Source organism: Indicator indicator, chromosome 7, assembly GCF_027791375.1.
Source record: "Indicator indicator isolate 239-I01 chromosome 7, UM_Iind_1.1, whole genome shotgun sequence".
NCBI lineage: Eukaryota > Metazoa > Chordata > Aves > Piciformes > Indicatoridae > Indicator > Indicator indicator.
The window spans coordinates 12027921-12096943 of record NC_072016.1 but is presented as its reverse complement, the minus strand read 5'-3'; the positions used below and the strand labels follow the sequence as shown (position 1 = coordinate 12096943).

General features: G+C 50.4%; 3 protein-coding genes across 6 annotated transcripts in view; all 3 read left to right on the top strand.

The window, feature by feature from the left end:
* The window catches only part of KCNIP2 (potassium voltage-gated channel interacting protein 2), a 42126-nt gene extending 14386 nt beyond the window's left edge, over positions 1-27740 (top strand). The window contains exons 2-9 of one of the 4 annotated variants that reach the window (XM_054382091.1): positions 24195-24290; positions 25385-25509; positions 25912-25981; positions 26065-26135; positions 26501-26608; positions 26996-27100; positions 27409-27471; positions 27693-27740. In XM_054382091.1, the coding sequence (XP_054238066.1) occupies positions 24195-24290; positions 25385-25509; positions 25912-25981; positions 26065-26135; positions 26501-26608; positions 26996-27100; positions 27409-27471; positions 27693-27740 (686 nt within the window). Of the gene's footprint in view, positions 1-14529; positions 14633-24194; positions 24291-25384; positions 25517-25897; positions 25982-26064; positions 26136-26500; positions 26609-26995; positions 27101-27408; positions 27472-27692 lie in introns of those variants that run through there. The other 3 variants (XM_054382092.1, XM_054382094.1, XM_054382093.1) reach the window with 3 other exon arrangements.
* Positions 27741-33063: 5323 nt separating this feature from the next.
* On the top strand, positions 33064-57753 carry OGA (O-GlcNAcase). Its single transcript, XM_054382046.1, has 16 exons — positions 33064-33250; positions 36894-36945; positions 37283-37380; positions 38602-38732; positions 39389-39560; positions 40572-40670; positions 40941-41225; positions 41776-41934; positions 42541-43151; positions 43528-43702; positions 47313-47398; positions 48280-48384; positions 50272-50357; positions 51377-51569; positions 54555-54714; positions 55477-57753. The coding sequence occupies exons 1-16, from the start codon at positions 33064-33066 to the stop codon at positions 55611-55613; spliced, it is 2736 nt and encodes a 911-aa protein (XP_054238021.1). The 3' UTR covers positions 55614-57753.
* Positions 57754-59870: 2117 nt separating this feature from the next.
* On the top strand, positions 59871-66554 carry NPM3 (nucleophosmin/nucleoplasmin 3). The gene is made up of 5 exons (XM_054382047.1): positions 59871-59913; positions 61620-61705; positions 62403-62522; positions 62777-62870; positions 66444-66554. The coding sequence occupies exons 1-5, from the start codon at positions 59871-59873 to the stop codon at positions 66533-66535; spliced, it is 435 nt and encodes a 144-aa protein (XP_054238022.1). The 3' UTR covers positions 66536-66554.
* Positions 66555-69023: the final 2469 nt, after the last annotated feature.

The following is a 69023-nucleotide window of genomic DNA, read 5'->3' as shown; positions in this document are numbered from 1 at the left end:
GGAGCAGATGTGGCAGCAGGGCTGGCATTGCTTGTGGCCAGGCTGAGATTTTTCCCTAGTCTTGCATTTCAGGAGACCCAGGCGAGGCTTGGAGTGGGAGCAGGGACAGGCCTGGGGCTGCCAGGTGATGTGCTGGGAGTGGAAACCCCTGCTGATTCCTGTGGAGTGGCAAGAAGCAAAAATGTGCCAGTTCAGGATCAGGAGATGCTGTGGCTGTATTGTGCCCCAGCATGAGTGATGTCACCACTTGCAAAGGACCTCTTTGGAGGTCCTGGGGCCATGCTGCCCCACTGCCCAGTATATCTCAGGTGTTCTCAGTGCTGCTGTGCTGTGGAGACCCAACAAGCTCAGAAGTGGCCCTGGATGCTCCAGGGAGGCTGTGGTGTCCTTGCTTACTGCTGCCAACTTGATGTGCCAGTCGTAATAACCAGGGCTGGGCACAGCTCCTTGCTCATTTCCCTTCGCTGTGCCTTGGTTTCCCTGCAAATGTACTTTAAAGGGCATGGAGCATCTCAGGATGCACCCCAGGAGCCTGGGTGGAGCCTACCTTGTCCCCTCCTCCCTACCTGTGTGTGGGGATGATGAATTATTCATGCCCTGGCTGGCGGGGTGTCTGTAGCTGCCTGCATGATGCCAGTGGGGCTGACGTGCTGCCGAGCACAGAGAGCTTTTCTGTGTAAATCCCTGAAATATTTAGCAGAACTGACTCAAAAAATATAGCTTGAGAGGAGTTAGTGCCTTGGGGTAACCTGGAGTGCTGGGAACCAGCATGGCAGGGGGAGTGATGGATGCACTAGAGTATTCCCTGGGGGTCTCTCACCCCAGACCTTACCTGACACCTGTCACCCAAGTTGTGGGTGGAGCCTGTGACTGTCTGTCCGTCCATCTGACCACCCATCTGCTGGGTCTTTCTGCTTGTCTATACCATCAGATGGTGGGGGTGACCCAATCCTTTCCCTGCTCTGCAGGGGTGTTTTGGAGCCCAGTGCTAGGCTCAGTCTGCTGTCTGGGGTACGTCCCAGACTCCTGCCTAGTGCCACCAGAGCCAGGCTCCTGCCCAGTCACCTGCTGCTTGCCGTCTGCTGGCAGGTTGGTGCTGCAGGACCTGTGCACAGCACTGGGCCAGGCTCCTTCCCTGGCAGCACCTTCCCGAGCAGATGGATCACGCCACATGCTTTTTTTAACAAGATCCATCAGCTGAGAACAAGCTGAGCTGTCGTTGCAGGTTGGTGATCAAAGCCAGACGTGCCCTGGCAGCCCACGGGAGGGTGACCCTGCATGCTGCCCCTCTCCATCACAGGGCCAATTCACAGAGCATTTATCCCAGCAGAGCAGGTTGGGGATCTGGCAGCATCACAGGCAACAAATATGTTTCCCCTGCATCCCTGAGGTACTGGGATGGTCGGTGCCCTCTTGCCTGGTGTAGCACAGTGATCCCTAAACTGAGCATCTAAGGCAGAGAGCAGCCATGGTGCAGAGGTGGTGCTGCCCCTTGGGATTCGTGCACAGCCCTATGCTCCAAAATTTCACATTCTGCTGCAAGTCAGAGCAACCTGGATTTGCTGGCAGACAAGGTGAAGTAGGAAAGCATTTGTGCTTGTCCTGGGACGTGTTTTGGGTCAGATTCAGAAGATGAGGCAAGGGATGCAGGGAGCTATAGCTAGCTTTAGATGGGGAGGTACATGGAGCCCAGCTGGCTGTGCCATGATGGGGTTGCCCCATGAGGCAGCCTGGGCTGTGGCAGCTCTTTCTTGGCCTTTACAGGCTTGCTCTTTCTGGATGCACTCTGTGCCTCAGCGAGGTAGGGGCCATTTGCTGCCCAATGCTGCGTATGTCACAGGGCCAAACCCCGGAGTGCAGGGCTGAAGGCCCTGCTGAAGACACTGAGGCTGAAGACAATGCTCCTTGCAGGTCGTCTGCCCTGTTCTGAGCCTTCCTCCCATGTTCTTGCTCCTCTCTCCCTTGCCTCCCTGGCACAGTGGGCTGCGGTGCCCCCATGCAGCAAGGTTGTTCTGTATGTTTCCCTCTGCAAGCACTAGCAGAGCTCCCCCAGGCTATGCTTAGCTGTGACAGCACATCCCATGTCAGAGCCGCTGCAAATCTTGCCTGCTAATAGCTATGCAAATCACCTCATTAGCTGCCTTATTTATTTTCTCTGGCATCACGTTTCAGCATTTCCCTGAGTCCCGGAGGCTGGAGGTCTCCAAGGCTGGGGGAAGGCAGGGGCAGCAGTGAGACCCACACACAGGGCTGGCTGTGTTAAGCCTTCCTCTGCATATGGCAGCTCTCTTTGGGTCCCATGAAACCATCATGTGTCTGGAACCCAGAGCCCATGGCTACTGCAGTCCCTGCTGCTGGGATGTCCCACTCCTCATCCCTCAGCGAGCCCTAGTGCTGGGGTGAGTCTTGCTGAGCCCTTCCTCCAGGCAGGAGCTGCCCCATTGCTCCCAAGCAGCTGTGGGTCTGGCATTGCTGGGATGTGTGTACCCTCCACCCACTCCGAAAGGTGACTGAGTGTCCAGTCCCTGTGGACCTCAGTGGTGGCTTGAGGCTGGGTTCTTTGCATCCTTCCCACCCTGAATTTTCTGGAGGTGTTCTAGTGTTCATGACAGTGGGATGGGCACCAGGGGACCCACGGGCAAATGTCAGCCCTGAAGACCTTGATCCTGCCATGCCGTGGGCATGTCTGTGCCATGCTGAGCTGCCGGCAAGCACTGTGTCTGCTCCCCCCGTTCTGTTTATCTTTTATTTTTTTTCCCCTTCTTTGCCTGTGCTAATGAATATTTCATGGCCAGGACCCAGCGTGAATTCCCCGGCTCCCTGCTCCTCCCACAGCAGATACCAGCCCAGATGCTGGTGGCTTAGGAAGGATGTGTCTGCCAAGAAGGCATCTCAGGAGGAGAGGACCTGGCCAGGGAAGGAAGCGATGGCTCTGGTGTAGACAGTTGTGTCGTGTCCCCCTCCCTGGTGGTGCTGTCACTGTCCCTTCAGCCTGCAAGAGACATCCAGCAGGGCATGGTTGCCGCATGTCCTTGTAGAGATAGCCTTCACGGTTTCTGTGTGTCCTTGCCCACGCGTGTAGGGCATTCCTCAGGTGGCCACGTTTGCCTGCGCCCTCTGACACAACCGCACGTGTCCCCTCCTGTCCCCCGTGTGCCGCCTCAGCCGTCTGAATGAACCATGTCCCCGGCTCACCCCGCCGTGGCGCTGCCGGTGCTGCTTTGCTTTACGGGGGCTCCTCTTAGCGTCAGGCAACGGCAACGGCACCACGGCCGGCACGGACTGCGGGTCTGCCCGCGGCTCAGTCAGCCTGCGACACGCGTGAACCATGGGTTGGCCCGCGGTGCGCATAGATTATGGGTCAGACCGTGGATCAGGCAGCCCATGGCATGCCCAGACCGTGGGTCAGACTGCAGCACCACCTGGGCTGTGACATCCCAGAGACATCACGGGACTCCTGTGCAGCTAAGCTGGAGATGCCCCAGCACAGTCTGCAGGCAGGCAGCAGGGACTGGGGTCAGGGAAGTGGGGAGCAGTGGTACTCCCTGAGCTTGCCTTTCACACCCTGCAGTAGGGAGCTAGGTCAGTCCCCAGTGCAGTCTAGGCACTGGGAAGTGTAGGGCAGCTGCTCCCCTCTGCCAGAACCAGAGAATGTGAGGGAAGCAGAGCTGGATATAGACACTGAAACTATGGTCTTCTCTCTTCCCATTGCTGTGGCTCTAGTAATGCCATGTCCCCTTTAAGAGCCTAGCAGATGCTCTGTGGACACAGGCTGGCCAAAAATAGCCCTTTGGAAGATGCAGTGCTTTGACCTGTGAGACACTCTAGGGACTGGAGTTCCACTGGGCCTGGGGCAGGGTCCAGGGGATCACTGGCTGCTTCAGGGGAGAAGCACAGGATGGCAGGGTATACCCTGCAGTGGTACCTGTGTTGGCTGTGACCCAGGTGAAAGCTCTTCATCAGGAAAGGTTGTGTAAATGTGGGCTCAACAACCCTGCTTTGTGGCCTGCTTTTGATTTCTGCTGAATTTCTGTTTGTCCTGCCAGGAGGTGAGTTGGTGACCTGAAAGGCTTTTCTGCCCTTCTGCAGGGACAAGACATGCAGTCCCTGGTGGCAGCCCAGGGACTGTGTGCTCAGAGGGAGCCCTGGGATGGGAGCCAGGTAGTGCACATCTCTGCAGTGTGCTGCTGGGGCAAAATACTGCTATGGGTTGCTGAGTGCAGGGCCACTTGTGGTCCCCACAAGTTTCTGTCTTGGTGTCAGTGCACAAGGGTCTCTCTGGAGAGCCAAGGGCCTGTCCAGAAGGGTGGAGCTCCACTCTCCATTCCACTCTCCAGTTCTAGACTGGTTGTAGCACAGGAGATGTTGGTGGCCAGCCAAGCTTGGTGCACGGGGTGGGTGACATAGGCACTGGACTCTTCTCTCCCACAATGTCCCTGCAGGCTGTAGTGGGGTGGTCTGTACATGGTCTGATGGGGAGATGTATGAGCACTCCTGTCCTGCACAGCAATCATGACCAGGCTGCACAGGATTCTGCTTGAATCTGCCACCTGCTCGGGACATACTGGGAAAGAGCAACCTTCTTGTCCATGTGAGATTTGGCTGTCAGGATGCTGGATGGTGGATTTGAAATGGATCTGCAGATTTTGTTTGCTGACATGTCCTGTAGGCTCTGGCACCCTCCTGTGGCTGTTCTGCCACCTCTCCTATATCCCTTAGCCTTTTGGGGTGCTGTGCCTGGTTTGGGCTGTGTCGTGCTGGCTAGTCCCTTCAGTGATGCTGTGGAGTCAAAATGAGCTCTGCATTTGCAGGATTTGGCCTCGTATCACACAGGTGATTGTCATAAGAAACTGCCCTGGCATATTTGTGTTGTGGGTTTGATATGGGAATGGGGCTCCTGGATACTGTAGATTAGGACAAGAGTCCTAAACCCCTGACCTGTCCCTGGGATGTGGCAGGAGGGGACTGGGCACCACTTGCAGCCCAAATTTCTGAGCTTTTGGCTGGGGAAAGGTGGTCCACAGATGGTAGGGTCAGTCAGGGTGTTAGATTCGCTGGCTGTCCCTACATCTGTGCCTCTGTGTTTGCTGAGCTGCCTGCTTTGCCTCTGCTGGCTTGGACAGGATCCATGTCCTTGCATCCCTTCCCTGTCCCGGGGCTTTTTGGATGTATTATTGTAGGGTTGCAAACCCCTGCTGTGCCATGTGTTGTGCCTTGCTGTAGGATCTCCCCAAACCTAGCTCAGCCCTACAGTGACTAGTGCAGCATTCCCTGGGGCCTGTTCCCTGTCCCAGGGCACTGTCTGTTGCAGTGTGGGGGGGCTGTTGGGGAGCTGACCCCCTTTGCAGAGGCACAGCTGACATAACAGGGAGAGTTTGGTTTGGATGGGATGGCTCTTTTGGGAAGTAGAGGGTGAGGTTACCTCATACCGGCTCCTGGGGCGGGGGGGAGGGGCACTTTTCCTTGCCTTGAGGCTCCTTGTTGAGGCAATGGTAGGGACTGGGCAGTCTGACTGATCCTGGATGGATCATGTCTGTGTTCGCTTTCCCACCCCCGAGGCAGCAAAAGCTGTAATTTCCATCAGGTGCCTTTTTGTTCACTTCCTTCCCCATTAATAAGAGATGAAGCTTCTGAGATAATAGAGCCTCGATGGATGCAGAGCTGAAGTCCTGCTGGTGCAGGGTGTGGATGCAATGTGGAGAGGGGACTGCAGCTGGGAATATATGACTTCAGGAGGAGACGTGGTTGCCAGTCTGCACAGAGCATCTTGTGCTGGCTCTGGGAGCAGGGAAATCCCACTGCTGCCACGTGCCAGACTCTTTCTGGCTTTGACACACTGTGCAAGCTAGCAACTCACTGCCAGGCTGAGCTTTAGAGCAAGCAGCTCTCAGCCTGGGCGGTCTGGGAGTTTGCCTCTCTTCCTCCCATCCTTGTATCAATCTTTGTCTCCTCCCCTGTGTGGAGCCAGCGGGAACCAATGCCTGTGGCTGCAGGACGCTCACAGTGCTGGAAGGCTGATGCTCGAGGATGCAGGACACTGGAAGCACTGTCTGGCTGAAGCAGATCACTGATGCCTGGGGATAGAGGATGCTCACAGCACTTAACGGTGGGAAGTGGAGGGCTGATGTCCAGGGATGCAGAATGCTCTCGGTGCCGGCTCCCTTCCGGAAGGAGCATCCTTCCCTGCTCTCAAAGAGAGGCGGCCCTGGGATGCAGCAGTACCTCATTGGTCAGCAGGACCTGTGGAGTTTGCGGGTTGCCATACCAACCTGCCTCTGGTTCCCGGCCAGCCAGGGCGTGAAGTGCCGGGGCGGGCTGGTGGTGAGAGGCGGACCAGGAGCCAGGGGCACCCCAGAGCTCTGCAGCCAAGGAGGCATTCTGCCTCTCCCAGAGAGCTGCCTGGCCCCACTGGGCTCCCCAGTCCTGCGTATCCCCTGGCAGCTACTCCCCACCTCTCCCGGCAACTTTGCTGCACAGAGGGGACCAGCGGGCTGGCACGGCACGGCACGGCACGGCACGGCACGGGGAGGGCTCGCTCGGGCACGCAGCTCCCTCTCCCGGCTTGCGGTCAGCTTTTGTGAGCCTGGGAAGGACATTGCCGCTGCCCCACCCCAGCCCCTGTTAATCGCAGCCAACATCCCAGGAGCATCCCAGCATAAAACTTCCCAGCTGGCTGCCGGCCGCCTGGGAGCAGGGCCTGGCGGCTGCCGCGCTGGCAGGCGCTGCCGGTGCCCTCTCCACCGGGCTGGACCTGCTGCCTATGCCTGCGGGCTTGCCCCAGGCAAGGAAGTCTCTGTACTCCCCCGGGCATCCCTGCTGCTCGGAGGAGCTGGGGGTCTATTTGCTAGCTGGGAGGGGTGCGGCCGGGTCCCTCCTCAGCGCTGTGAGCTGGAGCCATGAGCCACTGCCAGCAGCGCTGCAAGAGGCAGCTGGGCCGGGTGATTCGCTTCTTCTACCAGTTTGTCACCGGGACCCTCTCGCAAGGTAGGTGCTGTCCTGGGTGGCACAGGGGCTCTGTTCTGCCGGAAGGGGTCTCTGGTGGGCTCTATGGGGTTATTTTGGCGGGGGGTGGGGGTGTACATGCTGTTCAGGTGCTGAGTGGTGCTGAGCAATTCAACCCCAGGTGGAGCGGTTGCACTAGACTCCATGTAGGACAAAGCTGAAGATGCTCATGGGAGGCAACGACAGACCCTGAAGGTCCCTTGTAGACGTGGAGTGATGGGAATGTTTTATTTGGGGAGGGGACTGGTGCAAACGAATCACAGCTGGTCTGATCCTTCTGTGCCATACCAAACATCTGCCTCCTCCAAGTCTGGGGCTGTGCCCTCCAGCCAGCCAGCCCAGAGAAGCCCTGAGTATGCCCACAGGATGGAGCAGGGACATACCCTGGTGTCTGCAGCTGCTCATGCTCCTATCCTGGGATGCTGTCTGGTCCTGGGGACAGAGCTGCATGCTCTTTGCTCTCTGTTTTCTATCATAGCTGTTGCAGGACCCATGCCTCCCTGCCAGCCCTTGCACAGCCCAGCTGGCTGGACAGGACCCTCTCTCCTAGGTGTGAGCCCAGAGCCACCAATGGGCATGTCTCTGGGAGGTCATCATGTGTCTGTCTGTGTTGGGACCTTGCATGCCCAGCTCCTGCCCTCATCCCTGTGCTCCCATGCCTATGACAGATTGCCCTCCCCATGTCCTGGTCCCACCGGGGACCCCTGGGCTGACTGTCTGGACCACAGTGATGCTGTTCAGGGACGTGCCATGCTGGGAGCATGGGGAAGGCCTTGTTGGGCCAATGTGGCAGTGACATACCTTGGAGCAGGGCTAGGATCTGCCTTTGCCAGGAACCATCCTGCCTGGAAAACCCCTCCCAGGCTCTGTCCCCTCCTTGTCTTGGGGAGCCCCTGAGTTTCCCCAGCCTTTGCTGGTGGGGGTGCCCTGGGGATGCTCTTGGCGCAGTGCTGGGGGCTGGGACTTGGGAGTGGTATCCACACTGTGAACTGTGCCCAGCTGTTGTGCCACCTCCCTGCCCACAAGGACCCAAGCCCTTTGATGGCCTGGGGAAACCCTCCCTATAGGCACTTCCCATCACTTTGCAGCCCCATAGGCCCTTCAGGACTCCTTGCCAGCCCACAACATGGCAATAGGGGAAGAGGTACCGGGGTAAGCATGGGCCGGGCTGAGCAGCTTGGCAGGCTCTGGAGGCTGGGTGTGCCCACAGGCAGCTCCAGATCCATCCTTGCTAGCTGCTCCATCAGGCACCAGGGCAGAGGATGAGTCAGCTGAGGCTGGCTCTGGGTGCGAGGGGCAGAACTGCAGGTGACAGAGTGATGTGGGAAGGGGACCTCGGAATGTTCCCATACCTACCACCTACAAGGATGTCCTACAGGTCCTTGTCCCCGTGTCCTGGGTTTGTAGCTGGCTCTGTAGCGCATGTCCCCCAAGACTGGGTCTCTGGGCTGGCCATGCATGGTGCTGAGCAGCCCCAAGGGCTCAGCCCCATCCTGTCTCTGCAACCCTGCCAGCTGTGCATGGAGCTGGGATGGGTGCAGAGGGCATGGCTGGAAGTGAGACACTGGCTGTCACTGCTCACCTTCTTCCCAGTGTCCTCCCAGGCTCTGGGACAAGCTGAAGTGGGGTGAAGCCCATAGCTGCTCTGGGCAGAGCTCTGGGCAGCTCTGTGCCTCTGAAGGCTTGGAGCCTAGGGTTGGGAGTGGGAAGTGGGGCTTGAGCAGCCTTCTCTCCTCTGCAGCATCCCCTCCACTCCAGCCACTGCTCCAGTCCATGTGCACTTGGGTCACCAAGATGCAGTCCCTCCCCTCTAGCTACTGTCAGCCCGTTGGGCCCTTCTAGGGGACAACTGGTCCCTCTGCCCTCCCTGCATAAGTGAAGAAGGTCCTGCAGATCTCACCACAGAGGTTATTGGGTGGTGCCCAGGCAGGCCCTGGGGTGGGGTGCCCTCCCAGCTGGGTGCCCGGAGAGCCAGCCAAGGACGGGTTGCCAATGGGGGGAAAGAGAAATGACTCAATCAATTAACCAGATTAAAACTGTGACTTCACCTCCCCAAAATAGCGTTTCGCCAATATTTTAATGTGCTTATTAATAATCTGCTCATGCTCTGATTAGCAGCGAGGTAATAAGGGATAGGCTGTAACCTAAATTTAACTCTCCCTAATGGATGATGGCCCCAAGAACCAAAAAAAAAAAAGGAGAGGCTCCTATCAATCAGGCTGCTCCCCCCACCCTGCCCCGGCAGGTCAGCAGTGCCCAAGGGACCTGGACAGCTGATCCCTGGCTGTGCCTAGGTACCATCACCTCTGCTATGGCTCAGCTGGTCCCATGGCATATTTTAGGGTAGTAGTGCCCTAACACCCTGAAGCACCAGGCTAGGAGCACCTTAAGGGTAGCCACAAGGTTGGCAGAGCCTGGACATGGTTAAGGTGTGTGGTTCTCTCCCAAAGAGGAGGGTCCTGTGCTGATTATCCTGCTCCCATCCCACATCAGGGGATGCTCTCTTGTGCCCAGCTGCTGCTGGTGCAGGGAGGGTAGGGACCAGCCACTCGGCTACCCGACAGCTGTGGGTGGTGCCCCGTGCATGCCTGCGGCATGCTGTGTACACAGAGCTGCTTGCCAGGCCAGAAACCCTGCTCCTTGGCACTTCTATTTATAGATGGCGGGTGGCTGGCTGGGTGGTTAATTTTAGCTGGGTGCCAGGGCTGCACTGCTGGCAGTGCCAGAGAGGCAGGGCAGGGGCAGCTGGGTGGGGAACGCTTCGTGGCTGTTATTGTCACAGACCAAAGCGGGGCAGGGGGCATGGACTGGATGCCAGCCTGGGCTGCCCATCCTGGCACATCTGTGCCTAGGGCAGTGTTACAGGGCCTGTACCCCTCCCTGGTACTGAGCTATGGGTGCATACTGGGGCCACTTTGCCCCCTTGTTCTGTGTCCCCTGTGGATCTTCAGAGTGACTGGGCTTGGGGGAGAGAGAAGGAATGAGAGGGTGGACCCAGATGCCTGAGTTCTGTGCTCTGAACAGGGCACAGCTGGGGTGATGCTTTGCTCCTCAACCCACGTATCAATGGCCCTATCCCCTGGCTGGAGCTGCTGGGACGGGGATGAGACATCTTTTATGCAAAGATGTGGTACAGTGAACGACCTGGGTTCAGCATCTTCCCCAGTCACATGTCCTGTGGGGTGGCCAAGGGGGCTGCGTATGGCCTGGGGGCTGGAGGTGTCTCAGACAAGGGTGCAGCTAATACTGCGGGGTTTGGGGTGTGTCAGTGATCATGCCCAAACCCACGGTGGCACTGCCCAAGTGCACCCAGCATCGCAGAGCAGGACCAGACTGGTTGGCTCTGACCAGGCTGAGAAAAGCGGATGCTGATCCCAGGGAAGTGCTGTGCTGGGGTGCAGGGGATGAGGTGCCAGTACCTCTCTGCCAGCCCCAGCTGTCTGGGCTGGCAGGGCTACAGAGACACCTTCCTTCAAGGCCCAGTGTCTGGAGCAAGGACGGGCACAGGCATCAGAGCAGAGATCCTGGCGTTCACAGTCTGCAGCATTACTCCCTGGAGAGCCCAGCTTCCAGGATTCCCAGCTCCACCTGCAAGGTGGCAGTGAGGGGCTGAGACATGAGGGTCCATCAGTGAACTCAGAGGAGCTGTTGGGCCGTGGTGATGCCTTGCTGGCCCCACTGCACAGAGATGCAGCCACATGTGTAGCGAGCCCCGTCTGTTCTCTGCCCCCTGCTTCCTTCTTCTGGCTGATGGTGCCATTCTCCCCCCGGGCCAGGAGGGTTATTTTTAACTGTTTGCCATGTGCTGCCTGAGCACAATTAAGGTAATTGGTTTGGGAGCCTGGCTCTCACACAACGCTCCCAATTACCTGCCTGCCTGCCTGCCCGTGCAGCCCCCCACCTCCATGCCCAGGATGGCCAGCTCCTCCAGTTGGGGACTGCCAGGACAGGGCTGCACCAGATAGCGTGTGGGGCTGGGCAGGGGGCCTGAGCAGGCACAGGGGATGGAGCCATGGAGAGGACAACCCTACACAACGACAGCCTGCTCTATGCCTCCCTGATTGCCATCCTCCTCCTCATCTCCTATTGGTTCACTACTCGCTGCTTCAAAATCATCAGCGGCATCGAAGGTATGGGGTTGGGGACATGGGGGGATAGGGTGACACTGGCTCGTTCTGTGCTCTTCCACAAACCAGTCAGCAAGACAAGCTGGGTGCTTGGCGTGGGAAAGGGGGTTGGGGACCCTCCTCTCCGGAACACCTTGATCTACTCCTCATTCACTTTATTTGTTCCTCCTAGCCCTGGTTCTGCTCCACTCTGTGTGAGAGTTGGTGGTCACAGGAGTGGCCCAGGGCTGCTGTGGGGTCATCCAGCTCCACTGTGCTGCTGGTGTCTTGGTACTGCTGCCCCTCACTGCGGGGTGGGGATGAAGATGGGCTCCCTGGTGCCTCCCACTCTGTGGGGTGCCCAGTGCTGACTGGGGCCTCACTCTGCATTTTGGGGCTCGTGGTCCCTTTAGGCATGACCTACATCTTTGCTCCTCAGCTGGTGTGCTGGGGAGCTCTGCAATGTGGCAGAGGTCCTGGTTTCCTCATTGAAGGGTCTCTCCAAGGTCTGGTGCAGTGGGGTACACATGCAGGGGGCTTTGCAGCGTGAGATCCCTCACACAGGGAGCAGGACAGGAGGGGTGGCACCAGCACTGTTTATTCTGGGACATGCAGGACCTATCATGCCTGGAGTATGTCTTTGTCTATCCATCCATCCATCCATCCATCCATCCATCCATCCATCCATCCATCCAATCTATGTGACCTCTTCCTGCACAGCTCAGTCTCATGGCTTTTCCCGTGGCACGGCCATGGGCAGCTGCAGGGGCAAGGAGCCACCCTTGGGAGTGACAGCCCTTGGCAGGATCAAGGGCAAAGCCCTGTCTCACTTCTGGTGCAGTATATGTATTTTTGGTGGCCCTTCAGGCATCCCTTACAGGCAGTTGTGGGTCTGGCTCTACAGGTGAAGCCCCACGTGTGTTCCCATGTCTCTCTTCCATCTCTGAGGCATCTCCAGATGGAGGAGCATTCCTGGGGACCTGGGTAAGGTGAGGGGAATGATGCCCTAAAACACCCCCAGCCTGTCTGGAGCTGCCTTTAGTGGCAGGGGATGTGATCTGGGTGAGCTTGGGGGTGCTGGGAGCTGGGCATTGGCACCATATGTGGCTCTGGGATGTGACACCAGCACCAAGCATCTGTGCTAGTCCTGGTGGGATCTTGTGACATGCTGGTAGCAAACAGCAAAGGGCTTTTATTGACAGCCTCAGTATGGAAATGAGCAATCCTGACATGCTGGCCAGTGATTTCTTATTGCTCTGCCAGGGAGGCTGGCTGGCACAGGACAGGATGGGTGTCAGGGCAGGCAGGAAAGCTGTTGCTCAGTGTCTGACCTGCTGTGGTGCCCTTCAGCCCTAGCATCCCATGATGCTGGCTGAGACACGAGGGGGTGATGATGGTCTGCTTGTGTGAGCAGAGCAGGTTCCTTTGGCAGAGGAGCTGCCCCAAACCCTTTGTCATGGGACAAGCCCTGGCTCAAGCTGCAAGGGGTCCTCTGCTGCTGCTTTGGGTCACAATCAGGTAAGATAAGTATCCCCATGGAGTGCAGGGCAGGCATCAGCCTTGTGAGAGGCTGCAGGCTCAGTGAGAGAATGGGTTGCAATCAGGGCTCAGAAAGATTAATGGCTTTAAAAGTGCAGTTGGCATCAGTGAGAAATTTCCTCTGAGAGTGGCAACAGGCCTGCACTGCCCCAAAGGGACTGGCTCAGAGTGGGGGCAAAGCCAGCTGGGTGAAATCCAGGCTCAGTGTCTGGAAAGTCACCTCTTTCCAAGAAAAGGAAAAGTCAAGTCCGAAAACTTCCAGTCTGAGGCATGTTTCCCCAGGGAAGATTTTCATCTCTCTCACCAAGTCACCTCTGATGCATCACTAGCATCTTCTGCTCATGTCAGAGTCTTGGGAGCACATCCCAGGCAGCCAGGAGATGCTGAGCCTGATAGCATGGAGCTACTATGTAGTCCAGCCATGCCATGGCCTGGGACTGAGCCACCAGTCCTCTCCATCCTTACCAGGTGTCAAATTGTTCAGGGTCTGGGAGGAGTTGGTGTAGGGCATCCCTTTTGACAGCTCTTGCCAGTGTCAGCCAGCACCTCTGCCATCTGGTGGGTGTCCCAGGATGACATTTCTTCCCCTGTTGACATATTTTACCCACCAGCATAAAGACAACAGGAAGGAAAGGGGGCTCTATGCCCTGGTCGTGGATGCAGGGGGACCTTAGAGGTGGGCAAGGGGTCTGCCCTATAGCCTGGGCATGGCCACACCACCTATACCTGGGGTAGCAGTCCTTGCTCCTGGGGACAACAAGGCAGGGTGTGGAGCAGCAGTGTCACGGGGCAGTCCTGCTCCCTGCTTGCCACATTGGTGCTGGAGCTGGGACTGGTCTTGCTTCCTGTGGGACTCGTCCATCCAGGGTAGGCAGTGCCGGCAGCATCCCCAGGGGAAGATGTGAACTCCAAGGGGTTGTGAGCACTGGTAATGGAGCAGGGACCAGCAGGCACCTCACTTCCTGGTAATCCCTGTGGCCTGTGATCGAGCAGCCAGGCAAGGGCTAAATATAGCCCCATGGGCTGTGCTGGATGTGTGTTCCAGGCACGTGGGTGCCTGGGTTCACCCTCTGCCTCCAGCTGTGGTGTGACCTTGGCTGGGTCCCTCGGTCCTGCTGGATCCCCAGCCCCTGCATCCCCTCCTCTCCAGCCTGTTGCTGTGCTGCCTGTGTTTCTGTCAGTCTCTTAGGCATCCTGTGTGGCCTGTTCCCCTAGCCCTGCTCCCTGTCCCCTTGGCTCTCACGGCAAAATGGCCAGACCCATCCACCTGCTTGGAAATGGAGCAGCTGGACCTGTTGACCTAGACCCTCCCCAGGACAGGGTTGTGGGGAGCTTGGGTGCTCAGCTATGGTGATCCCCATGTGGGAGGAACTCATGTGAGACACAGAGGACAAGTCTGAGTCATCCCTATCCTGGATGTTTAGCTAGTGCCCAGCGTCCTGTCCCTCCCCATGTGCCCCCCCCGGGGAACAGAGTGCCTTTTAATATCTGTGGCCCGTTTCCTTAGCAACTGCATTAAGCAAATCGATGAAGGTGGTGTCATTGGAATGGGAGGGCATGCCTCCTTCCCCCCCGGCCCCCCCATACCCACCACCCCCCACGCCTCTCTCCACTTGGCCTCTCTCCAGTCTTACTCCGCCTGGGCTCTCGGATGTGGCTCCGCGAGCCATTGGCCGCAGCTCCACGCTGACCCCTTGCTCGCCCAAAGCTGATGACTGGTCCCCCTGAGTAGAGGGGTGACAGCTGGTCCCTGCCCTCCTGGGAACAGAAGCCAGGGTCCCTGGAGATGCATGGTCTGGCAGCCGCAGCCTTGAGCTGAAGGGCCTCCAGGACTGTGGTGGGGAGGGAGCAGAGGGGTGAGGGAACATGAGACACCCCCACCATGAACCTGGAAGGCCTTGAGATGATTGCAGTGCTGGTGGTCTTGGTCCTCTTCGTCAAGGTGCTGGAGCAATTTGGTCTCTTCGAGCCTGTGTCCTTGGAAGGTAACGGTGGGGGCGGTGCTGGCTTCTCTGGGGACCTGGGGGGCAAGCGGTGGGTGTCTGGAGCTGCCCCGAAGGATGTGTCTGCATCCACAGGAGAGTCCCGGCCACAGTGTCCATGCGGTGCTGTTAAGGATGGGCAGGGGTTTTCTGCTGCAAGGAGTGGAGTCTGCTCTCTGCAAGGTCCCAGGGGCTGGGGATGTGGAGAAGGGACAGGGCTGGCAGGACATCTGCTGCATGGTGGTGACTTTGATGCGTGCTGGGGTGTTGTGGGCTGGGACTGTGTATGAGCATGCCAGTGGGCACCAGGGTGTTTTTCAGCACATCCACAGGCATGAGGTGTCCCCAGGGTCTGTGCTCACCTCATCCCAAATATGAGATGTCAGACTCAGCACCACGCTGCAGGGCAGCCAGGCCTCTGCAGGAGGAGTGCCTGCTGTACTTCCTGCTCCCAGCAATCCCCAAGGTCCACTGTGACCCTGGGGCAGGGTTGGGGGACACAGCGGGTGCTAGCTGTCAGAGGACACAGGAGGTGCTAACTGTTGTGGGGACATAGTGCTAACTGTTGGGGGACACAGGGGGTGCTTTGGGGGACACAGGAGGTGCTAACTGTCAGCAGACATGGGGGGTGCTGTTAGGGGACAGGCTGTGCAAAGTGCTAAGTGGTCTGAGTGTGGCAGCCTTGGTGGAGCCCAAATCCATTCAGGGGATTCTGTAAGTGCTGGGAGGGAAGTCAGTAGCACTTGGTTGGGTGCTCCCTGAACTCTCAAGAGTGATGGTTGTGTGAAAGGTTTCCCTAGCCAAGCCCAGCCTGTGCCTGTGCCTGCGGATGTTCATCTGAAGGATGCTGCATCCTGCCCAGCCCCAGACACTGAGGCATGCATGAACTGGGGAGATGAGAGGCAGCTTGCCTGCACCACTGGTGCCCTGGGATGCTCTGCTTTGGTTCTGCAGTGCTGGCTCTCACACAGGCTGGGTGTGGTGGTAAACATCAGCTCTCATCCGTGCGTGATGCTAGGGCACTCCTGGGCAGCACCCCTGGGCTAGACCTGAGGGTTGGCCATGCCTGGGGGTGGTGGTGAGGGAGCAGGCAGATGAGGGGCTCTCTCCTTCTGGGCCTGTGAACGTGCTTGCAGGGTAGAAAAGTCTTCATTGCTGCTTAACCTCTTGCTTTGTCCTGTACTCTGCAGCAGTGCTCCTAGGTGGATCATGATAGGAGGGAAACTGAGGCAGGGGCTGAGTTAGCTCCTATGCATCCTGCCTGTGAGCTCTGGGGAGGGCAGCAGGCTGACTATGCCCAAATTGGATCCTCCCCAGTTCTGTGGGAGATTTGACGAGTGATACCCTCAGGCCCTGCTTTTCTCCCTGCCCTGTGCTTTTGCTTCCCCATACAGCTGCTCAAAGCTTTGGACCAAAGCTGGTGACATCAATTGCAGCTGTTCTGCAGCACACTGGCTTCTAGCTGCAGTGGAAAGGACTGAGACAGAGAGCCCCTGGCCCTGGCAGCAACTCTGCTGGGAGGCATAGAATGAGGTAGGAGCCATTCCTTGACCTGCATGGCTGCTTCTTGCCTGAGCCCTGCTCACTCCACCCCATGGGCCACAGTCCTTGTTCACTTGAAAGTGTCTTTTCCCTGGCCTCGGCCAGGGCAGGAAATTGGAGATGGGATATCTGTGTCTAGGCATGTCCACATCAGCCAACACCCCTCCAGAGAGGACGGGGATGGACAGTGGCATGGCTGCATCCCATGAAGGACAAGCTTTGCTGTCAGTCCTCTCTTGTCCCCATGAAGACGTGGTGTTACCATGCAGCATGGGGAGGCACAGCCTGCCCTGTAGTTCTCCACCCACATCCCTGTTCTGAGGAGCTGTGGGTCCCTCTGGCCTGGCTGGAGATTTGCCCCACCTTTGGTTGTGGGTGTGGGACTCAGGTGATCCAGATTGGCAGCAATTTCTCCCATCGACAGAAGGTGCCTGGAAGGGAAGGAAATGGGCAGAAACTGACTGAGGTTGAGCTGAGCCCTGGGCACCACGTGGGGAGTTCTGTGGGTGGGTGGCACACTGGGATGGAAGGGAGATGCTGTTGCATTGGTCACCCCTGTCTTGGCTCAAGAGACAGCAGGTAGGAGATTTTGCTCTCTGAGAAAGGTCTCAGGCAGTGTCTGGGAGTTGGAAATGCTGAGTCCCCTCTGCAGATTGTTTACCAGCCATGCCTGAGCTGACAGTGACAACCCAGGGACCAGAGTAGGAAACTGTACACTGGTGACTCAGGTCTGCTAATGGATGTGGGCCCCTCCACTCACTCTGCAGCCACTGATACTGACTGCCATACTTCCCCTGCCCCAGCTGCCTCACCACACTTTCCCTACCCTATCCATGCCAGTCCCTGTCTGTGGCTGTCTCTGCCTAGGCTGTGCTGGTGGTGTCCAAGGGTTGTGCTGCTGTTGTATCACCACACTAATGGGTGGAAGCATCTCCAGAAGAAGGCAGAAAAATGCCTTAGCTTTGGGGAACAGTTCAGTGGGAGGATCTTGCTGCAAGACCCTGTCTGTCCCTGGGGTGATTGCAAAGGGGAGGAGGATGATGTGGGGGAACTCCAGGCTTGTTGAGTTGCCGGATTCAAATGGATGAGGCCCTGAGCAACCCATCCTCCATTTGGAGCTGTCCTCCCTCTGAGCAAGGGCTTGAACAGGAGTGCTAGTAGTCTGTACCCCCTCACCCTGTCTCCTTGGCACTGTTCTTCCCCTTGGACCCTGCTGCAGCTTTGGTGGCATGGCATGAGCCACTGTCGGGCAGCAGCAGCAGCAGAGCATCTCCTGTGGGTGCACTGTGCTCCAGGGGCGATCGATGCTGGAGCTGACATTGGTTAATCACTGAGGAGCTGTGTCACCCCTCCGCTGCCCTGTGCCACTCTGCCTGTCCCCAACCCGAACATCTCCCAGCGGAGCAGCCCGAGCACCGCTGCGCTGCCCGGGTGAGGCTCCCAGCCCCCTGCCAAGAGCCCATTTTGGCCAAGCGCTGGGGAGGGGGTAGGCAGCGCTATCGATTTTGGCTCTTGAAGCGCAGCATCAATAATTCAGCGCGGAGCAATCGGTCCGGGCTGGGAGGAGGGGAGGGCGGGAGGTCAAAGGCGGGAGAGCCGCCCGCGCAGCCCGGCCCTAGATGAATATTAGATGAAGCTGCAGCTTGCTGTCGGCAGGATAACTGATTGCCTGCCCGCGGCTGGCAGGGCTGTCCCTGCCTCGGCCACTTCAGGGTCTGTGCTTGGGGCAAGAAGAATTTGGGCTACCTTGGGAAGCCCCCAGCGTGGGCTGAGCTGCTCTCTGCCTTGCCTGGGGGGGCTGTGCTGTTGCCTTAGAACTGAGGAATCAGAGGGAGAAGTGAAGCTGGGGAGGGTGCCATCCAGAGCCTGGGGAGAAATAAGAGGAAGCAGCAGCCTGCCTGGGTGCCACTGGCATCCCAAAGGATGCTAGGCAGTAGTGCTTGGTTGCAGGAAGTAGCATGTCCACCTCCTGGTGCCTGGCTTATGGTATTCCCTCCAAAAAGGGGAGAAAATGAGCGTCCCCAGGGTGCTGGTGAAAGCAAAGCCCTGTGCCAAGCCCTGTTTTCCTCCTGCTTTTCAGGAACCCATTTGCAGAAGCATGGTGTCTTGTCTGTGGGAGGGATCAGCCCTTTGGGGTGCGGTGCCAGGGATCCCTGGGCTCAGGGCACCATCCAGCCTGGTAGGCTTGACAGACCTGAGAGGTCAAGGCTAGCTGGCTGCCGGTGGGGTAGATCTCAGAGCACTGAAATCCAGCTTGGGACAGCTGTGGATGCTCCAGATTAAAGTTGGGGGATCCCTGGGCTGGGGTGCACCAGAGATTTCCCCATGCACAGTGGGTTTAACCCTTGACTTTCCTTTTCCAAACACTGGCAGGTTTTTCTGTTGGCAGTAGGGCTGTGCAGGATCTGGTGGCTGAAATCAGCAGAGAGAAGCAAGAAGGGAAGGAGCAGAGATGTGTAGCAGCCATGGCCAGGCTCCAAGCTTGTATCCCAGCATTGCCTTACACTCTGAGGCACGCTGTGGCTGGGCTGCATCCTGCCAGTGCTGGGGTCTTGGAGAAGAAGATCTCCTGAGGACTATATGCTCCCCTCTGTGGAACACCTCTCGCGTTCTCCATACCCAGGAACATCAGCCCTGGTCATCATCATGAACACAGGATGGGCTACATTGTCTCATCCTGCCTGGAGAAGCTGGGGGAGAAGGGGACTTGGCCCTGGGTCCCCTTGGCTGTGACCCCCACAGCTGCAGCCAGGGCAGGGCAGGTCACCCAGCAAAAAGCATCCCAGGGATGGCAGTGCCCATGGGCACATGCCCTGCTGACTGCCACTTTGTGGTGTCACGTCCTGCTCAGCCCAGCCAGATCTAATTAGCTTGTTGAATCTCCCTCCGGCCTCATGTTAATCACTTTTCATGTTGCTTCCCTTCCAATTCCCCCTGGCCTGGCTCACTCTTTCTGTTGTGGATGTGCCTGCAGAGGGGAGAAAGGGGATTGGCTGGACATGGAGCAGGGACCTCTCTCTGCTGCATCCTGCCCCAGAGATTGGCTCTGAGCCAGTGGACAGAGGGGCAGGAAGGTCACTCAGCTGTGAGGAGGTGAGAAAAATCACAGGCTGGAGGAAAGGTTGTAAAGCTAGAGAGCAAGGGAGTCTGTTGGGACAGGCCTTCTCTACAGCTCTGCTCTACTGGTGGAGTGTGAAACCTGGGAGTCCAAAGGGAAAGTCTGGCTTGGAGCTGGCCTGGGACTCTCCAGCACAGGGTTGTGTAAGGCTGCAAGGTGAATGTTCAGTGGGGTCTTCTTCACCTCTACCTTGCAAGGGGCAGGTTTAGACCCCAGGACTGGGCATTGATGGGAATACAGCTGCCCCAAACAGGGCTCAGTGGGGTTGTGGTATCCAGAGGGCAGGCAGCAGGAGGTCCCATGTACCATCTGTACTTGGCTACAGCATCCCCTCCCTGGGACACAGGAAAATGTCTCACTCTCTATGGGTGCCTGCACTGGGGCTTGCTATGCTGCTGGAGCAGTGGGTGGCCAGATCAGAAGCAGGTTTTAGGTGAGTGATGCATAGGAAACTGGTTCTAAGAGACTTTCTAATGACCCCTGCTGCTGGGCTGGGGTCTCTGCCCTGCTCTCCACAAGTCCAGGGCTTTGGGTGGGCTGCCAGGAGCCCCACCCTCACTGGCCAACCCACCCTGCTACCCTCCTTCCAGGCAGCATAGTGAAGCAGAGTGGGGCACATTTCCCTCCAGCAGCAAGCCAGTTACCCAGGGCTGGCAGCCCTCACCTGTGGCTTCTCCATGTATCACAGATCTTGCATGTAGCTGTGGCTTGCTTGCTGGTGCAGAGAGCTGTGGATGCTCCCATGGAAGGGGAAGAGGAGAGAGGTGAGTGTGGTCGGTGTCTGTGGAGGTGACTGGCAGACAAGGCTGAGCTCTGAGTTAGGGAGCTCCTTGTGCCATGCCATGGGTACATGCAAGATGGGGGCACTCCTCGGGGGCAGGTTTGGTGTCTGAGATGGGGCAGAGGGGCTGTGCTGGGCAGGTTTGGTTCCTGAGCTGGGTAGCAGCAGTGTCTGGGGGGTAACGGCTTGGGTCCAGGGTCAGTGCCACCATATGGTGCTGTTGGGGTGGGAATTAGGGGCAGTGGAACCACCTTCACAAACTCACTGGTGCCAGCTCTGCAACCCTCTGCCATTTCCAGTGCTGTGGGGTGCCCACGCCACTTTGTGTAGGTGCAGGAGTGCCCTGGGGTGAGAGGGCCCCTAAATCCTTTGGGCAGTTGTGTGGGCTCCCTCCTCCTGGAGGAGGTTGTGCCTGGTGAGGGTGGAAGAGCAGAGAGCTGCACGCTGCTGCTGTCCTGTCTCCTTTGGCTGTGCCACAGACATTCTCAGCTCAGGTAAGGGCTGCCAACAGACCTCACACAGTGTGATCTGAGGTTTGTTTGTCCCCATTCCCTCTGCCTTCTGGCAGGTGTTGCAGATGCTGTGAGATGAAGGGGTTGCAGATTGCATTCTCCTAGACAAGTCTGGGAATGTAAACTGTGATGGGAGGATATGTGGATAGAAGTGAGCAATTAGTGGCTGAGCAGATGGAGGGAAGAGTCCTGTGCCCAAGAGGTGATTGCAGCCTGCTTGTGATGGAGGCTGTTCCTGTAGTGCCTGGAGGCTGGCTGGGCTGTGGCTGGGGCATGCCCAGGCTTTGTCCCTGTGCCTCACCGGGGAGGGTATAGATGACATTTGGATCATGGGTAGGCAGAGCACCAGCTCTTATCAAACACACTGTGAACAGCCAAGAGTAGCTGCTGCTCAGCTGGGACATTTTTTGAGTAGCTCCTCTGGCAGCTTGGATGCACCAGGCCCTGCTGCCAGAGATGTCTTTGCCATGGATCTGGTGATGAGGACACGGCAGGATGTGCCCCTGTGCCTGTGTTCTGCAGCAGGACAATGCACATGGCTGCCCCAGTCCTGCAGCCAGATGCTGATCTGGGAATCTGTGCGTGTGGAGGTGTGTGTGGGGGTCTTCTGCTGCTGTGGGTTGCACATCTTCCACCCATCATGGTGATGCCTGCATTGATGGGTTACTGAGAGTGAAGGGGGAGTTTTGGCACTGCCTTCTGGTTTCCTGTTGTAGGGTCTGTTCTAGCAGAAAAGTGGTGTGGAAGGGATGGGTTGGCCTCCCCAGCCACCTGTTACTGGGAGGGTGCTGGTAGCTGGTGGCTCTGTGGCAAGAGCAGGGACATCATCATGCACTGGGCTGACACCAGCTCCTGCTTTCTCTAGGCATGGATTCTCCCTGGGAAGGGGAGTAGCAGCCCAGGACTGTGCAACCCCTTGGCGTGGAGACACTGGCTGTATCCAGCCCCCAAGTACAAAACAGCTGCTGGTAGCTCAATACAAAATGATCCACAACCATCCTAGTGATGGTCACTGCTGGATTCAGGGTCCCAGAGCCACTGTCCAGCAACCTCCAGGGTTCATTTCAGCAGCCTGTGGAGGTGGGGATGGTGCTGCCCAAGGATGAAGGCTCAGCTGGTGTGTGTGTGCCTGTTTCAAAGTTGCTGGGCTGTGGAGTGATGCATGGGAAGTGACAAGCCACTTAACCCAGCAGACCTCCTGCAGATAAAACCCTGCCAGCTCTTTCTGTTGGCTTGTTTTGTGCCAGCCACTTGATGACCCTTGTAGAGGGATGGAGGGCAGAGTGGCACACCTGGAAGAGGAGCTGTCGCTGGCAGGGACAGGGCTTGGTGCTACAGATGTCTCATCTGCCCAGCAGGGCAGGACATGGCTAGGCTCCACTCCCCATCTTTGCATTGAGCTGTTCCCTAGCAAGGGGGAGCCCAGGGAGTCCCCAGACTTACTCACAGTTTAGATGGTGGGGAGAGAATAGGGATGTTGTGTCCTTCCCAAAAGAGCCCTTGGGCACACCAAAGCCAGGACAGCAAAACCCCAGCCCTGGTCACTCCTCTCCTGTTGTTAAGCTGCATGTGCTGAACGGGCTCCCTCCCCTGCTCTGGGGCCCCTGGAAATGGGCTCTCTTCAGTTTCCTCCTTAAGAAAACACCCATGTTCTTTTTTTTTTTTTTTTTCTTTTTCCTTCTTTATAACAAACTAAAGTGTAACTTGCACCTGACCTGACCTACTGCACGTGCCTATACCTGCTGCCCCTGTGAGTCCAACCAGTTTACTCTCTGTTGCATCTCTCTCTGTGTGATTTCTCTCCTGCCATGCTCCCTCCCCTGGTCCCTCACCCTGGTGTTGGGTGCTGTTCTGCCTGCCCTGTCTCTTCCCCCTGGGTGAAGGGGCTCCTGCCTCCCAGGTCTGTTCCCACAGCTCAGCTCTGACAGAGGGACCTGACCCAAGAGCATCCTTGCAGGCTGAAAGGTGCAATTTCCCTTTTCCTCTGCAAATTAAAGCCCTGGAAATGTAGCTGGGCCAAAATCTTGTTTTATGCACGACGATACCCAGTTCTAGGAAGAAAAAAATCCCCTTTCCTCACCTGCCTGCTCATCTTGGACCAGACAGAAGCCAGGCTGTACTGCACTGCCAGTGCCAAGATCCTGGCCCTCACACTTGTTCCTGTTACTCCATGACAAATGCCAAAGTGTGCATTCATGCACCCCTATGTGTTTTCATGTCACTGGCACCTTGCTGTGGATGCCAGTTCCCTGGGTACAAGTTTGTACTCTGAGTGGCTTTGTGTGATGTCCTGCTGGGACAATGACCTTCTGGAGCTGTTCTCCATTGCCTCTAGTCTACTGCTTTGGTTTGAATTCAAAGGGTTCCAAGTCCTGCCTCTGAGCACTTGGGGCAGACCTGCCTAGCATGTCCCTGTCCTGGAGCTGGGTACCATGCTGCACCATTTCCCTAATACCTGGGGCTCTGCCCCAAGAAGCCCACTAGAGAAACAACCCCCAAACCAGGGCTTGGGACTCACAGGCAACATGAACTGCTGCTTGCAGATGCCCAGGGTGCTTTGGAGCAAATGTGGTGTCAGAGGAGCCCCAAAGGGACCTTGCACCTTTCTCCTCATTGGTGCCTCTTGCTGCTGTCTGCCTTCACTTGGGAGGCCCAGCACAGCCTTCATCCTCTCCTTTTCCTCCCCTCCCTGCCTGCAGTGTTAGTCCTGTGCTGAGTTTGCTGGCTTGAGGCTCTGTGGGGCCCTGCGGGAAGGGAGGGAGTGGGTCTGCAGCCATGGGGCAGCACCAGATGGGAGAGATGGGGCTAAGCAAAGCAACTGTGCTCTGGATGGGAGAACAGAGGGTGGCAGTGGGGTCTCTGCCCTGAGAGGACCTGCTGTTAATGCAGGGCCCCTCGGAAGCAATGGCTGTAGGCCAGATGGATGTGGCCCCTCACCCTGCTCCATAGCCTGGCCAAGACAAAACCCTGAGCCCTGTTCCCCTTCTGGCTGTCTCAAAGCAGGTCCCCGGGCTCAGATCCCAGTGCCGTGCTGGGGCAGGGGTGCATGCTGCAGTCTGGGCTGCATGGCTGGGTTCTGCGCATGCTTTGCCTTCAGCCATCAGGTACCAGCAGGATTAAACCCGGCCCAAGCTCTGGGGAGGGTGCAACACCTCAGCTCAGCTGCGGGCTGTTTCTGGGGCTCCACCCCGCTCTGCAGGCATGCACAGCCTGGAAGGGAGGATCCCCAGGGAGCAGGTATTTGACCTCCAGGCTAAAGGGCAGTATCCAGCCTGGGTCTCTGGGCTGCTGGGTGTCTCCAGTGCACCTAGCATGCTCCAATGGGGGGTGCAGAGGCTCTGGGTGTGGGTAGCTCAGCAGGGTTTCCCCTTTGCCACCCCAATCCTTCCCAAGGAGAGAAACTCCAGTGCCGGGTTTGTCCTGGGATGAAGCCAAAAGGCTGAGTAGAGCCTGGGCTGGGCTTTGCCTTCCTGCTCCTTCAGCCTCATGCTGCATGTGCTGCCTCTGCCCCTGCTCCCCCCGTGCCGGGTGCCCAACTCTGCTGCCCGCCGGGTCCAGGGGCCGCTGCTCTGTTAACTCTTCTTCAGCTTGGTGACTCCTTCTTTCTTCCAGGCAACCCACCAGGCCAAACTAAAAAAGCGCTGAAGCAGCGATTCCTCAAACTGCTGCCCTGCTGTCGGCCCAAATCCATCCCCTCGCTCAGCGAAAGCAAGTGCTTCTTCTTGCCTTTGTGTGTGTGTGTCCCCGGCGGTGCTGCTGCCTGCCCTCCTCCCTGGCCCTGCCTGTGGGAAAAGGGGTGCCTGCCCTGGGTTTGGGGCTGTCAGGATCAGTCTTACCCCTTCCAAGGGGTCTGATCCAACGGGTTCTGCACTCACTTCTGTAATTGCCTGCTTCCAGGCTGGTTTTGCCCCTCTCCAGCCCCCTGGAGTGGCTCCTGCAGGATGCGCAGCAGGAAGACCCACTTTGGAGCTGGGTCAGGGCAGCAGGACCCTCCTGGTGCTGGTTTAAGGGCTGGGGGTTTGTTTTTCAAAACTCAGTGTTTGTTTGGAGATGGACATGTGATGGGAGGGGGCAAAAGGGGCTGAGCAGGGAGTGAGCCCAGAGCCCCCCACCTGCCCTGCCCTGGGTGTGATTGGCCCCTTGGTGAGTCCCATCCCCTGACCGGGGTCTCCCCCTGCCCTGCAGTGCAAGCCGATCGCCCCTGGGAGAAGAGGTGAGTATGGAGAGCAGAGGCTGAGCCTCCTCATGGAGGGGAGGTACCTGCTGTGTGGGGCTGCAGTGGGACATAGTGATGTTGGCTGCTATGGGCAGGGGTCATGCATCTTGCCAGATGATGGCAAGAAGCCATCAATAAGGGAGAGGCACAGCAGGCTGGACAGGGCTCAAGAGGGTGTTTGGGACTGGGGGTTCTGAGGGGCTGCTCTCCTGCTGGATGTGAGCACTGATGAAGCACAGACCTGCAGGACATCCAGTGTCTCAGCTCCATGGGGCAGGTGCTTGTGCTGGTGGGAGAAGGGGAGGTGAGGAGCAGGGTCTCAGCACTGGGAGGGTTTCACATCCCCTTTCTGCCCAGCCCGGGCTGTACTGGAGGCCAAGGGGCTGCTGCCCAGTGGTAGCTGCTGCTCTGACCCTAGGGCACATAAGGGGCATAGACCCAGCTCCGACTGAGCAGGGCAACCCAAAAATGTGTTGCCCTAGGCAGGTGCGCTGCACAAGGTGCCTCTCCTGCCCCCAGGCAGGGCAGGGCATGGCAAGACAGTGCTGGCCTCAGCTGTCCCTCTCTTCCCCTGGATTCCTTGCAGACAGCGTTGAGGATGAGTTTGAGCTCTCCACCGTCTGCCACCGCCCTGAGGGGCTGGAGCAGCTCCAGGAACAGACCAAGTTCACTCGCAAAGAGCTACAGGTCCTGTACCGAGGCTTCAAGAATGTGAGTACCCCTTGACCAGCTTTCTTAGCCCCCATTCTGCTGCCATGTGCACCTCAGTGGGTGCTTTGCACCTGGTGGTGCCCAGGGTTTGCAAAGGTTTCCAGGACCCTGAGATTGAAGTTCATATCAAGCTGTGGCCTGATCACACCTCCAGGGAGCTCAGTGGGGAGCTCAGATCATGTGTTCCATCCCTTGAGTGAAGAGAGCCCCCTCCCTGGGTGCCTGGCATGCAGAGCCCTTCCAGTGAGGGGTGCAGCCCACATAATCAGGGAGATGCTCCAAGCAGCTTTACTAGCCACCCTACCAGGCAACACAGGGCTGGAGGGTGAGGTAGGGGAGATTTAAGGGTATGCTTAGTCGCTGTTTGCAATGTGGAGCTGACACCGTTGCTTGCCCTGCCAGGAGTGCCCGAGCGGCATTGTCAATGAAGAAAACTTCAAGCAGATCTATTCGCAGTTTTTCCCGCAGGGAGGTGAGTATCCATCTCCATGGATGGGTGCCTCTCTGGGGCAGAGGGTCACTCAGCACCCCCCCACACTGTTCACTTTCCCCCAGACTCCAGCACATATGCCACCTTCCTCTTCAATGCCTTCGACACCGACCACGATGGCTCCGTCAGCTTCGAGGTGAGTTGTGGCTGACACGCTGTGACCCCTCAGGTACTTGTGGGCTGGCCTGAGCAGTGCTGCTGTTGCAGATAGATGATGACCTTTCCAGGGGCTGGTGGAGTTTACTGAAGTCCTAAAGGCAGTGGAAAACCTGTAAAAAGCAACAAAAAGATGGTTTTCTGTATTTTATGGCTAGTATCTTGTAGCTACCCAGACTGACAGGCACAGCCACGGCTGAGTCTTGCTTTGGCTGAGTCCCAGGTCCTGATGCACAATGTCCTCTTGAGTGTTGTCACCCAAAGGACTAGTGCAGGACATATTTGAAGACAAGCAATCAGTTTGTGCCCGTAACTCCCATCTGCCTGCCTTGTTCACCCTTGCAGGACTTTGTGTCTGGGCTATCCATCATCCTGCGTGGCACCATTGATGATCGCTTGAACTGGGCCTTCAACCTCTATGACCTGAACAAAGATGGCTGCATCACCAAAGAGGTGGGATGGGGAGGTCCGGGCTGCTCCCTGGGGCTAGTGCAGGTGTGCATTCAGCAGGGACAAGAGCAGGACTCAGGGGCTTTGACTGAGCTCTGGAGGAGAGCTAAGGAGGTCAGTATTTACTAAGCCCAGTTTTGTAAACAAGTTCCTCCTGGCCCACTGGCATTGGTGTGTCTTTGAGGTGAAAGGTAGATGAGGGGTGTGCTGCTTTAGGGCTTCATCACACATGCAGGCATGCTTGTGGCCCAACGCTGTGCTAGGAGCTGGCAGGAACATACCTGAGTATCCCACAGATCCTTTAGGAGCATCATGAAAAAGGTGTGGGTTGGGGACCAGGTGGAGGCAGAGCCCCGTGCTGACCCTGCAACCCTACTCCCTTCCCTCCAGGAAATGCTAGACATCATGAAGTCCATCTATGATATGATGGGAAAATACACCTATCCGGCCATGCGGGAGGAAGCACCCCGGGAGCATGTGGAAAACTTCTTCCAGGTGAGCTGAAGATATTCTGGGGAAGCAGAGGTCCAGTCCAGAGCCAGTGGCTGCCCAAAACCTGGCACAGTGCAGGAGAAAACCCTCCACAATGAGGATGAAGCAGGGCTGTGGTGGAGCCAGGGAAAGAAAAGGCCACCCTGGTGCTTCTGGGTGCTTGTGGGGTGGCTGTGGGAGGGGTGCACTGTGGCCAGCCCCTGTGGCCCCCAGGCAGTGGGAGCTGAGCTCTCCCTGAGGCTGTGGGAGCTGAGCTCTCCCTGAGGCTGTGGCTATCCCTGCCATCCTCCTCATGCTGTGCTTCCCTGCAGAAAATGGACCGCAATAAGGACGGTGTGGTGACAATTGAGGAGTTCCTGGAGTCCTGCCAGAAGGTAAAGCCACCAGCAGTTCTGCTCTGAGGCTAGGCCACCCCCCTGTCCCCTGGGGACTCTACCCCTCCCATCGCTCTACTGGCAACGAGGGTGTCAGCACAGGGCAAAGGCTGGGCTTTAGCTGGGTCAGAACTGCCATGAGGGTAAAGCCAGGTTTCGGTGGAGCTGCTCAGGTTGCTATTCCATGCCCAGCCCACCCGCTTACCACCTTCTCTCCACAGGATGAGAACATCATGCGGTCCATGCAGCTCTTTGACAATGTGATTTAGCTCCCGGACCTGCCTCCAGCCGAGCTCTCCTGCCACTGGGACCAGAACCTGCTTCTCTCTTGACTCTTCCTTTGAGCCTCCTCTCTGCTGGCTGTAGACACCCCTGTGGGAAAGGGGTCTCCCCAGAGACACAGTCAGGGGTGAGATCTTCCATTCCACCTGAGCTGGCTCCATTTATCCTTGGGGGATCCCAAGCAGGTGTTCCTGGACATCAGAGCGTGGGCACGGCTGGCATGGGGCAAAAATTTGGCCTGGATGGACCCTCCCTGCACCCACTCCCAGCAGGGAAGCCACAGCCTTGGGCTGTGCTAGAGGCTTCCCCCGTGCACAGCACCCCGTGCAGCCACGGCTCCCCCTCCCCAGTCCCAGGTGTCCCTAGCACAGCTCCAGCCCAAACCCTCCAGCGATGCTATCTAGAAACCAATAGAGTCTTGCAATGGGCACCAGTGTCTCAGCTTCCTCCCCTGCCCTGGCCATGCCCTGCTGCCAGGAGTGTCTAGTATGTCAGCCATGAGCCACTGGCTGCCCTCTTTGCCCAGCCCCTGGGCTTGGTAGGTGGGCAGAGGGGCCATGCCTGGAGAAGGCAGCTGCATGAGCACTTGGAGTTCATCACTGCATGAACTGTAGGGAGCAGTCCCTGATCCTGGGGTGCCCAGTCAGACCTAGGAGGCTCATCCTGACATGAGGAGAAGGGAGACTAAAAGGACCATGAGGTGTCTTCTTGTGGCACTGGTCTCCAAGGACAGATGATGCAGGGCTGGAATAGCTGCAGCTTCAGCCCTTATCCCTCGAGTTTGGGCTACCAGCATACAAGGGATCTCAGGAACCCATTTTGAGGCTCCAATGAGGCTCCCACTCATCCCTGAGGACATGGCAGCCAGGGTATGGGGACATATGGAGGGAGGTGTGCTGAGCTCTGCCCTTGGGCCTTACAGCCAAATTCCCAGCGTTGTTTCCTGCTGACTGTCCTCTGCTCCCATGGCCCAACCCAGCCCAGCCCATCTAGGGAAGGTGGGGAGTGAGCAATGGGGCAGAGAGGCATCCCCACAGGCATAGTCCTGTGCAGGCATACAGCTGAACTGGCAGCTCCTCGGAGAGAAAGTTGAGTCTGGGGCTGGCCAGGAGTTGTTGCTGTGCTGCTGATGGGCTGGAGGGTCACCTTGGGGCAGGGCAGGCTCAGCCCCTTCTCCTGGCATGGCCATGTGAGACCCAACTTGCGACCCCAGCAATGGAGCCAGCACCCTGGGACTCCCCACGTCTTTGTCACCACCAGCTCCTCAGAGCTGGGTGTTGCAGGCAGGCCTGTCCTGTCTGCATACCCCTCTGAGTTGTAGCTGGGACACTGATGCTCATGGGATAATGACCCTATGCCAATACCAGAGGCCCTGCTGTGCAATTCCACAGGTACTGGGAATGTACCCAGTTCCAGCAGACTCCAGCTCTGCTGCTCCAGTCTCCACATCCTTAGCAGCCAAGGGCAATTTGGACCAGCCTGGGCTGCAATGTCTGGGGTCAATGGGGAAGGTGTGAGCCAGGCTAGTACCCATGCTGGTCTGGGCCCTAGACCCAGGCTGAGCTCCTGGTGTGGGAGCTGTTAGAATGGTCCCCCAGGGCTGTGAGCCAAAGCTACAAGGCTTTTCTCCAGCAGAACTGTCCCTGGCCCAGCCCTTGCAGAAATGATGTTTTTTAGGTTCATTCAACACATTGTTCATCTCACAGTCTTGTTCCTGGGTTTGCCATGGGGCTGAGCTCCCACTTACAGTCTCCTAAGGGTGGGAGGGCAGGTATCCTAATCCTTACCCCTCCTGTCTCCTTCTCCATATCATTCCTCCTCCCAGGCTTTCTGGGGTACCCACTGTCCCCTGCCACACGGAGCAGATGCCACCTCCTCCCTCACACTGCAGGTCGCATGGCGTGACCCTCCCCGACCCCCCACCCCAGGGCATGGCGACCCACAACCCGCTTGGCATCTCCAGTCTGTATATTTTGTATTATAACAGTATTATGGGTTAAAAAATAAACCAAAAAAACCAATAAAATCTAACCACAATCGCTATGCACACCACCGTTAAGTCTTTGCATCTGTCAGTAGTCTGGGAGGGTTGAGAGGGGAAGGGGAAATAGGGACTGAAGGTCTCTGCAGAAGGTTGTCAGCCCAGTGGGAGGGCTGCAGCTGCAGGACTCTCTAGAAAGTTGTGTGGGGGACAGGGTGTGTGCTGGTCTGGCCAGGGTGCTGAACAGCCCAGCCATGCCATTAGTGGCCCCATAAATGTGGTCTTTTCCCTGTTGAGAAGCTGTAGGCTTTAGGCTAACACCAGGTATGTTAGGTCTCAGGAATGAGGCTCTCAAGTGTTTTCTGCTTGTGGTGAGATGCTGAGTTTGGGAGCAGGTGGCCCTTGTTAGGATGTGCCATGTAAGGCTGAGCTAACTAGAAGATGGACAGGTCACAACTTGAAGAGGTAGGTATAGGCTGGAAAGGGATTTTGCTTAGGGATGTGAACTGATGGCCAATCACTAGTCCTTGGAAAGGTGCAGCCTTGAGAATTGGGGAAAAATATCTTGAAGTAAAATAAAGGTAAGGATGTAGGTAAGTATGAAACCAGCAGAACAGGATAATTGACCTGATGTGGGAATGTGATGCTCTCCAGCATTATGCAACCTGTGGTCCAGGAACTGAAAGCTCACTCTGAAGAGCTGCCTGGACACCCAAGCAACTTAAAAAGATGGGCTCTGGCTATAGCAGGAATTACCATAATAGGACTGGGAAAGCTATAAGGCTGATCTTTCCTGAGCCTCCAACCCCCCAGGGACCTTTCTGACCTGTTGGCAATTGCCCAGGTATGACAGTATGAATGGCCTCGAGGGTGTGCTTCCCCCTCTCAACCTAGCCTTCCTAGTATATCCTAACCCCTGTGGGCTTTGCTTAGCTGGTGGCTATCTTGGGAGATGCCATCTGTGAGCTTGATGTGTCCTCTTGTGGCATAGGGATGCTGTGAGCTGCAAATAGGGTTCCTTGAGCCCTTTTCCCCAGGGTGAATAGAAAAGACCAGTGCAACAAGAGGAAAAAGGGTGCTGTGGGGTTGACCAAGCCTTCAAATGCTGCTTTAGCCTTTTCACACCAATTCAGAAGCTATGTGGTGGTGGGGGTCTTTGGGAACCAAAAAATAATCTCTGTTTATCTCTGTCCTTGGGCAGGCCTGAAGGGAAGTTGCTGAGGGCAGGGGGAACTGAAACAGTCCCTCCTGGTGTGTCATCGGATTGTTATGAGAAGTTGCTCTGTAAGGCAGGACTCGGGACAGAGGGGTCTCTAGTTAAGAGGTAGCATTTAAGGGTGGGTAACAGCAAAGTCATCTGGCCTATGCTGAAAACTAAGATAAGCTGATGGGTAACTGGAAAAAAGGCAGCCTTGTGTTGTTGTAAGCCATGTTCCCCCCATCTTTCAGAGGAAAAAAGGGACAGGAGTTATGTGGGAAAACAGCTGGGCACCTGGGTGAGGCAGCTGATACAGCCTGAGGCAGAGATTCACCGCAGCATCCTGAGTACTGCCTGGAAACACAAACATCCTATAAAAGATGAGATCCCAACACTAGGCCAACTGTTAAGCCAGGATTAGTTTGGCATGATCAAAACTGTGAGTGTGATGCAGACTGTGGGGCCCTTTGTGACCTAGCAGTCAGCTGCCCAGCTCTGCATACAGCAGTGAGTAGTGTATTTTCCACCCAAATTCTGTACACTTCTCCTTTCTAACTCTCCTGTAAAGTTACACCTAAATACAATTTGGCTAGTTACTATTGAAGGTAGCAGTACAATTGCTATTCTTGCTCTCTGAAAGCTTTAGATTGGATGTGGTGGTAACAAGAGATGCTCCTTGGCCAGGGTTTGTTGCAGCTTCATGAGAATGGGTATAGATGGATCCAGAAATGCAGCCACCTCGCGTTTCTCCTCATGCCAAAACATTGTCATGGAAATAAGCCTGGAGCTGGGTAGGGCTGAACAGTGCCTGAATCTGCAGGGGATGTTTTTAATCAGTGTTCATTCAGACTGGGTTGTAATGTGAGGTGACTGCCATGATGTCTGCAGTCTTTCTCCAGCCATGCTTCACAACTAGCATTTCCAACAGCTTCTGGCTCACTGGTTTCTTCTTCGCTGGTACACGGGCTGAAAGGATTACCTCACCCAACTCTATATAGCCTCATATGGGAGGTCTTCTCAGCTCTGTGGTCTCCAACTTGTGTTCTGGGGTGGTGGTGTTGCTCCTAGCACTAAATGCTCTCATGCAGCTGGAGCTTCGCTTTGGAGAGAAGCTGTCTGACCTCAGGCCCTTCTCTGATTTACTGCGATGATCTCAGCTTTGAGGCACATCCTTCAGAAAACTCACAGCCCGTTCCTGGCACAGAAACGCCTACAAGCGTGCCACCGGCCGGGCTGTGCTAGGTAGAAGGGAGCAGCTGTAGGGGCCTTTCCCCTTGCAACCTACCCCTGCATCACGGACCAGCGGATCAGTCACCCATCCCCGTCACGACCCCAGCAGACCCTACTTAGCTTCCGGGTAGGCGCCGCCAGAAATAGGTCACGACTCAACGAAGGCCCCAGGTGCACCAGCGTCGCCTCGACCCTGCGCAAGCGCGTCGCGCTGTCCGATGCGACGCATGCGCAAAGCCGAGGTAAACACTTACTGTCCCACCCATCCACCCGCCTCGGCGACGCTTCCCTACACAAAGCGCAAGGCGCATGCGCACTCCCACACTCAGCACCTGCGCGGTGTCCTGCTGCCGCCTGCCCCCGGCCCTGGGGCCCCTGGCACATGCGTGCTGGACACCTACCCTCGTATCCGCGCAGGCGCCCTGCGCAGCCGCGGCCTAGCCCCTCCCCCCGCCTGCCTCCTGCGCAGGCGCAGTGCGTGCCCTTCCCGTCCCGCGCAGGCGCCGTCCCGCCTGCCCGCCCGCCTGCTCCCTGAGGTAACTCCCTCTCCTCAGTCCCTTGTTCCCGCTCGAGTGGCGCGGTCCCGACAGCGCGGCGGGGAGGGATCGTTAAGGACGCGGAGGTCCGCGTCGTTCTCTTCTGCCGAGGTAGAAGCTTCCCCTGCATCTCCCTTCCCCACTGCGGCTCCTCTGCGCACTTCCGAACCGGGGCGGCTGCGGGCAGAGCGGTGCGGACCGGTTGGGGCCGGTTCCCCGCGCAGGCGCAGGGCCCCGTAAACAGGAAGCAGCGGCGGTCCGGAGCGGCGGAGACAAAGGGTTTGTGGAGAGGGGGAACGGAAAGAATCAGGTTGGCTCGGCTCGGCCCAGCCCAGCGAGCGGGGGTCCTGGCGGCCGGTGGCAGGATGGTGCAGAAGGAGGGGCAGGCGGCGCTGGAGGAGCCCCAAGGCAGCCCCAACCCGGCCGGAGTCCCCGGTGCTCCCTTAGAGCCACCGGGCGCCGCTGCGGGGACGATCCCCGGGGGCGAGGAAACCGACACCGAGACGGAGACAGCGTTGGGCTCCCGCCGCTTCCTCTGCGGCGTCGTAGAAGGTAAGAGCTATTGGGAAGGGCGTCTGATATTCCTAGGAGACGGGACATGTGGAAGGATGGGGCTGGAGATATTTAAGGGGGTCTTTAACTGCGGGAGAGCAGTGGCAAGTCAATTCTTGCTTGGCGCTGCTTCTCCTTGTCTCCTGCCCGGACCCGCTGCGACTCCCAGAGGAGGCCGCTCTGCCAGCAGGGCGGTGCGCGATGCTTGGCTGGGGCTCGTTCCGCTAGGGAGAGCGGGGAGGAGCTGCTGCTCCCGGGCGGGGCTGCTGCCCCCGGGACTTGTGCTGGAAGCTGTTCGCTAATGCCCTTTGATGGCAGCTGTTCGCCGGGGTGACGGCAGGCCTGGCACCCCCAGCGGGCCGATGATTCCTAATGGAGGCTGAGGCGTGCTGTGGCTGGCATGCTGCTATGCTTCTAAAGGAGGAGGTAGCAGAGAAAAGAGCTACTGTGCGATTATCCCAGCTCTGCGTGCTCATGCGGCACACCAGAGGCTCAGATTCAGTTTCTTGAGTGGGGAGTAGGTGCTTCCATAGAAATCTGTTCTGGAATTAGTGTTAAACTCTCCCTGTTCTATAAAGAGTTCTCTCTTAACGTCGTCTTCATGCTGTAGAACAGTTCTCTTCTGTTTTTTATGGCATAGTTGCAACATTGGAATGTTTAAATTGTTGCAGAAGGTGCAAAATAAAGTGAATTTTTTTGCATTCCTCACTAACTACAGAATTTGTATGCGTTTTTGACAGATTAGTTAGGGTAGATGCATGAAAGCCAGCAAGAAAGATATTTTCTTCTCAATGTAATAGTTGATTTGGAATTGTTCTAAATTCCTGTGGACTGCTGCTATTTATGTAGCTATAAAGAATCTGAAGTGGGAGGACAAATATGATTAATAGATGGTATGGAGAGTGAAACAGGCAGAATGCTTGCAGAGTGCCTTTTGTTTATATCTTAGAAAGAAAAGTCTGATTGAATCCTACAAACGCCACTAGTGCACTAGGCCTGCTTAATGCTTTTATTTTTATAGCACTTACTAGTGCTTAAATATGGTCGATGTGGAGAGAGATGTCCTTGCTTTATTAATAGACTTAATTCTGTGAAGGTAGATGCTAAATTAAAGGCTTTGCAGACAGGTCACAGTGAACAGAAACACAGATTGTGATAGTATGTTTTCCTGTGTTTCTGCTAGTACACTTTGGTCATGGATCACCTGTTCTTCAGGGTTTATCAGAACCACTGTAATCAGTTTTCTTGCCATTTTAGCCACGTTGTTAATCTCTGCATATATTTTAGTGCAGGTGTTCTTGACTGTACTGTGCATAAAACAAAGCAAGAAAATGGCCTCTGCCCAGTGAAGCATTTAGGGCATACCAGTCCATTAATGTGTCCACAGGGAAAATGTAATATTGGAGTGTTTAAAAACAGCCTAACAACAAAAAGCCAAAACAACCAACCAACCAAAAAAAACCCCAATAAAACAAACCCATGAAAACCTCTTTTGTGGTTAATAAGGTAAACAGTACTGAGTCTCTTTAGTGACTCAAGAGAATTACAGGGGTAAGAGAAAAACAGAGATTAATTTCAGAATTGTACTTAAACATAGGGCACTGTTTAATACAGTCTAGAGGTATGGTGAGATTAAAGCAGTGAGATGAAGGTTTTGGATCTTCTGTAAAAAAAGGGAATCGGCAAATTACTGAGGGTGCATGCTAAGAATGTGAAGAGCTTATGACATCAAATTCACTGGTTTAGGGATGAGTATCTGAGAGAACTAAATGCAAAGCTTTGGTGCTCTGCCACCAGAATATCCTGACTTTTAGTGATGGAGAGCATGGGGTGATATATTTGTATGTTGGCTTTGTATTATCTTAACAGGATAATACAGAACAGGGTTGATTTTTGATTGAACATAGAGATCCAAGAACTGTCATCTGCTGGTGACATTAGTAATCTAAGAAATGTGCTGACAGATGGAAAAGTATCACTTTAGATTAGCATGTTCTCTTGGGTCTTCTTTAATTAGTCTTTGTTACCTGATTTTCATGTTTGGTTTTTTTTTTTATAGTAGGCCCCTGCTCTGCTTTAGGCTAAGATGTTTGAAACAGTAGTGCAGGTAAAGCAGAAGTGTACTGCAAGATGAGACATGGATGTATTCATTACACATCATAGTGTTTAATTGCTTTTGTAGGTCGTTGAGCTTCCTGGGGCAGCATTAGTCAGAATTAAGAAACTAGTGAAAGTGAGACATTTGTTCTGGGTGAAATAAGCTTGGAGACTTTCATGCCTTGCCAACTGCTTTTATTTATTTCTCTATTTAACTGTCGTTTGTTGCTTTTGCCATTTGTGAGGAATAGCAGTTGCTCAGCTTTGCCATTTGTGGTGTCAGCCTAAGAATCACATTTTGAGGAGTGATTTTTTTTAAAACTTGATCCTCCTTTAAGTTTCCTAGAAGAGCATTCTTCACTTAACAGATATCTGAAATACTTGTTAATATATAGAAAATGGTTGATGCTTCAGTTGCATCAGTTTTTGAATTTTGGAAGGTTGTAGGAGGGTGGGTTTTGAGCTCCCAAATATTTGCAGATGTACAGTGGTGAATAGCTCTGGAAATGAAGGTATTGTCTACCTTTTGAATTGGTGCTCTGAGGGGACTTGTGAGCTTTATGTATTAGAAGCATCATTCACCACTCAGTGGCTGTGCTGTTTGAAAATAAGAACTTATTAAATTTCAGTGTTATTTTAGTCGCTGGTCTTTGCAGGGACTGCCAAGCTGAAGTTTTGTTTTGAAGTGCCCACTTGTGGTTGAACTGTTTGCACATAGGTCTAAGTGAATTTGCTTGACTAAGAGTGCATTGAGAGTGCTTTTTAAAGTATTATGCTTGTAGAAAGGAAGGATTAGATTTAAAACCAGAAGCAATTAAAATTTCCATGGTATTTCATGACTTTGAATATACACTGTTTTAGAATCGCTTGTGTAGATGCTTCTATATGATTATCGGAAGACATAGTCTTAGCTTGCAAATGTGTGGGAATTGTAAAGTAAGATACCAACTTGCAAGTTGCTTTTGACAAGGAGCCTATTAAGCTGAATAAAAGGAATGAAATCCTGAGCATTTTGTTAACTCATTTGTGCATTTTTTTTAATTGTGCTTCATCTACCTCAGTATGCATTTATATAGTCTGTGTGTTTACCGTTCACATTTGTACCACTGGTTAAGCATTTCTGAGCTGGTAAATATTTTCAAGTGTCTTCAGTGTTCACATTAAAATAAAATCTACTTTGTGGGTGTCTGTAGTGATAGTTTAATTAGGTTATGACTGTTCAGTTTGCTGTGATAATGCTGACTTGACTTGTCAAGGGCATATGCTCAGGAAGGCAGTTTGGATTCTGAAAATTAATTGCTTCCCTGGCCAAAATTATAAGACCTTAGATCATAAGAAAAAAGAAGTTATAATTGCATTTTAAATTTAGATCAGTTTAGGTTATTACACTTTTCCAATGCTAACTGGACATTTTTTTTTCCTGCTTTGGGAAGCTTTTTGATGAATGTTACAGAAGAGGAGGAAAATGGTGGGTTGTAATATAATGCTTTGTGGAGCAAACAGAATCTAACATCTAACTGGATAATCTTGATCTTGTTTCCTGTAGGATTTTATGGAAGACCTTGGGTTATGGAGCAGAGGAAAGAACTTTTTAGAAGGCAAGTCATGCTTCCTCTTACTGCAGCACATTCCATCACAGTATAATAATAATCTTCCACTTAAGCCTGATAAGAATTACTGTTCTAACCAGAGCAGCTTTTTGCCCAGTATCACTGTACTCAGAGGCTCATGCTTACTTCTCCGTTTTGCCTAAGCTGAGTTTGTCTGATATCAATTGTGCGTAAACTTAGTGTGACTTAATTGTAAACCACAATGTTTAATGAAGAAAAAAAAAAGAGATCAAGTGAAAAAAATGGAATTAGATCAAGTCAAATGTAAAATTCCTGCATTTGTAGACTATTCTCCTAATGAAAGCTTTTTTCTGTATTGTTACAGACTTCAGAAGTGGGGACTAAATACATACCTGTATGCTCCAAAGGATGACTACAAGCACAGGATGTTCTGGCGAGAAATGTACTCTGTGGAGGAAGCGGGTAATTGCCTCTATTTCTCCTCTGTGTTTTCTATAAATAGACCCTTGAATGAATTGGTCATTGCTACATATGCTTGTGTGTGTTTAATCACTGTAGCCATTTCCAGAGGTGAGTGGAGGTCTCTTCTTAATACCCTGCAGCTGTGTTTAGTAGAGCTTTAATACAGGCATGGATTTACTACTTTAAACTGCAACTCCACAGATGATTTCTAAAACTGCTTTTAAGGCTTACAAGATAGACTTTCTTGTGGTGTCCCAGATGGACAGACCCTGGGCTTAGACCTGGCTGGATCTAAAAGTGCATAGGAAAAGGTTGCTCAGAATTTTTCCTCTGTCTCTTGAACATCTGGCCATGTTGTTTTGTGTTTGTTTGTCATTTCATGATTCTTTGTCTCAGCAAAGAGAGTACTAGTCAGAAAAGCAGCTTCCAACTATTTAGTCAGGTCATGAAAGACCTGTTTTAAGATGGTGTGAGGCTTTTTATCTACCTCTGGAATTTAAGCAATCTGCAGTGTTTTATTAGTCTGTGGGGACTTGGGTAAGGAGAACGATGACACTCTCTTGAAATGAAATAATCCTTCTTGGAGGCCAGTTTGAATCACTGAAGAACTACAATCTAAGGGGTACTGCAAGATAATTGCTAGTAAGAGCAAAGATTGTTAAATATTCTAAAAATATTTTCCTTTATTCATTATACAGAGGATTAAATTTGATGTTTATTTCTTAAAGCAAGTACTTCTGCACAGTGATGTTGGAAAAAAATGGTTTTCACATGCCCTGAGCTTCAGTCATATGAATAATATTTGAATCAGTGTCATGCAGCATATTACTACATTGAATTGTCTGTTAGTATGTCTCATAAAAGTGGAAAAAGTGAGTAACAAGTCTGGACCTGTTGGTGTGCACACTGCAAAAACTCCATCCACATTTGTCTCACAACATTGAGATGAAGAATTTTTTTTTTAATTGTTAAAACATTTTGACATGGAAAATAACAATACAAGGACAACTGTGATACTCCTTTATAGATATAGCTTCTGACCACTCTTCTGAATAATTTGGTGCTCTTTGCTATGTTAGTTTCAAGAAATTCCAGCAAATTATCTTACTGTATTTATAGTGGCAGAGTCATACGCATTTTGTAATTTACATACAGCAATGTCTGATATTTAGGTTTTTTTAATGGTTGAATTCTTCTGACATATTTGAATTTCATTTTCAGAGCAACTAATGACTCTAATATCAGCTGCACGAGAACATGAAATAGAATTCATCTATGCAATCTCTCCTGGACTTGACATCACTTTCTCTAATCCTAAAGAGGTGTCCACGTTGAAGCGCAAACTGGACCAGGTCAGTGTGACACAAACTCACCACAACTGCTGTGCTACTTGATTTGAAAACTTTAGTGCCCTGCTCGCTCTTGCAGCTTTTCACTAGCTTCATTCGTGTTTTCAGCACTAGTGCTAGTCTGGACATCTCTGAACAATTCTAGTGGATGTGTTCAGGTTGCATTGCCAATGTGGCCAGTGCCTGTCTAGATTTAAAAAAAGATTCTCCATGGTGTATTGGATTCTGAAGGCTGTTCTTGAATGCTTGTCTTCTAAGTATTTTAGGGCCTTGAAGACAAGGTGCATGCCTAAAGCAGGAATTCTTATCACCAGTAAACATCTTTGGAGGCAAAGCTGACATGTGCATCTTCTTTGTTCACCCAAGTGACCCTTTCACTGTACAGAAGCTGTTACAGAGTTAGCTTTTTTTCCATCTGTCTGTCCAGTAAGATCAGCTTTGGACTGTTAAAACTGTAACAGATTGCAGGTCTTCCAAGGTCTAACCTTTTGTGAGCAGCAGAATAGTGGGTTGGAGATAGGCATTAAGAGTGAATAGATGTCAAAGTCTGTCTTGTCTCCTCTACCTTCTCCGCCTTATTTCTGTAGCATTTCCTTTTTAAAATTCTGTACTTAAATAAAAATAATTTTAAAGATTAAACCTTTTGTCTCTTGTATTAGGTTTCCCAGTTTGGCTGCAGATCTTTTGCACTGCTGTTTGATGATATCGATCACAACATGTGTGCAGCAGACAAAGAAGTTTTCAGTTCCTTTGCTCATGCTCAAGTCTCAATCACAAATGAAATTTACCAGTATCTAGGAGAACCAGACACATTCCTTTTCTGTCCTACAGGTAAAATAGATGAATCGTTTAGCTCAGTCTTAAAGGAGAGGGACTGTTGTCTTACTGGTTGAAAACCTTGTTTAATATTTAATCACTGCTTTAAGGAGTACTTTGGGGTTGTTTGAAGAAACTGTCTTCTAAAGAAAGAGTCAAGTAATTCACGTATATGCAGAGCTTTTGCCAAATCTGCATATCTCTGAAGGGCTTAATGCAAACAAATAAGGCAGCTTGACAAAAAGATTCAAGAAGTTTGAACTCCAAATTAGGTTAAAGGAAGACTGTACAAAAACATTTTTGCTTCTTGATCTAGCTGTTATTTTTTAGAAGTAACAGATACATCACATTCTGTGCTCACTTTGTTCATTGGCACCTGTTTTTAATAAGATTACCTACTTTCACTAGGTACAGAGTTGCTTGCTTTATTAAAGAATAAGATGACTTACGCTTAGGTGTAATCATTGCTTTTTGTTTGTTTGTTTTCGGTTTTGGGTTTTTTTTATTGCAAGTTCTGTCTAACACTGGTAAGGGTACTGTAAGGAAGAGACAATCTTGATGTTCAGGGGTGTGGATTGTAATGTTAACCATCATTTGTTTACCCCCTTACACTGTAATAGTTTGGGTCTCTTGAAGACCTTCAGTAACTTTAAAGAGACATGTTCTGGTGTTATTATTTTTAGGCATTTGCACTTCATAATCAGTTTTACAGTTTCTAGCTCTTTTGTTTATTGTCTGCTGTAACCTGCTCCTCAATTTATGGACTTCAGGGTTGTTTTTTTCTCATTTTGATCATTTATCAATTTAAAATAAATTCTCTACCTTTCCTTTCTGATCTTTATGCTGAGAATCGTTCACGGTGTCCTTTATGTTTGTACTTCAGACTTTTGGGTCTTTCTTGGTTAATTTTATAGATGTTTCTCTTTTCAAATGGTAATGTTCTCTCAATTTGTTTGTGGGACCGCTGGGTATGGTGTCACAAGTGTGCATCCTTCTACTGACAGTGATGTCCCTTTTCCTGTGCAGAGTACTGTGGAACTTTCTGTTACCCAAATGTAGCCCAGTCACCGTATTTACGGACTGTAGGAGAAAAGCTGCTCCCTGGCATTGAGGTGTTATGGACAGGTAAGAATTGGTTTTTCTGGGATTTTTTTGTTTGCTTGGGGTATTTGGGGGAGGGTTGTGGTTTTTTTTTTTCTTTGTTTTGTTGTTCACTGGGGGATTTTGTTTGGGTTGGTTGGTTGGTTGGTTTGTTTTACCTTGTTTGAGTTTTGATCACTGTTGGTGTTAAAAATTATTTCTCATAAGCGTTTAGTGAAATAAAGTGTCCATCTACTTGGGGGATGACTCTCCAAGTATATGCAAAACCCTCTGATTATCCCGTTTTCCTCTTAGGTCCAAAAGTTGTATCCAAAGACATACCAGTAGAGTCCATTGAAGAAGTTTCTAAGATCATCAGGAGAGCCCCAGTTATCTGGGATAACATTCATGCTAATGATTATGATCAGAAGAGGCTTTTTCTTGGGCCTTACAAAGGTCGGTCAACCGAACTCATCCCCCGGCTAAAGGGAGTTCTGACCAATCCGAACTGTGAATTTGAAGCCAATTATGTTGCTATTCACACGCTTGCAACCTGGTACAAGTCTAACATGAATGGAGTGAGAAAAGATGTGGTGATGAGTAAGTATGCGTAATTGTCAGCCAGGATCTACCCTCAACCACTTAAGTCATACTGATAATTTTTTGTCATTGTAGCCTTTCCTCACCAACACTTTTTTTTTTTTTCTTAAAGATCACCTAGCATTTTCTGTGTCATAAATAAGTGGCAGTTACCTGAAAGATAATCAACATCTAGATTGTTTTATTGAATTCCTAGGAAGTACTTGTAACACATGCTGTGAGAGAATTTTTTGTCTTGAGAGGTTTCTGTGGTTGTATAAAAAGCATTCTCAGCAAGCAGTTTTAATGGCCAAATTTGACATGTGTCCATGGATTTGATTTCATTGGAAAAAGATGAACTCTGAACAGGCACAATGTCTAGTTTCTGCAAACTGTTTCTGTGTTTATGTGGGTGAACATAGTTTTCCATTCTGTATAATGAGGGTGTCATGCCATGCCCTTTTGAAGTAAGGCTGTTAGTTCTCGAATGCCTTGTCTAACATGACCATTTTTTTCTAAGTTTTAACTAAACCTTGCATGGTAACTTTTTTTAAAAAACTTGTCTCTCTAGCTGATACTGAAGACAGCACGGTTTCTATCCAGATTAAATTGGAAAATGAGGGCAGTGATGAAGATATTGAAACTGATGTTCTCTACAGCCCACAAATGGCCCTGAAGTTGGCCTTAACGGAATGGTTGCAAGAATTTGGAGTACCTCAGCAATACAGCAGTGAGTCTATTGTTCTGGGGCTGGTATGGAGTTGAATACTGAGTACTTGGCATTTAAATGAAAACAGTTCTTCAGATCTTGACAACTTGTATACTTGTCAGTTGGAAGTGTTCTCTGCCTTATTAATTAAGGAAACCTTAATAAAGAAATACAAATGTGTGACGTTCTGCAGTGTGCCTGTAGTGCCTCAGCTGATCAGAAGCAATGATATATGATCCTTTGGCACTTACAATAAAAGACAGGAAAGAGCCTGAATCTTGCTAGTCCCAGTTGTTACTAGACTTTAGTGGGACCTGAGAGAATAGGAAGATTAGTCTGGTTTTGAAAATGTTAATACTGACACAGAAGAGTCCATGTTCTTCCGGTTGTTGGACAATAGCTTTATTTTTCTGGGTTTATCTCCAGAAACCAGCTGGGTTCATTCCAGCATTATACACCTTTCTTGTAGCAATGGGAGCTTGGGATCGGAGGTAAAATCTGTTTTTCTCAAAAGGAGACTGATCTGATGCCATGACAACAAAATAATCCATTATTTGCACACGTTACTGATTTGAATGTTATTTGGCAGATACTGAAAAACCTAAACTTGTTTCTTCTTATTCTCAGGTAGGCAAGTGGCCCACAGTGGTGCTAAAACTACTGTAGGGGATGTTGGGCCTCTGGTGGCACCTTCCTCTTTAAATGCAGCAACTGTGGTAACCACAGTTTACCAGGAACCCATCATGAGTCAGGGGGCAGCGCTGAGCAGCGAATCGCCAACCCTGGCAAAGGAGGAGGAGAAGAAACAACCCGATGAGGAACCAATGGACATGGTGGTGGAGAAACAAGATGACACAGACAAGAATGCTAATCAGATACTGACAGATATTGCTGAAGCCAAGATGGCAGAGGAGTTAAAACCAATGGATACTGATAAGGAGAGCATAGCTGAATCGAAGTCTCCAGAGATGTGCATGCAGGAAGACTCTGGTAGTGACATTGCCCCTATGCAGACTGATGAGCAAATTAACAAAGAACAGTTTGTGCCTGGGCCGAATGAAAAGCCTCTCTACACAGTAGAACCAGTGACTTTAGAGGACTTACAGCTTCTTGCTGACTTGTTTTACCTTCCTTATGAACATGGGCCCAAAGGTGCACAGATGCTGAGAGAATTCCAGTGGCTCAGAGCAAATAGCAGTGTTGTCAGTGTTAACTGCAAAGGAAAGGATGCTGAAAAAGTGAGTGTGAATCTTTTCTCTCCTTTTAAATCAAAGTCCTGAGCAATATTACCTGTTGTCTGTAACAGAAGCTAGTGTTCTACTTCCTACTGACTGAAGGGTCACAGTAATTTTCATTCCTTCAGTGAAATCTGCTGGTTTAAGCCCTGTAGTGCCATACAGCTATGTGAAGGCAGTCTGATGTCTCCATTTGACCACTGATTTCCTATACTGGCCTCACTTCTAAAAGCTGTTAGAGAATATCTGAGTCACACGTGGTATGGTCCATGCTGGTAAAATGAAGTGATGACCTGTGTAGTCTCCTTCCATATTTAGAATACCTCTCCTGCCTAGAAGGCCATGTTTGATTCTGTGGATCTTTTGCCTCCATCCGTAGATAGAAGAATGGCGTAACAGAGCAGCCAAGTTTGAAGAGATGTGCAGCTTGGTGATGGGGATGTTCACTCGCCTCTCCAACTGTGCCAACAGGACAATCCTGTATGACATGTACTCCTACGTCTGGGATATCAAGAGTATTATGTCAATGGTGAAATCTTTTGTGCAGTGGTTAGGTAGGTGCATTGGGAGCCATTATAATCCCAGATAGTGCATTTTGGTTTGTTCTTAATTAGCCCACGGGGAAAGCAAAGTATTAGGCAAATGTGTTTTCTTGGACTTGGGGTCTGGTTTGACCCTGTTTTAAAGATTTTCCTGTCTTGCTACTTGAAGCAGTGCTTGCTGTGAATTTGCTTTGGTATTGTAAGTGAAGTCTGCTGGATGCTTAAGGTTGGAGACCTTGATTTTCTTCTTGGGCTAATGAAACTTGAATCTCATCTGACACGTAAGTGTTGATTTTAACTTACTCTTGACTGAATGCACACTGGACTACGCCATGTAACTCCTTAGATACCCTGGTGTATGATTGGAAATGACGCTATGAAATGTGACCACATCAGCTATCTGCTGCTTGCTCTGTCCTGGTAACATTGCTGTTTTCAACAGAACAATTGCACAAGTGACCTTTCAATGGGCCTGGCCAAGAGGAAGCCGATCCTCCCAGCCCTCTGCGCATGCGAGCTTTAGCATAAGGCTATTCTGGTGCAAATTTTCCTTTGAAGGCTTTCCAAATTGCCAATTTTTTAAAAAATTATTATTTATTGATCTAATTTTGGTCATGGGTGAAAATTGTAGAGCTCTCTAGACAGATACAGTATGAGACTTAAATTGATCTTGAAACAGTTTTGGGGTTTGGGGTTTTTTTTGTGGTTTTGTTTTGGTTTTGTTTGATTTCATTTGTTCTTAATTGTGGCTTTTTTGGTTTGGGTGTTGATTTGGGTTTTGTTTGTTTGGTTTGGTTTGGTTTTTATGGTGTTTTTTTTTCCTGAAAGATTTTGGGGGGATCCTGAGTTGGCAGATAGCACCAGCATGGCCTGGGCAATTCAAGTGACCTTATTTCACTTTCAGGTTTCAATCCAACTGTAAGGATTATGCTGTGGTCTTGGTTGACATACACAGCAGGCAGCAAAGCTGGTGGTCTCACATCACACTTTTTGTAGCTGTCACAAATCTCACAGTGGTGAACCATTACACAGCCTTGGTCTAGTCCTAGTGTTTGGATTGTCTTTAAATGATACTCTTAATAAACACTGGCAGGTTTAAGCAGGGACAGAAAAGACCTGTTAAGTCATCAAATCAATCCATGTTCAGCAGCTTCCTATGTTTTGTGCTTATTAAATACGTTGACCTTACACATGTGGTTGCTGAAGAAGAGCTTTTTAAGACTGCCTTCTGCAAAGCATAGAGAAGAAAACTAGCCTGAGAGGAAATCTCTGTCTAGTGCTATTTAAATGCCTTAGTTTGTGTTTTTGTAAGACCAGTGTAACATAACTCCCACAGCTTTACTGTTCTTGCTGTGTGTTGACCTTTAGCTAGAGAGAATGCTCTCTTTCTGCTAACTTCACTTGTTTGAAACTCCAGGCCAGAACTCTATAAAGAGAACAGTGATTATTGTAATCCCTAAACAGTGAGGACACAACTTAAGACAGCATTTCAGAATTCTCAGACTACCCACTGAATTCAATTGGAAGTGTCTTCAGTTTTCAGTGTCCCTGTAAAGTAGGGTTCAAATCTTTAAATATAAATATTGCAATATAAATATTGCATCAAATATTTGGAATAGTTCACATTAGAAGCCAACTTCATGAATATTCTGTTAACTTTGTCACTGTTCTATTCCAGTACTCATACTGGTGTTAGTTGAAAAAACACGAGTTTTTGACATGCAGTTTGATATTCTTGTGTTAACAGTGCTCCTGTGAGAGGGGATGCTTTTGTCTTCAGCCTGCATTTTATCACTAGTGTAAATACATACAAAGCAAAGGTCTGTGATAAAATACATCATTGTATAAAGCTGAGTACATTACAAATCCAAAGAAAACATTTTTCACAATGGTGTGCTCAATGGTCCACTGAATGTTCACTTTCTTTGCCTCTCCTCCCAAGTCCAGCTAGCATTCAGTCCCTTAAAGTAGTGTGGCTGTACAGTACTATGGATTACTAATGACTTCTATTGTCTTCTTCCCCATTGTGTACAGATGGGAGAATCTTCAGCACAAGTTTCTACTGCTATTGGATGGACAGCGCCAGATGTTCACAGCGCGTCATTAATTAATTTAAATGGAAAGGTTTTGTCTGTGAGGCAGCTCAGATAGAATAGGTGTGCAAAAGGCATGAACTGAAGTCACATTTGCGCAGCGACTAAGGCATTAACTATGTTTTTCATTTATACAGCTCTTCATTCACACAGCTCTTTACTGTAATAATTGGAAGTGCTAGTTATGTTGTAGTCTCAAAGAACAGACAGATACTGTCTTCCAAGTTGTTGACTGAATCTCCTTGTGAAGGATATAATTTAATGTAAGAATTCTAAAATGTGGAAATAGACCAAATTCAAATTCCAATGCTTGGATTGTTTCCCAAATTTACCTTTCTTTGGGAAGTTTTTATTTAAATACATATTCCTAAACTCTCATCAATGTCAAACTTGGCACACTTTGGGACTCTCTGACTAGCACAACATATTTGTCTGTACTGATCTGAGACTGTTACTTGAACAGGAGGTAGATTGCTGTCCACAAAAGGAAAAGAGTATTTGCACTGCTCATCTTGTCAGAAAACTGGGCAGGTGATAAAAATCTCCACTCCAGTTACTATGTTCTTTGTTTTCATTGTTTGTTGGGTTGTTTTTTTCCCTCCAGAGCTGTCACTTACATTCATTGGTGAAGGCCACAGTGCCTTAACTTGCAGAACAGTATTAAAAATCAAACAGCTAATGGAAGTTTCTTTCCTAAAGCTGAGCACTTTGATGGGTCTCCTGTGGCTGGTTGATCAGCAGAGACCCTGGTGCACCTGATACACTTGAGAAGAAAAAAATCAAGACACTAAAAAGCAAAGCAGGGTGTACTAGTTAAACTGTGAGTTAATTCCAGGTAACACTACTGTTTTTTTTAATATGCTAGCAGCATTATGAAAGTATGGCCTGGATTATGTAAATCTGTGTAGCCTCTTTCAGGAATACTGTTGCTTACAAACTGCCCTGGCTCCCTGAACTGTTCCAGACTGTTTGCACATGTTGCCAGTCCTAGTTTTCTGACAAGATTAGAAACAATCGTTACTAAAATGTGACTTCAGAAGGGTCCATTTTTTTTTTCAAGGGGCTGTGATAATGGCATTTGTTTGATGTGAAATCTGTGATAATAGCTATTGAGCCACAGAACTTTCCAAGATGTCATCTTTTCAGAGATGAAATGGATGTTTCTGCCACAAAAATACCAAAAAAAAAAAAACCCCAAACCCCACAGAGAATGCTTGGGAAGCTTTTGCATTATCATGCACAGCACCATTCTTGTGCCTGCTGATCCGGAATGAGAAGTATTAGCTGAATCACCTTACTTGTTCTTAGATTGGTCTGTTATAGGTAATAAAAAAAACTGGAATGCCGCAATTAGTGCGCAAGCACAAAATCTTTATAAATCATACATTATTACAGCCTCCCCCCAAGCCCTGGATTCTAGCTCAGTTAGAGAGCTTTTTCCACAAGTGTGTGCTAGCTTTTTGGACATGTTAGACACCCAGGAAATCCCCCTTCTCGTAACATTCTCCGCTTGGATCTGATCTCAACAGGGTGTCGTAGTCAATCTTCAGCACAGTTCTTAAGTGGAGACCAAGAACCCTGGGCCTTTAGAGGTGGTCTAGCAGGAGAGTTCCAGGTATCAATATGACTTCACAACTGAATGACATTTTCTTTGTTTTATGAGAAACCTTTTGTTGCACATCAGAGGTCTGGAAGGATTGGTCTGCCGAAGGCTTTCTGGTCCAAAGCCCATTAGCCTTACAGCTTGTTTTAAAATAATTTTCCTCCCCTTTCTACAGTAATTTCTCAAGGAGATGCTGACTGTCCCACGCGCATGCGAAGCGCAGCGGCTTTAGTTGTACATTTCACATTGTTTCTTTGCAGGTCGCACAGCATTTTTATCTGCGCCCGCAATTGCACAATGCGCGCATGCTTGGCTGCCAATGGGAATTCCATGAGCAAAAGAGGTCACAATCCAAATTTTTTTTGTTGTTGTTCCTCTGGAAATAGGGCTGTAATGCGCTTTGTGGCAAAAAAAATTCCAATCGGCAAATGCTCTAAACATCGCTGTTTGTACCATGTTCAGATTTGTTCATGGATTTTTCAGGCGCTATACTTTTCCCCCCTCACAGGTGCTCTGCGCGCAGCAAATTGAATCAGCGCATTGCTTTTGGGATAAAGCGTCTCCTCTGGCCAGTTAACCCTCTTCAGACCAAACCTTTCCTCCTGACATTCTATGTTCTTATACAGAGACAGTGTAGCTATGATTGGTAAAAAGTATTTTAAAGCAGATAAGATTTACAGACTCTTAATGTGCTGTTTTCAATTGCGTATTTTAAAACACCAATTGGATATTTCCTATTCAAATAAGGTCTTTGCATTTGTAAAGCATTACAACCCCACCTTCTTCTGGGGTGCCTGCAAGTAGCAAATGTTAATTTGGGAGTCTGCAGTGCACACCCAAGAGTGATGGGTTTTGCTGTTCATACAGTCATATCAAGTATTTTGTTTTCACAGCGTTTGCTGCCTATTGATGGGGCAAATGACCTCTTTTTTCAACCACCTCCATTAACACCCACTTCCAAAGTGTACACCATACGACCCTACTTTCCTAAAGATGAGGTAACTGCTTTTGATGCTTGTCACTGTTGTTGTTAGTGATGCATGTCCTTTTGTGGTGACACTAGTTACTGCTAAACTCCTTCATCCCTTAATAAAATGGATGTCCCAGTATCTTGCACAAGGCACAAATGCAGTCTCACAGGAAAACTGAGCTTAAGTGACTTTCCTATGATGCAGCAACATGCTGCGCAGCAGTACAGGCACACCCATGTCTTGATTCTCCATCTCCCACACCACCACCTTTTTAAATCTTGAGTCCCTTCCCTGTTTCTGAAAGCCAGGTTGAAGTTGTTTGCTGGTGGAAGAGGAATTTGTGCAGTGAAAACACATGCAATGGCTTAATCCTGGGGAGGTGTGTACCTGTTTGCTCAGTAAACACCGAGTCAGTCTCAGAACTATGTGGGAGAAGGTAGATACCATGTCTCAAAATATAGCTGTAAAATTTGATACTTCAGCCATTCCCACTGGTTTAATTACAGTTGTAAACTTTCTGGTGTGGTTTTACAAGGATTGTTGCCAAATGTTTTTGAGAGTGTTTGAAACTCGGAAGCCAGGAATTTTGTTTTAATCCTCACTGATGAGAAATATTTTTTTTTTTTCCCCAAACAGATCCTTAGTGTAATTTTCTTCCCATTAGCTTAGCAAGGATACTTAAAACTAATGTATCAACCAGCAGTTAATAATCTGTATGGATGCAATTTAAACAATGTAGGGATTAATGTAGCGTTAACGTTGTATTTGTAGCTACAATGAGATTAAATGTTTCATTTGAAATGGGAGTATTTAAGATGAGTTTGTAGCAGCTCGAAAGAATCCTGCTTTTGAAGCCAGTCAGGCAGACAGGATGTGTCTTTTATCTGCTAGTTTCAGACTATGCTCGGTGCTCTTCTTGTGGGCAATAAAGCAGCATTTTCCATACCTTACTGCAGGACTGTACCTAAGCAGGTTTGTTCCTCTGTTGGTAATGGAACTCTTCTCTGAGGAGTTCCCCCCTTTTTTTTTTTTTTTTTATGAAAAGAGGCTAGAGACTTGTCAAATGCAAAGTCTTTTTGTTGAAAAGTGTAAAGCTTCTTATTTAAAGCCTGGCTGTTACAAGTCTACTCAAGAAATTCAGCAAAGGCCTTTTATTTCAGAAGTGGAGGTATGTTTGGCTTCACAGCATTGTCTGGCTTCACATTGTTGCATTTGTTGCACATTGTTGTGTTTTCAAAACCTCCAATGTCTAAACATTGGAGGTTTTGAAAAGACACTTTCTAGCAAGGGTATTGAACTTCCCCAAGTTTTTGGTAACTTAACTCTCAGGATAAATCTTGTGCTGTTACAACATGCAGGAGGTGTACCTCTAGCCTTTCCTTCCCAAACATCCAGCTTAAAAACAAGGTTTAAGAGTTATTTTCAGGGAAGGAGGGAAAGATAGATCCTTTGGCACAGATGAGTACAGAACAGAATCATGGAATTGTTTTGGTTGGGAAAGACCATTAAGATGGTCGAGTCCAACCATCAACGTAGTATCACCATGGCCATTGATCTATGTACCAAAGTGCCATGTCCACACATTTCTTGAACCTCTACGGCGATGGTGATTCCACCACTTCTGTGGGCAGCCTGCTCCCATGTCTGACCACTCTTTCAGGAGAGAAATTGTTCCTAATATCCAACCTCTCCTGGCACAATTTCAGGACATTTTCCTTCTTTCTATCACCTGATAATAGGAAGAAGAGACTAAGCCCCACTTCATTCCAATTTCTTCTGAGGGAACTCTTGTTCTATGTAACCTAAAGTGCTTCTCAGTACTGCTTTACAGCAGAGCTGTTAATGAAATCTCTCTAAAACAGTATTGTTAGCTTTTGAACACGACTGATGACTTGAAATCATCTCTCTTCTTAGGCATCTGTATATAAGATCTGCAGAGAAATGTATGCAGATGGAGCCGATCAACCCTTCCACAGTTTACCAGATTTAATCGGAGACAAGTATGTATTAGAAATGCATGACCTACAGAAGTGGTTCTAAAGGATAAAGTCTTGACACTCTATTTAATTTGAACTTTTAAAAGTGTGTGTGTGTGTGTGTGAAGACTGCAGAGAGCGTTTGATTTAAAAATAATATTAAGATCTAATCTCTGCAGGCCTCAGGAAGTTGGGAGTTTGGTTTCTTAAAGATGCCATGAACAGTTACGTCTTGTTTTATGCTCTGGACACTTGCTGTAAGCTGTAAAAAAACCAAACAACTTTCTCTGGAACCTCTGTTAAAAAAAATTATATCCTATTTCAGATTTTGTGGAGGTGTATCATGAGAGTGTCCTTCCACAGGATAACTCCAGTCTGTATTTCTTTTCCAACCAAATGTAATTCTTCAGATAATTGAATTTGGTTTTTGAGGATCAATCTCCCAGCCAACTCACTTGATTTTTATTTTTATTTTTTCTCTGAAGGACATGTTACAGATTTCTTATTTTTAAAAATGTTGGTGCAGGTAATGACAATGGAGATGACATTTGGGGTTTTGGTTGGGGTTTTTTGGTTTTTTTTTTTTTGTTTTTGTTTTTTTAAGACATTACATCTGATCTGTAAAACGAGTTTCTTTGAGAGGGGTTTTTATGTCCTGACTGTTTTAGATTGTAGCCTCTTTACAAAGTTCATTGTGACTGGCAGGAAGGTAGTTAAGAAAGGATGTGTAACTGGTATCAAAAAATACTCCAAAGCAAAAAAAGGAAGAACTAGGTGGTAATGGAAGGGTAAAAGGTGAAGTGGGTTTGTCTTTAACTCAGAAGAATAGTGTATATAGAATTAAATTATGGGATCCTGAGGTGAAGATGTTGATCAGAACTGAGTTCTAACAGGTGATGAATTAATGTTTTGTAGGAACTCATTTTTGTGACCGGAGCACTCTGTTGCTTCTTTGGATCACTCTAGAGTTTCTTCCAGAGTACCTAAAGAGCATACTTCTTGAAAGTGATGTTTTGAATTAACTTGGACACTTCTTTCTGTAGGTTAGTAGGAGGTCTTCTCACTCTCAGCCTGGATTACTGCTTCGTCTTAGAAGATGAGGATGGCATATGTGGCTATGCTTTGGGAACAGTTGATGTGACTCCTTTCATCAAAAAATGCAAAATGTCTTGGATCCCTTTCATGCAAGAAAAATACACTAAACCAAATAGTGACAAGGAGCTATCTGAGGCAGAGGTTAGTATAACCCATGGGACCAGAACTGTATGCTCAACTCTTTCTTTCCAGAGCAGGGCTTTGTTTTTCTTTTGCATCTTGAGCTTCCATGTAATTCAATTTCTGTACCTTTCTGAAGTTCCTGATGAGCACGGTATCAGATGTCTTAGAAAGTGACAGTAAAATTATTCACTAACAGTTAATTGCAGTTGCATGGTGTAATACAGCTAGGAAAGGATTAATGCAGTAGATGTAAACCACCTCAATCTACAGAAAATTATATTTTGAAAATAAACAATTGTTTCTGCTTTCTTCTCTTTCAAATGAGAGATTAGTTTCCCCATGCCACAGATAAGGCTAAACCCCTGGTAGTCACATCAGTTAAAGTACTGAAAACAAATTGAAGAGCACTTTGGTGTTAAAATCTATGAGCTATTTGTGGTGCCTGCTATAAATGGTGCAAAATTACATCTCATCTTCAGCAAGTGCTAAAAATCAGTATCTAGAATTGGGTTTTGAGTGAGTTAGGAAAACAATGTCACTAAACTGGCTGTTGAGGAAAAATTTCTAGCAGACAAGTTCTTGTCAAGGAAAGAAATGTAAATACACAGAGCTGCTGAAGGGGAGGTGTGGACAAAGCTGTAGTAGTAGAGGCAGACCCAGAAACACCACTTCTTGGCCTTTTGCTTTCTCTCTCTTGAGGGGGAAAGAATACTTCCAGACAGTATTCTCAAACAAGTTGTCTGAATACAAAGGCTCCTGTGGACTGATGGGCCTCCCAAGGGAATCACCAGCTGGTGAGGGCAGGGTCAGAATGGCATACATGGCAGTGTGCCCTTGCTTTTTTTGACTAGGACTTAGTCTTAAAGAAGGTGATAGCTTGGAGAGCACAGGCCTTCCCACAAGCAAAGCAAAGATTTCTGAGAATGGAGTTAACTGTTTGTCACCCTGTTGTGAAAATGGCCTCTACTTAAAGGCATGTTTGATGGAGAAAAAGTGTAGTATGTTTGGGAAGAAGGAAAAGGAAAACTTGTAGCAAACATTGGTGTTCTGTGGTAGGTGTGACTAGAGAGAATCCTCCTAGCTCCACTAGTGGAGCTAATTGTACCTTTTGTAAAATAATCAAGTCCTACACCTACATTTGCACAGTGCTGTGCTTTCAACCATAGATGTAAATTCTGGCTTTGAAGCAAAGCTGATGAGATACCAGAAACTAAACACCGCACAGCTGTAGTAGCTACAGTAAAGGAGGGGGAGCCTTGATTTCCAGATGTGTAAAGCCAAACTTCAGAGAGACAACAGGAAGTATTTTATGCTGATAAACTAGCATTTCTGTTGAGATGCTGAAGAACTTTTTTTTTGGTACATTGCCCTGGGATTTCTGCTATTTACACAGTATCTCAGAAAAGGTCTACTTCTGGAGACTACAGGCTTGAGGGGTATGTTCCCGGGTGTTCAGAGGAGCAGTTTGAAGTTTGCTCTTGACACAGATGCTGTGGAATTTTATCCACTTAGCCTTTTGACACTAAAAAGAATGTAGAGAATATTCAGTAATTGCTTAGAAGCAGTGAAGATCAATAAAGATCATATAGGGGGAACTTTTCTTGATAGTATTTTGTTTTGAAAAGCTCCAGTTTGTACTTTAGATAATTTGATCAGATTGACTTCTAGTACAGTTCAGTCCACTTGTTCTTTAATTTACTTAAGTGCATCTTGAGCCCCAGACCTCATGGGATAAATACAATCTTTGGTTTCACAAAAGAGAAAACCAATCCTCTGACTTAGGTCATACTGTTGTAAGCTTATTTTGTAGTTTTGTCTGGGTTCCTCTCAGGGATGTTTATCTGCTGTCTGCTTTTCCTGGGATTAGTTATTATTGATCACAAGAGATGAATGCATCATCTTTCTAACTGCTCCTTAGCCCGCCCTGTACCTTACTCCTTGATAACCTCTTTTACTTCTTATCACACTTCTGTGGTTGGAAGAAATGGATACCACCTTTGCCTTGGTGCTTGAAGCCAGCATGGTTAGCTTTCAGTGGTTCTATGGGATTCTGTCTGGTACAGCTGTGGTAAAGAAGCCAGAGAAGCAGGTGTGGCTCTGAACCTGAAGTAGCTTAACAAGTTTGAAGTAGTAACTTTGAACAGAAACTCTCCCTGGAAGAGTTTGGTATGTGGCAGTTATTGGATTTGAGGGTGTTGCATTTAAATTTATTTTTAAAAGGTATGCTCTTATTATGGTTCCTTGTGAGATGACATTCTAGATTGGGTTGTTATGGTAGTGACTTTCAGTTATCCAAGTTAGGTGGCTTGTTTACTTGAGCTGATGCTCCCTGAAGGTTTTAAAATTCAGTAACCAACAGGGGGAATAACTTGAGTATACTTCAGATTTGGCTTTGTCTGCTTCTGTGTTACCTCACTTGATTATTCCATTCCCATGAGTTGCATAAAGTTAATGTCTGATGCCACAGTCCCAAAGGCCTTCCTGGGTAATTGCAATAGTCTTTAGTGTTGAACAACATCCTTTAATCATCAACAAGGCTTATTTCAAGCTAGAGACAAATTTGCCTTTTTTAAGGCAGGTAGTCTAAAGATAATTGCACGGACATGAGATGTTTCCAAGGTGCTGTGAGCTAAAGAATAGATATGGGAGGTTAGGATGCTTACAGCTAAAACTGCCCATGGGAAATGAAAAGAAAAGGAATGTCTCTGCATGAACTGTTGCAATATGGCTTTTCTCACTTGTAGTGTTGGTCACTGAGAAGCTGTACAAGGAGTCTTACATTCCTCCTTTGATGGTCTAAGAAGATTCTATGGTCTGCCTTTTTATCTAGAGTGCAGAGAGCAGTTTGGCAGGTGAGGAGCAAAGTGGCCATCAGAGGTGTAGTTGAAAGGCACACTGATTTGGAGGTATACTCTGCAAGCAAAGCAGCCCCCTGTAATAAAGATGAATGAAAGCAAAAAGCTGGAAAATCATTAAATGTGTGCTTCTCATATTCTTTTTCAGAAAATAATGCTAAGCTTCCACGAAGAGCAAGAAGTATTGCCAGAATCATTCCTTGCCAACTTCCCATCATTGATAAAGATTGATATCCACAAAAAAGTGACAGATCCAAGTGTGGCCAAAAGTATGATGGCCTGCCTGCTCTCTTCTCTAAAGGCTAATGGTAAGCTTTTTGCACTCAAAATTAATTTTTCTGGTTGCATATTCATTCTATGGATGCAAGGCAAACTCAGGATGTTGTATTTACATATTGTGTTTGCATGTCAGCCCGAGATACTCGATTGCTGCTGTAGTTGGCACTCTGGATCTAGGTAAATAATCATAAAAGTTTTCAAACAGCTAGCTTCTGCTGCTGCCTTTGGTGAAAGACAGCTTTTCACTTCAGCCATTACCCTGCAAATTAGAAAATGGGAAGAACTGAGGGAGCAGTTTGGCAGTAAGAGCACACATTTTACATCTTGAACAACACACAAATGTTTATGCTTCCCCTGCTGGCACGGGTAATGATGCTCTTCCTTGCGTACAGCAGTGTGCAGTGGCAGGTAATTACCAAAGCCTTCAATATGGGGAAGTACTTGGCTGGCTGCCTCACTGCACACCTGAGGTTCACAGTTGCTTTGCACGATTTGGTGTTGTCTTCTACTGCTATTTTCTGAGCCAAGAGCAGAGTTTGGGGATGCTTTCATGTGAAATAAAAGGTGTGCAGAGGGTTTGTTCAGACAGACAAGACACCTGCATTTTGCAGTCCCTTTTGGGGATGGTCAGCTGTGTTGCCATAAATCTGGTCTCTTTTGAACACTGTGCTCTGTATTGAGTTGGGTTTAAGTGTTAGAATGGGTGGGAATCTAGTACTGCTTGATGTCTGTGCTTTTTACAGTCAGTAACTCTTCTCCTACAGTGTTTTGTTGCCTTCTTCCTTCTTCAGGCTCCCGTGGGGCTTTTTGTGAAGTGAGACCAGATGATAAAAGAATCCTGGAATTTTACAGCAAGCTGGGTTGTTTTGAAATTGCTAAAATGGAAGGATTTCCAAAGGATGTTGTTATCCTTGGAAGAAGCCTGTGAAGTTCTTGACAGTGAACTGTTCCAGTACTGTGGTCCCTTAACAGCTGAGGTGGTAGTGGTGGGATCTTGTTATGGTGTAGCCGCACAAAGCCAGCAGTAAGCCAGCTTGGTAAAAGGGGCTATGTGAAGATCACCCATCACACATTCAGACTACTTTGCTGGAAGTGGATAATGCTGCTGAAAATACTTTTAACAAAAAGAAACCTTATCCTCTCCTGGTCCTGTGTGAAGTGCCAAGGAATCTTGCATGGGCTATAGCTTCTCAGAGGAATCCCTCTCAGTCGGCGCTGTGGTTGAAGATGCTTCTCTGCATTCACATGGCAACAAAAAAGTGGTCTCTGGCAGAAGTATCTATAAAGATGCAGGATTTTTCTCTGTCATAGCAGGATGTGCAACTGGAAGTTGCAGAAATGGGAGGGATTGCTTGTGTCAATCAGCAAATTTAAAGATAAGTAGCTGCAGTTCTGTTTTTTACTATCTTTATGCTTGTTGATAAAGCAATGACTCGTCACTTCTAATGACCATTGGTTGAAGCTTTGTGCGTGGTTAGGGACAAATGTGCAGTGATCTGTGGCAGAAGTCACTTAATGACAAACTTGTAAATTTCAGTGTATATAAACTTAGCTGTATGCTGACTAACTTTTTGTTTACCAGTTTTTGTAACTTTTTCTTTTGAAAAGTGAAATGGTATAGGTCCAAGATGGCACTTTTGAATAACCTAAAACCACAGTGGAGAACGGATCTGTCCTCAGCACTGACCTTTCTTATTGTGCCTCGTATCCAGGGCTAGAAACTGACCATCTTGGGTGAGAGTGTCCCAAATGATCCTTCCTTCAGACGGCTTTTGTTGCTGCTTGAGGTTATTGTCATTCTCCTGGGACTGAAACAGCTGTTCACAGGGTGGTCTGCCAAACCCCTTAATCCCATGCGAATGTTACCAAAATTATGGATGAAAGATGGTAAGAGGGAGAGAGCTGGCCCATGGCTGGGATTTGTCCTTGGAACAGTCACCATGTTTCAAAGCCTGTTTGTGCTAGTTTGATTAAATCAGGGTCTTCAAGTCCTACACATTTGTATCAAATAACTTTTCTATAAGAAATGCCACAATGAGCACATTTTTAAACATTATTTAAACGGTTACCTACTTTTAAATGTTCCAAGAGTTTAATGTTTTTACCCAGGATTGACATGTTTGGCTATGGGATGACATCAGTGTAGTGTGGGATCTGGTAGTAAGGTAGTTGCATCATTTCTGAAATTGATGTTTCACAGAAGTCCGTGTCCCAGATGTATAACTGGCCAATGGTACACAGCTTGCAGCACCTTGCTTCTTTCACCTTCTGCCAGCAGCTCTCTTTTTCTTCCTTTCTGGGGTTTTTCTGTTTTCCTTTTTTTTTTTCTTTTTTTTTTTTCTTTTCTTTTCAGCAGTGAGCAAAGGAGGTTTGGTTCTTTCTACAACCTCTAGCTACACAGGAGCCAGGCAACCTCTGATGGACAACATTAAGACTGCAGTAATGTTGTCTGTGCTGTAAGGAGATGCTGTGTTTGGCCATCTGGTGCAGTCAAATGCAGGATGTTGTTTTTTTCCTTTGCAGAATGTGAACAATTTTTTAATATGGTAGTGTAATATTTAAGTTGAAACAAGTTCATTTCATTTTTAGAGAGGTACGGGGTTGTGCTATGGGATTTCATGTAAATCAGAGCTGAATGCCACTAGTTTTTATACAGCTTTGAGTGCACGTTGAGTAGCTGATACTTTGGTTTATCAGGTTGGGAGAGTTTTGTTTCTTTATGGATACCAGAATCAACTTATTTTATCTGGATGTATAACATTACAGCATAGGATGCTTGTGGCCTTATTTCTTGGCTTTTGAGGAGTTGCCACATTTTTTCTTCCTATGACTTTGTTATTATTATAGAAGTTAATTGTATAAGCCTGTGGAAAGTCAGGCTGATACCATCATTCTAGGGTTGTAAAGTGATCTCTTGACATATCTTTCATGGTTATGAATTTTCATTAAAGTTGGAATGCCACTTTCATTAATCTGTTTTTAGATCAACAGTATCTGTAGCAGAAAAAAAAAAAGAAGAAAAAAAAAGACCTGTAAAACTGTATTTGAAGACCATGTGAGAAATAGAATAAAAACTGAGAAGTGAATGTAAATAAGAAATGTGTATTTTGTCCATGGGGTTCCAGAACCAAAAGCAGTTCACCACTATGTGTTAAATCACGTTGTTTGTGTTGGATGCCCTTGGAATCATCTGGCAGAGAAACTCCACAGGTTTTGGTGGTGACTGGGTGGGGTGGTTGACACCTATTTGTGCAGGTGCTTTTCAGAGGTGGATATGTCAGGGACCCTTTGGAACTACTTGCCCCAAAGCTTATTTTTTTTCTTGGGGAGGTGGGGGTGGCAGTAACCTTTTTTTTTTTTTTTTTTTTTTTTTTTTTTTTTTTGTTGGTCCTTCAGCAGCACTAGTTGAAATGTACCTGTTTTGATAAAAAACCAGCTCTTTCACCAGGTGGTCTCCAGTGTCTGGCAAATCTGGGGTGAGCTGTGTTGCAGCAGTGCTCATTCGCTGTTTTGGCCTTTTATGTCTTGCTGGTGGCTGGGTTTAGAGGTTGCTGAAAGCCTTCAAAGCCTGCCAGATGAGACAAGGAAAGAGATGAAGTGACAAAGATGATGAGAAGACTGGACCACCTCTCCTATGCAAACAGACTGAGACAGTTTGGGCTATTCAGTCTGGAGAAGAGAAGGCTCTGAGGAGACCTTACTGTGTCCTTATAGTATCTTAAGGGGGCCTATGAAAAAGCTGGTGAGGGACTTTTTTAGGGTGTCAGGTAGTGATAGGATGAGGGGGAATGGAACAAAAACTAGAAATGGGTTGATTCAGATTGGATGTTAGGAAGAAATTCTTCACCATGAGGGTGGTGAGACTTTGGAACAGGTTGCCCAGGGAGGTGGTAGAAGCCCCATCCCTGGAGGCTTTTAAGACCAGGCTGGATGTGGCTCTGAGCAACCTGATCTAGTGTGAGGTGTCCCTGCCCATGGCAGGGGGGGTTGGAAATAGATGATCCTCGAGGCCCCTTCCAGCTCTAACCATTCTATGAATCTATGACTTAAAGGGAGGGGGGCAAACATGGTAGCTCCAAGGTCTGGTCTCAGTTGTATATCCACAAAATATAACTCGGGAAGCTGAACACCTGAGATAGCAGGAAGCAAGAAGCTTCCTGTTGAGAGTGGCAAAAGGGACAGGTCAGTGGTATGAAAAGCAGCTTTTTCCTAAGGTCAGCTCAGAAAAGTTCATCCACCTGCTATGAAGTGCACCAGTTGCAAGAAGATGTGTATCGTGGAGAACGTGGGAATGTGCAAGCTAAGCAGGGACATCAGCTCCTAGAAAATTTTCTCCTAACCTGGTAAACCTGTGCTATATTAAAACGGTGGGTTGTCTTCACAAAATCAGGATGTGCTGTGCATGGGCGCCTGCGGTTTTGTGAAGTGCATTTCACCGAGCTCTGAAAGGGGCGGGCTCTCCCTTGCCTCCCTCGCTCTGCAGAGGTCATGTAGGTACAGCCAGATGGCTGCGTGCGGAGCAGACTCGGCGCTTGTGTAACTGCTGCTGAGCCAGCGCTGGCCTTTTTCGGGCGGCAGGTTCAGCCGGCTTTCCAAACTTCTTCAGTCGTGTTTTTCTTGAACAGACTCCAGCTGGAGCAGAGCAAACGGCCGTCTGGTGGAGGTCTCTGCCATGGGGCCAGAGCCAGCTTCTCACCGTTAGCTAGGTTTGATTTAATTTCAGCTGCTTCCCCGCCACCGCTGCAGCACGCACCAGCCTGCTCACCTTTCTGCTTCGGAAGACCAGTCGGGCTCACTGCTCCCTGCGGCAGATTTTGAAGCGGGATCTTGCCCTGTGAGTTCACAGGCTCTTGCACCGCCGTGTCAGCTCTCCCTACTCATCATCGCCAACGCTTGAAGGGAGAGAGGAGCGGGTTCCTCCTCTTGTGCCTCCCCTCCCCCTCGATCCCTGTTACCCTCCTACCCTTCTGATCCCCCCCTCTTCATGCCCTCAGCCTCTCCCGACGCTGTCGGTGCCCTGGGTATTACTCCCACATTGGGGGACCTTCAGTTTGGTCACGCCCAGCCCGGAGCCAGAGGAGGGCTGGGCTAGGGCGGGACAGGACTGCTTGGCTCAGCCAGGCACTGCACAGCGCAGCCCAGGCCAGGACTGTCCTGCGTATTCCTAGCCCCGCGCTGCCGCCTCATGGAGCCGCACGGGCCCGGCTGCTCCGGCAACGTCCTCTTCGGTGAGCGGGCGGCGGGGTGTAATTAGGCTGGGGACAGAAGAGACACTGCTGGGAGGGAGGAGGGTGGTGGTGATGGTGGTAATATACTGGGGGCAGGAGACAGACGGGAGAGCGGGTACTAGGGAGATGGTGGGCAAGAGAAAGATGGGGGCAGCAGGGAGATGGAGGTAGAGAAAGACTTTGGGAAGTAACCTGGACGGCGTGGATGCGAGAAAGATACGTGGGTGGGGAATAGATTGCGAGGAAGGGCAATAAGGACATGAGGGGTGGGCAAAAGAAAGACCATGGGGCAGCTGAGACAGGGGCGGAGGGAGAGGCAAGAGAGACACGCGTGAGGGCATTCCTGAGCCCTTGGGATACCAGTCGCGCCCGAGGACTACGCACCGGGGAGACACGTGTGTGGCCGGCATGAAGACGAGCAGCGGAGACCAGGGCTATAGGACACGTGTGCGGCCGCACCTGAGGGGGGGAGAGGACGTGTGGTGGGGATCCTGGGGCGGTTTAAGGGGAGCCGCGTGGGGTCTTGGGTTTTCTGTGGGTACATGGAGCCGGGAGGGGTTGGGAGGAGGAACGGCAACCCGGGCGCTTGCCGGCCCCTCCCGCTTTCCCGGTTAATCCTCTGCGCTTCCGCGTCGGCCAGCGGCGCCTGCCCGGCAGAGCCGCGTCCCGCCTCTCTGGGCGGGATTTCGGCCGGGGCTGTCACACCCCTGCCACACGTGGCTCTGGCGCTCACCAACGTGTTCTGGAGCCGGCCGGGGCTGGGCACACGTGTCCCGGCTGCTGCGGGCACCCGGCGTCTGGGGCAGCGCGGCTCATACGCTCTCCTGCCGAAAAGGGAAGCAGAGCAGCACCCCTCAGACCTTTTATGCCCCTGGGTTTCGGTCCTTGCCTTGCTGAGCTGAACACATGAGCGTGGTTAGGAAGAGGTCCTGCCCTGGGCTGTGCTTGCCGGTGCTAATTCCTCTATCTCTGCTGCAAATGCCTGGTCAGGCGTGCAGCAGCTCGGGTCTGTGTTTTCCCCTCTGTTTCACACTTGTGAAGCTTCACCTTGCAAAAGCCAAACACGTGCAGTGCCCTCTGCCTTTCCTTCCTCCCCATGGTCGGCCGAATCTTGTTCTGAAGACCTAAGGGCATAATTTTGCATCTTGTTTTTGTAGCTGTTTAGAGAGTTATGTAGTAGAATCTGTCTCAAGACTTGTCTTGAGAGACTCTAGCTCCGCATAGCCTGGCTCAGCATCTTGCACTTGCATTGCTCTTCATCTCAGGTCTCACACTCTGTGTCTTTGCCTTCATACTTTTACCATAATCTGTTTTGTTGATACTGGAGAGAACAGCTGCCACTGTCTGCTCCCTCTTGAGTTGTTCACAGCAGTTCACCCTGGCTGTTCTGCTCTCTGAAGTGGATGAGCCTTGCCCTGCCTGTGCTCAAGGGCCTGGGGTGCCCCCAAGTACTGCTTCATGGCAGCCTGATTTAGGGGGGACAAGGTTTTGTTCCTCTAAGGTGCTGAGCCAGGCACATAGTTCCTGGGAACATTTAATCCTGCAAGTGCTTGGGAGTACTCAAGGTGCTCTGGCCTGAGCATGAGAAAATGAAGGGTTTTAGGGATGTCATGTGTGTGCCTGGCCAGGGATTATCCTGGGAACCCTTTTACCATGGTGCTTGGGGCTGTGTAATGGCTGCTGCAGCTTTTCTGATATTTTTCCAGGTTGTGAGCTGACTGCCAGTACCAAATCCTACACATTTCAAGTGGACGAGGAAGATGACTCTGACCACATTTTGGCCCTATCTGTGGTAAGAGAAATGAGAATTAGTTGCTTGTCCTCTTCCATGGTGGTTGACAGCCTCACTCCCCCTTCCCAGGTTCATTCCCCCTTCTGTGGCTTGGCTGGACTAGAGAACTCCCTGGGTGGAGGTCTCAGCACTGGCTGCTCTCAGGGCAGGGCACAGGGTTGTGTTTATCTGTTGTACAGAGATGCTTGAGCAAAACCAGTGGAAGCAGGAGGCTGCTCAGCCTGGGTATGCTCCATGCTCCAGACATGGGGGGAAGAAAAGTGTTTTTCCCATGTATTTGACCTTGCTGGAGCCTCCCACTAGAGCATTCTCTCCTCAACTGGGTCTCTGGCTTGCTGCTCTCCAAGCCCATGTAGGTGCAGGGCTTCTTTCCTGGCTCTCCCAGACGGGCCATTTTCTGTCATGGGAACATAGGACCTGCCAGCATGGATCAGCAAAAAAAAATACAGCCCAAGTGCCATCTCTTGAGGGGGTTGCAGGAACAGCTGTCCTAGCTGGGAAAGGCATAGAGCTCCTCTACAGGCACTAAGGGAGTGATTGCTGCATGGAGCCTTTGTCCTCTCCCTGGTCTGTGAAACAGCATCTTCATGCCTTGCACGACAGCTGGGCTGGCAGCATTGCTGTGGCTCACTTGCCCCAGCTGTCCCTGTTGTGTCCCTTGGGAGAGGAGGAGTTCACAATCTCTGCTCCCACCCAGGTCTGCCTCACGGACGGTGCCAAGGATGAGTGCAATGTGGTGGAGGTCATTGGACGAAACCATGAGAACCAGGAGATTGCTGTGCCTGTGGCCAATCTGAAGTTGTCATGTCAGCCCTTGGTAAGATACTGAAGACTCTTTGATGGGGATGGTTAAGGGGAAGTGGACATCTTTGGATGTTTGTGGACTTTTCTCCTAGGATCCTGGCCATGAGCTGACCTACAGCTCACAGGGAAATGCCCCGGTTAGCCTTGACTTGTCTGTAGGTGCCCCCACAAGGACACATTCACCTGCCAGATGCCACTCTGAGGACTGCAGAATGTTTTGCTTTTTGCCTTTGCAACTAACTCTTCTCCATCACTGTCTTTTTGCAGCTGAGTCTGGACAACTTCAAGCTGCAGCCTCCAGTGACCTTCCGCCTGGCAGCAGGATCTGGCCCAGTACACCTTGCTGGCTGGCACAGGATTGGTAAGGACTTGTGTGTGGGGACAGGCCTGGGAGGACTGAGGGGTATGCAGGGACTCCCTTCAGCATGACTGCTGGCCAGGTAGCCCCTAGATCATAGAATAGAATCATAGAATCAAGAAGGCTGGAAGAGACCTCAAAGATCATCGAGTCCAACCTGTCACCCTAAACCTCATGACTATCTAAACCATGGCACCAAGTGCCACGTCCAATCCCCTCTTGAACACCTCCAGGGATGGTGACTCCACCACCTCCCTGGGCAGCCCATTCCAATGGCCAACCACTCTCTCTGTGAAGAACTTTCTCCTCACCTCCAGCCTAAACCTCCCCTGGCTCAGCTTGAGACTGTGTCCTCTTGTTCTGCTGCTGGTTGTCTTGGAGAAGAGACCAACCCCCTCCCGGCTACAACCTCCCTTCAGGTAGTTGTAGACAGCAATGAGGTCTCCCCTGAGCCTCCTCTTCTCCAGGCTAAACAGTCCCAGCTCCCTCAGCCTCTCCTCATAGGGCTTGTGCTCAAGGCCTCTCCCCAGCCTCGTTGCCCTTCTCTGGACATGCTCCAGCAATTCAACATCTTTCCTAAACTGAGGGGCCCAGAACTGGACACAGTACTCAAGGTGTGGCCTAACCAGTGCTGTGTACAGGGGTACAATGACCTCCCTGCTCCTGCTGGCCACACTATGCCTGATGCAGGCCAGGATGCCATTGGCTCTCTTGGCCACCTGGGCACACTGCTGGCTCATGTTCAGCTGCTGTCAACCAGTACCCCCAGGTCCCTTTCCACCTGGCTGCTCTCCAGCCACTCTGACCCCAGCCTGTAGCTCTGCATGGGGTTGTTGTGGCCAAAGTGCAGCACCTGGCACTTGGATTTGTTGAATGCCATCCTGTTGGACTCTGCCCATCTGTCCAGCCTGTCAAGGTCCCTCTGCAGAGCCCTTCTACCTTCTAACAGATCAACACCTGCTCCCAGCTTGGTGTCATCTGCAAATTTACTGATGATGGACTCAATCCCCTCATCCAGATCATCAGTAAAGATATTGAACAGGATGGGGCCCAGCACTGATCCCTGGGGGACACCACTAGTGACAGGCTGCCAGCTGGATGTGGCACCATTCACCACCACTCTCTGGGCTCTGCCCTCCAGCCAGTTCCTAACCCAGCACAGAGTGCTGCTGTCCAAGCCACAGGCTGACAGCTTGGCCAGGAGTTTGCTGTGGGGGACGGTGTCAAAGGCCTTGCTGAAGTCCAGGTAGACTACATCCACAGCCTGCCCCACGTCCACCAGGCTGGTTACCTGATCATAGAAGGAGATCAGGTTGGTGAGGCAGGACCTGCCCTTCCTAAATCCATGTTGGCTGGGCCTGATTCCTTGGCATCCTTCAGGTGCGCAGTGATTGCCCCCAAGACAATCTGCTCCATGATTTTCCCTGGCACTGAGGTCAGGCTGACAGGCCTGTAGTTCCCAGGTTCTTCTGTTCATCCCTTCTTGTGGATGGGTGTCACATTGGCCAGTTTCCAGTCTTCTGGGACCTCTCCAGTGAGCCACGACTGGTGGAAAATGATGGAGAGAGGCTTGGCCAGCTCATCTGCCAGCTCTTTCAGCACCCTAGGATGAATCCCATCAGGCCCCATGGACTTGTGAATATCCAAGTGACTCAACAAGTCTCGAACTAATTCCACATGGATTTCAGGAGTACAACACTGCTCCTTGACCCCATCAACCAGCTCAGGAGGCCAGTTATCCTGAAGTCCTCCTGCCTTACTGTTGAAAATGGAGGCAAAGAAGGTATTTAGAATCTCAGCCTTCTCCTCATCCTTAGTTACAATGTTACCCTCCACGTCCAATAAAGAGTGGAGGCTCCTCTTGCCCCTCTTTTTAGCATTAATATATTTATAAAAATGCTTTTTGTTGTCCTTCACGGAAGCGGCCAGTTTAATTTCTAACTGTGCTTTTGCCTCTCTAATTTTTCTTCTACATGATCTAACAACATCCTTAAACATATCACTAGTTGCCTCCCCCCCTTTCCAAAGGCAATAAACCCTCTTTTTTTCCCTTAAATCCTTCAGGAGCTGCTTGCTCATCCAGGCCGGTCGTCTTCCCCGCCGGCTCGTCTTACGGCATGTGGGAACTGCCAGTTCCTGTGCCTTTAGGAGCTCCTGTTTGAAGTAGGTCCAACCATCCTGGACCCCTTTCTTCTTAAGGGCTGTTACCCAGGGAACTTTCCGAATAAGTTGCCTGAACAACCTGAAGTTTGCCCTCCGAAAGTCCAAAGTGAGGGTTCTGTTACTGCTCCTCCCTATTTCCCTGCATATTGAAGACTCCACTATCTCATGGTCGCTGCACCCTAGACAGCCTCCAACCATCACATCTCCCCCCAGCCCTTCTCTATTTGAGAACAGCAGATCAAGCAGAGCCTTACCCCTGGTAGGTTCACCTAAGAGCTGCATCAGGAAGTTGTCATCCATGCACTCTAAGAACCTTCTGGACTGTCTCCTCTCTGCTGAATTAAGTTCCCAGCAGATGTCTGGTAGGTTAAAGTCCCCCACAAGGACAAGGTCTGATGATCTTGAGACAGCTTCCAGCTGCTTATAGAATATCTCATTGGCCTCCTCGTCCTGGTTGGGTGGTCTATAACAGACTCCAACCAGGATGTCAGTTTTGTGCGGCCTCCCTCTGATTTTAACCCACAAGCATTCAACCCTTTCTTCTGCAACCTCAAGTTCTGAGGCATCAAAGGATTCCCTAATATACAGGGCCACCCCTCCTCCTCTTCTCCCTTGCCTGTCTCTCCTAAAGAGCTTATAACCCCCCAGTGCAGTACTCCAATTGTGAGAATCGTCCCCCCATGTTTCTGTGATGGCAACTACATCATAGTCTTCCTGGTGAACCAGGAGTTCCAGTTCATCTTGTTTGTTGCCCATACTGCGTGCATTGGTGTACATGCACTTCAGCTGGGCTGCTGATTTCACCAGTTTATGTGGTCCTCCCTCCTCTCCAGGGAGACTGGTTTCCACACCCACCCCCTTCAGACCTAGTTTAAAGCCCTCCCAATGAGTCCTGCCAAGCCCAGTGCCAGCACCCTCTTACCCTTTCTAGATAAATTCAACCCAACTTGGTCCAGCAGGTCAGGTGCAGTAAGAGTTGCCCCGTGATCAAAGAAGCCAAAATTCCACTGCTGGCACCATCTCCTAAGCCAACTGTTGATGGTGTGGGTTTTCCTGTTCCTCTCAGTGTACACCACTGCTGCTGAGGGAACTGAGCAGAACATGATGCATTTAGTACTGTCCAGCACGTGTGCTCGGTGCTGGTTCCCTCGGGGCCATCTCTCTGCAGGAATTCCTTCACTGCCATAAAGCCTTGCATGGGAAAAGGGGTCTGGATGATTCGCATTGTCTCCTTTTCCCATGGGCAGCTGTCACTATTCCCCTCTGAGACATCTCTCCAGCTGGGACACAGCTTATTGCCCACAAGCTGCTGTTAACTGCTCCTTGGGCTGCTCTGCTCTCCAAGTGTCTTGGGGCCCAGTTGTATTTGCCAAGGACATACACCGGTGAGTAACAGTTATCTGTGTGTCCCAGTGCCCAGGGAAGATGCTTTCTTTGAGGAGGACGATGATTTGTCTGAGGAGGAGGAGGTGGAGCTTGCTCCTATCATGCCAGCCAAGAAGTAGAGGAGGAAGCAGTAGCTTATCCAGGCAAGGTGAGGGGTCAGGCAGCCTTGGAAGAACAGTCTGAGTGACTGTGATGCTGCTGTGGCCAGCTTGGGTGGAATTTGTCTTGCTACAGAAGGCTGCTGGTCTCAGTCTGGTTATTCCTTCAGGTACTCACTGGGACTTCTCTCCCTGGATGGCTTTTACCTTGGACACCTCTTGCCAGGACCTCAAAGTTTGCTGCTTTATTTTGTTGTTTTATTTGTTTAATTTCTTTTTCTGTTGTAACTTTCTGGGGAGCAGGGGCTGCTCCCAGCACTGGGGTGTCTTCTTTCTCACAGCCCTGGGAGGTTGATCCCAAAACTGGATGGATGCTGCTGGTATATCCCCTCTCCCCATTCCTGTGCTGGCAGCTGGGCATGAAGGATGTGATCCTTGCCCTGTGCCTTTTTGTTGTTCTGGACCTCTGCTCAGTGCACTCCTGCTCCCTGCCTCTGAAATATCCAGTCCTAGCCCCTTCCCCAGAAAACAGATGTAAAGCCAGCAGGGGGATGAGCAATTTCACTTTATTCTAGTACATTTGCTTTTCTTTACTCACAATTTGATGTTTTTTATACACTTGTAGGTTTTTTATACACTTGTAGGCTCCTACTCCCTGTCTCTGAAATATCCAGTCCTAGCCCCTTCCCCAGAAAACAGGTATAAAGACAGCAGTGGAATGAGCAATTTCACTTTATTCTAGTGCATTTGCTTTTCTTTACTCACAATTTGATGGTTTTTATACACTTGTAGGTTTGAAACTGGAGCCCAGGTGTATCCTCAACTGCATTTATAATGGGGTGGGAGCTAACAGTGTGTCTGTGACTTAGGGGGCAGTTCTGGGTCAGTCTGCTTTGTAATGAACTGGTTTTACACTCTGAATAAAGATCTCTCAGATACCAGGTCTGGAAGTCACTGCTGGCTGCGAGGTTCCTCCCATGCACTCTACAGTGCAAGATGATCCTTTATGTCCAGTCCCCAACATTTGCTTTCCTTGATGACACTGTGAAGCTCCCCAAAGGGACAGAGGGGCTCCATTTTCTCCCTTGTGGGCTCTGCACACTTGTGTTCTGTAAGCCAGCCCAGCACTGAGGGAAGGGGCAGGGGTGCAGATGGCTGGGCAGGGACCTAGCTCCAAGTGTGATCCCTAAGGTAACCCAACTGTTAGCACCCCCCTGGCTCTGGTGCTGGGCCCTGTCACAGCAAGGTCCTTGCTTCTGTCCTGCTCTTAGCCCAGCAATGTCCTGTGGAGGGGTGAAACATCAATGGTGTGGAGCAGCTTTGAGCTCTCATCTTTGCTGTAGAGTTGTGATCCCCTGTGGTTGGGTGGGTACTGGAGAGGTTTGATCCTTTCTAACCTTTGGTGAGATGGCACTTCTCAGTCCAGGGACGTGATCCTACCCTTAAAAGCTTTTCTAGCTGTTTCACTGCATTAAAAGTCTTGCATCCCTGTCCCATGGGACAATGCCTGTCACAGCCTTCTTAGTTTGTGCTACTGGCTGTTGTCCCTGAGAACCACATACTGTTCTGCTGGCTCCCTTGGTGCCCTGGGACAATGAGTTTCTCAGTTGTGTGGACTGGTAGGAAATCTTCCAGGGTGGATCCTCAGCTCACATTCCATCCTTCGTGAGTGGGGCTGTTTTGGGGGCCTGTGCATCTCCTCACCACCTCCCCACCATTTCCTTCTGGCTCCAAGCAGCCCTTGACCAGCACGAAGGGGGGCTTTGGTGTCCCTTCCATCAAAGGGGGAAAGGACCGTTGACATCCCAACCGCGTGGCATGGGACTGCTTGCCTCGGAGGCACCAGAGAACATAGCAGAGCCGGCATGGGAGACGGAAGCGGTCGCGGGAGACGGCGAGGGCCGGTGCCGCTAGGTGGCGGCCGGGCAGCACGGCGGCATCAGCCCCGCTCCTGCCCAGCAGGTCCGGGCGCCTGCCAGCTTCTTGCCTCTCCCTCTGCTCGGCTACTCGCCCCTGCCAGGCTGGCTGGGAGCTTGCAATTAGGCATGAGTAGGCTCTTAAGGGCTGGGCAGCCTCGGGCATGTGGAGGGCATCCAGAGCTGCTGCATCTCTGGCTTCCCTGCGCTGAGCAGCATGCTTGGGTCTGGCCCCGTGAGGAGAATGGATGTCAGTTGGGAGAGGCCATGTCCCCAGGGAAGAATCATTCCTCCTGCCATCCCAGGGTAATAGGGTCCTCCAGGATGCCAGGCTGTGCCCAGGCCCATGAGTACAGCAGCCCCGTGGAAAAGGATTTGGGGTTGATGATGGATGAGAAGCTGAACATGATCAGGCAGTATGCACTTGCAGCCCAGAAGGCAAATCACATCCCGGGCCGCATCAAAAGATGCGTTGCCAGCAGATCCAGAGAGGTGATTCCACCACTTTGCTCTGGTGAGACCTCACATGGAGTATTGTGTGCAGGTCTGGAGCCTTCAGTATAGGAAGGACATGGAGCTGATGGAGAAGGTCC

Excerpts from the sequence above, each read along its gene's own strand:
- OGA (XM_054382046.1), top strand. The coding sequence starts at position 33,064 with ATGGTGCAGAAGGAGGGGCAGGCGGCGCTGGAGGAGCCCCAAGGCAGC. Across the intron at positions 43,152-43,527 it reads AAGGAAAGGATGCTGAAAAA|ATAGAAGAATGGCGTAACAG; the intron begins GTGAGTGTGAAT and ends CTCCATCCGTAG. Across the intron at positions 43,703-47,312 it reads ATCTTTTGTGCAGTGGTTAG|GGTGTCGTAGTCAATCTTCA; the intron begins GTAGGTGCATTG and ends TGATCTCAACAG.
- NPM3 (XM_054382047.1), top strand. The coding sequence starts at position 59,871 with ATGGAGCCGCACGGGCCCGGCTGCTCCGGCAACGTCCTCTTCG. Across the intron at positions 59,914-61,619 it reads CTCCGGCAACGTCCTCTTCG|GTTGTGAGCTGACTGCCAGT; the intron begins GTGAGCGGGCGG and ends ATATTTTTCCAG. Across the intron at positions 62,871-66,443 it reads TGCTGGCTGGCACAGGATTG|TGCCCAGGGAAGATGCTTTC; the intron begins GTAAGGACTTGT and ends TGTGTGTCCCAG.